The 53106-nt window shown below is 40.8% G+C and overlaps 3 protein-coding genes across 3 annotated transcripts; 2 read left to right on the plus strand and 1 right to left on the minus strand.

The window, feature by feature from the left end:
* Window positions 1-13780: 13780 nt before the first annotated feature.
* On the plus strand, window positions 13781-16714 carry LOC115686277 (uncharacterized). The gene is made up of 6 exons (XM_030611504.2): window positions 13781-13953; window positions 14485-14625; window positions 14720-14884; window positions 15550-15672; window positions 15860-16003; window positions 16162-16714. The coding sequence occupies exons 2-6, from the start codon at window positions 14491-14493 to the stop codon at window positions 16609-16611; spliced, it is 1017 nt and encodes a 338-aa protein (XP_030467364.1). The 5' UTR covers window positions 13781-13953; window positions 14485-14490; the 3' UTR covers window positions 16612-16714.
* A 1550-nt stretch (window positions 16715-18264) lies between these two features.
* Window positions 18265-24009, plus strand: LOC115686274 (type 2 DNA topoisomerase 6 subunit B-like). Its single transcript, XM_056314802.1, has 12 exons — window positions 18265-18380; window positions 18523-18616; window positions 18936-19019; window positions 19205-19231; window positions 19631-19739; window positions 19839-19914; window positions 20435-20455; window positions 20808-21004; window positions 21677-21827; window positions 22570-22770; window positions 22860-22982; window positions 23397-24009. Exons 1-12 carry the CDS (start codon window positions 18342-18344, stop codon window positions 23694-23696), a joined length of 1422 nt encoding a protein of 473 aa, XP_056170777.1. The 5' UTR covers window positions 18265-18341; the 3' UTR covers window positions 23697-24009.
* Window positions 24010-24453: 444 nt separating this feature from the next.
* On the minus strand, window positions 24454-27052 carry LOC115686276 (galactinol synthase 1-like). The gene is made up of 4 exons (XM_030611501.2): window positions 26529-27052; window positions 25419-25739; window positions 25122-25259; window positions 24454-24996 (listed from the first exon to the last, which is right to left on the minus strand). Exons 1-4 carry the CDS (start codon window positions 26862-26864, stop codon window positions 24772-24774), a joined length of 1020 nt encoding a protein of 339 aa, XP_030467361.1. The 5' UTR covers window positions 26865-27052; the 3' UTR covers window positions 24454-24771.
* Window positions 27053-53106: the final 26054 nt, after the last annotated feature.

Below are 53106 nucleotides of genomic sequence, written 5' to 3' on the forward strand. Positions count from 1 at the left end.
ATTTTTGCTCAGAAGTAGTACTGTCTGAAGGGATGTGCCTGCAACGGATGTGATGTGGTGGTTTTGAAAGGACGTGATAGAGAACGTGGGATGGTAACCACCAAAAGCATGAAACACGTTATTGCCCTTACAGAGGTAATAATGTGCACAAAAAATTTCAAATTAATATATTTATAATAAATTTAACCTCAAACTGATACTTCTATAACATTTTAGAACTCTTCATAAACCAAATTCACAGATCAATATGTATGACCTTTCATAATTTTTTCATAAAACGTTTATCAAATCATAGTATAACTCATTCCATAAACCAGTTTGCAAAGCGATACATACATACATACATATATAATATCATTTCACAATACCTTTCGTAAAACATTTCTCTAATTATTCTTAAATATTAGAAGTTAGTAATTGCCCGATCTAGATTTTATGCAATAAACATGCTTTAATAATTCTTATAATACTTAAATTTTTATAATTTTCAAGACATGAGTTTATAAATTCAAAGAAACAATAGCACCACTCACTTGGGAGCACCTAGGATCAAACAAGGTAGCTAAACGCATCGATAATCTCGTAATCCTATCAATTAAACGAGAATCAACGTCAAAACCAAATAAAACACTACTTAAACTAACAACTCCACTAAACTGCGCTATTTCGTAGTCAACACGCTCACTACAGGTCAACAAAAAGTTTCAAGAACGGCTAACCGCGGCAAAAGGCCAATAACGCAAAGACCAACCATTGTGCGACAAATTTCCTTGCGCCATATCTCTCTCTCCACTTAACTCCGTTTCAAGCGAGCTTATAGTAAAAAGAAAGATATTTTGAAGTACTAGAAAATCCATAGTTTGGCCAACCCAAAATCTAGCCGAAAATCGACAGCTCCGAAAGTTACTGTTGCTATAGTTCAGCATGCATAGTCAACTTCAAAAATTCAAAAATTCATTTTTGACAAACCTAAGCTCGAATTGAGTTCCGTAGAATACTACATCTTCAAAACAACCTAAACTATTATTCTCCCATAATTCATTAGCTTAACAACTCATAAATGGACATCGAAACTCAAATTTCTCTTAATTTCGAATTTTAGCTCTAATTCAAAAAATTACTCTGATTAAACGAATAAAAGGCTTAAATCCTTACCGTCGTTGTAATTCGAAGTTGAATTGGCTTGTTGGGGTGTCTGGATTGTGGACGCGGAACCCTCTGTCTTGATCTTCTTCTTTCTCTCTTTTTCTTCTCTTTTTTTTTGTTGCTTTTTGACTTGATCAAAACCCATATTTTACGAATTATGTCTCAATACCAGCACTTTTATTGTGACAATGGCCACCCACGTAGTTGATTGCCATGAGTTTGCAGTGAGATTAAACGATTGGACAATTGAACAACGATCAAATTGGTAACCCAAAATTAGTTGGTCATTTAATAAAAAAAAGTTGATAAGTCACTCAAATAAAGGTTGATTAATTCATATAAGAATTGAAAACCGCAAGTTAATGGTAAGAAAGACAAATAAAAGTTGATAATTGGTAAACTATAAAAAAAATGTTGTTAATTTCATAAAAGTGCCTGTAAATTACCAATAAGTTACTAGAAAATCATATTACTTGTAATTTTTCACTTATGATTTTTTAACACTTAACAACTTTTTCAAAAATTTACCAACATGAAACAAATAAGGTTAATATCACGAAAAACCCCAAATTGGTCACCTATGATAAATTTACCCTAAACTAATTTTTTTGACAACAAAAAATCCCAAACTAGTACACTTGTGACAAATTTACCCCAAACTAATTTTTTGACCATCAAAAACACAAAACTGGTACATTTGTGATAAATTTACCTTCCATTAAATTAAATTGATACCACGAAAAACTATAAATTGGTACACCTATGACAAACGGAGGATAAAAATATCAAACTGGTACACCCATCAACTGTCACATATTATCTAGCTTAGAAATTTAACAGTAAAATTTAACGAAAACTAATGGAGGGAAAAATTGTCACAAGTGTATCAATTTGGAGTTTTTTTTTATCAAAAAATTTAGTTTAGGGTAAATTTATCACATGTATACCAGTTCGGGATTTTTCGTGGTATTAATCCAAAAAAATATTGTTTTGGGAATGGAACGATAATATTGTCCCCTAATTATAGTCAGATCTTATCTTGAGATTTTTGTCATTGTAGAAGGAAAAGAGTTGACTTTAAGAAATGCAATCACACAATTAATGCAAATTATTAAATGATCTTCCTGATACCGTCAAAAGATCTCTAGCCAAGAAAAAAATAGGGACAAGAAATGCTCTCTGGTCCAAAAAAAAAAAAAAGGAAACAAAAGGATCAAAAGATATCTAATTAATGCAACATATCTGCATGAGTGGTTTCATTTTTTTGTTTGTTTTGAAATCACCATTAATTGAGAGCTATAACGGCAAAATCATGGCAGCGCGTAATTTAGTATATAATTCATTCTACGGTAGATGCAATCACGCACATCTAACAAAATAAAAAAGCCAAAGGAAAAAAAATGACTTCATCACTTGTGAGTCTGGTGGTATTCCTAGTCTTTTGCCTTTTCATGGCCATCAACAAGTTCCAAACCTATGGCTTCACCATCAAGTTAATACCAATAGACCAAGTCGATAAATCTTTGTTTCCAGAAAACCTTACTCTCGAAGAAAGATACGAGAAAATCTCCGAGATATCTCGAGTTTGTGTCCGCCAACTTGAATCCACCACTTCCTTGAGTTTGGTGAAGTGAAAGGAGATGACTGAATATGAGCCTTATGCCTTACAACCTGAGATCACTAGTCATCAACTTGGTTACTACATAACATCTATGACCGTTGGCTCACATTCCTATGATCCCTACTTAATTGTGGATACCGGAAGTGCTGACACATGGATGCAATGTGAAGGATGCATCGAATGCTTCGAGATTAGTCAAGGTAACTTCAATTGACATGAATCGCAATTGTACCGACTCTTACCTTGCAATGATAGCTGCAGTTATCCTAAACTTTGTAGAAATGACTATTGCATGTACGAAACAATGTATCTTGGATCTGGATACAATCATTGTTATAGCAAAGGAGTGTTGGGTTGGAAACCTTTACCTTTCAGGACAACAAAAGAGCTATCAAAAGATTCCCAAGCACTGCATTTGGTTGCGGCCTCAAAAACCTCGGCTTTACATGGGGAAAGATTGGGAAAAGTGACGTAAAAGCCGGAATACTAGGTTTAGGCACCGGGCCACGGTCGATCCTTTCACAGTATAGAAATGAGACTAGATTGCATATGTCTTAGTGCCTACCTCCAAGGAATCCAACGACCGGGAAGTACGGTCTCCTACATTTTGGGGACGAAGCTCAAATTAGAGGACAAGTTCAGACGACACATTTGCTTCCTAACGTATCCCCCTGGTATGCAATTAATGTCACAGGCACAAGTGTCGCAGGATCGCGGCTAACAATAGATCCTTCGGTTTTTCGGATGAGACCCAACAACACGGGTGGGTTCGTTCTTGACTCAGGAAGCCCTCAAACCCTTCTCGTTCGAATCGCCAATAATGCTGTCAGATCTGCAATAACTGGATATTTCTCTCGGCTTTATCATTGGCAGCCTAGGCCTTCAACGCGGGAACGTGACTTGTGCTATGACTTGCCTCATGGAAATTTTACCTTACCAAACATGACATACCATTTTGAAGGAGCCGATCTTTTTCTCTTATCAAGGAATATTTTTTCGGCCTTAAATGGAGGTGTTTGCCTTGCAATAATGCCCGCAGAGAATAGCCAAACTAGCTTACTTGGATCATTTCAACAAGCAAATCATCGGTTCTTGTTAGATTTTGAAGCCTTGACGGTTTCCTTTGTCCCAGAAGTGTGTGGTTATGATTAAGAAGTGATTGTTCATAATAATTTCAAATGAAAACTGTTGAAGTTTAGCAGGATCAAACACACAAATAATAACTCAAGGAAATAACGTGGTTCAGCAATATGCCTACATCCACGGACAAAAAACTCCCCCTCTCTTCTTTTTTTCGTAGAGAGTAGGTCTGCCATTATTCATCATATATACAGCATATGGTTGCTTACAACAAGGCAACAGGCAACCATTTTACATAAGGAAGGAAACACCAGAAATAGAAAACAAGAATAATATAATAGCAAAAATATCTCTATTTCAAGAATATGAGACAAAAATCTTGCCAACACTCCCCCTCAAGTTGGAGCGAAGACTTCGTCGAAGGTCAACTTGTCCACCACAGTTTGGAAAACTCCTTTTGATAACGCTTCGGTGAAGACATCTACAAGCTGATCCTCACTACGAATGTACGAAGTCTCAATTGTTTTATCCTGAACCTTCTCTCTCACAAAGTGACAATCCACTTCTATGTGTTTGGTTCTCTCATGAAAGACCGGATTTGAAGCAATGTGAGTTGCAGCTTGATTATCACAAAACAACTTTGTAGGTGTAGCTGTAGGCTTACATCCCAATTCTTGAAGTAAAAAACGCAGCCACACAATTTCACTAGTAGTGGTGGCCATAGCGCGATACTCGGCTTCTGCGCTTGAACGTACAACAACCGTTTGTTTTTTGCTCTTCCAAGTGACAATATTACCACCAACAAACGTACAGAAACCAGTTGTGGATTTTCTATCCACCAGACTTCCAGCCCAATCTGCATCAGTGTAACCCTCTATATCTGTGTGACCATTGTTCTTCATCGAGATTCCCCTTCCTGGTGAAGCTTTCAAATACCGAAGAAGATGATCCACCAATCCCATGTGACCTTCAGTGGGATTATGCATAAATTCACTCACATAACTAACAACATATGCAATATCGGGTCTAGTGATAGTTAAATAAATCAAGCGTCCTACTAAACGTTGAAACTGACCAACATCCTGTAGTGGTACACTGTTAGAAACAACTTTGCTGTTATACACCATAGGGACACTTGCAGGTTTAACTCCCAACTTACCAGTCTCTTTTAATAAATCAAGAACATACTTTCTCTGGGATAAAAACAGTCCTTTGCAAGAATGTGCCAATTCAATGCCAAAAAAATAACGCAAACTACCAAGGTCTTTGATATCAAATTCCTTGCTCAAATGACGCTTGAGTGCTTCAATCCCAAGTTGGTTACTACCTGTAATGACCAAATCATCAACATACACAAGAATAATAACAATACCCTGGTCATTTGACTTAGTGAACATAGAGGAATCAGAAGCACCTCTCTTGAACCCGAATTTGATAAGTGCTGCACTAAGCTTGCCATACCAAGCTCTAGGTGACTGTTTAAGGCCATAGATAGCTTTCTTCAGTTTACAAACAGTTCCATCCTTACCTTGTAATGAATGCCCATGTGGTAAATCCATGTAGACTTCTTCTTCTAAGTCCCCATTTAAAAAGGCATTCTTCACATCCATTTGGAACAAAGGCCACCCATGATTAACTGCTACGGACATAAGTACTCGCACTGTATTCATCTTAACCACCGGAGCAAATGTTTCTTTATAGTCTATGCTGTAGGTTTGGGTGTACCCTTTGGCGACAAGCCTAGCTTTGTACCTCTCAACTGTGCCATCACTATTATATTTGATATTATAAATCCATCTACATCCCACAGTCTTTTTTCCTCTTGGCAGTTGCACCAACTCCCAAGTCTGGTTCCGATTCAATGCCTCAATCTCATCTTTCATTGCTTTAATCCACACGCTTTTCTTATTTGCTTCCTCAAAACTCTTGGGCTCCTGTTGTTCTTCAATGGCAGACAGAAAACTCAAGTAACTGTAAGACACTTTGTCATATCCAACAAAATCCTGAATGGGGTGTTGAATTGTATGAAAGGTAGAAAAATCTCGAAGACGGGTTGAAGGTCTAGGGATACGAGTTGACCTGCGAACAGAAATAGGTCCGTGAACCTTTGCTGTTGAAGTCTCATTTATCAACTCTTCACCTGCAGCTTTAGAATTTTCACCAGGTGCTGACACACTTGATTCTGATGACGAGTGCCTAATACCTCCAGCCTCCTGACTTTCGGTAACAGTCCCATCCCCTTGGTGATTTTCCACAACAGCCCCAGTTTGAACCTCCTGATTTTTGGGTTTATTTTCGGTGTTGCCAACCACTATAGGGATAGGAACGGGCTCAAATTCGGTAGAAAAGTTTTGATAGTTGTCCTCCCCCTGAATTTGAGCCCTGTTGGAAAAAAACATGTGGGCCTCGTCAAAAAACACATCGCGAGAAAAATAAACTCGCTTGGTACTGGGATCATAGCATTTGTAGGCCTTTTTGGTGGAAGAGTAGCCGACAAATACACACTTCCGAGCCTGGGGATCTAGTTTTCCACCATTTTGAGAGTGGACGTAGCAAACGCAGCCAAAGATTCGTAAATGAGAAATATCAAACTTCCGTCCATACAAGATCTCCATAGGGGTCACATAACACAAAACACGGCTAGGCAACCTATTGATCAAATAACAACTAGTTAGAATAGCATCTGCCCAATAGGATTTAGGCATGTTTCCTGAAAATAATAGGGCCCTGGTAACTTCAAGGAGGTCTTGATTTTTCCGTTCTGCTACACCGTTCTGCTGTGGCGTCCCAACACAAGATGTTTGATGAATGATACCCAAACTACTCAAGACCGCTTGAAAACTCTTATTAGTGTATTCGGTACCATTGTCGGTGCGCGTACCTTCACGAGGTATTAAATTGATTTTTCACCATGTTGCAAAATCTTGAAAGACAGTAAGAACTTCAGTCTTGGATTTTAAAAGGCGAATCCACGTAGCACGAGACTTATCATCAATGAATATAATAAAATATCTGAAACCCTCCTTAGAATCAATGGGTGAATTATCCCAAACATCTGAATGAACAATAGAAAACAATTCAATAGATCTACTATTGCTATTTGGAAACGGTAACCTATGCTGTTTGGCAAAGTGACAAGGATCACAACTGCTTGAATCATGACGAAATGACACATCAAGAGCATGTAATACTCTGTCGGATGGATGACCCATACGCCAATGCCACACTCGCGAATTGTCACCTCCTCCTTTTATTGTTGTCAAAGCTGCATTATGAAGCTCCAAGGTGTATAACCCATCTTGCAATCGCCCCTCACCAATCATCTTCCTGGTGGTGCGATCTTGAAAGAGCACCTTTTGAGGGGTAAAAATAACATTGCAATTCCATTGGTTAGTACACTTGCTTACAGACATCAAATTTGATGATAGTTCAGAAACCAACAAAGCTTCCGATTCCTTTGAAAAAAAATTAATTTGTCCCACTCCTCGTGTGGGAACCTGCACCCCGTTAGCAACCGTAATAGGAGGATGCAAAGTGCTATAACCAGTATGAGACAATATATTTGAGGAGCTGCACATGTGATCCGTGGCTCCAGAATCCACAATAAATCGTGTTTTAGAAAAAAACAGAAAGTGCATACTCATTACCAGATGTTGTGGCAAGATTCCCGAACTCCTTGTTGCTTCGTCCCAAGCCCATGCGTTTGAATCAGCTGCTGCACTTGTTCAGTTAAAGAATCAAGCTTTGTCTGAATATCTGCCGAATCTCATTGAATAACCGCATTGGCGTTCGGCCCCTTCTACTTGTTTTGGCGAAGATGAGGGTGAAGAGACCAGCATCTCTCCTTAGAGTGACCATCACGGTCACAATGAAAACGGATGGGTTTCTTGTTTTTGCCTTTGACGAATCGTGTGACCAAATCACCTTGCCTAGGCTTGCTAGCCACGTTGTGGGCTGAATGCTCCACAGGATCCGGTACTGACACACGATGTGATTGCATCACCCTTTGTCTTGTTTCCTCATTCTGAATAATGGAACACACGTCATTGAAGGATGGCATTTGCAGACCGGTCAATATTTGTCTCCTAGTTTCTTCAAACTCAGGCTTGAGGCTAGCCAGAAGCTGAAAAATGCGATCTTGCTCTTCTCGTTTGATGTAGTCGGCAACAATATTAGTAGGGGGCCTATATTGGCGGAGTTCATCCCATTGTCTCTTCAGATTTCCCAGATGCTCAGTAAAGGATTGATTTGAACCTTGCTTGGAGTTAGCAATCCCTTGCTGCAACTCGAAGATCCTAGACGCATTATTTTCTTGTCCATACACTTCACACAACGACTCCCATAAAGTCCGAGCAGAATCCGAATATGCGAATATCTCATAGAAGCGGGTTTCCATGGAGTTAAATATCCATGTCATAACATTGTGGTCATTAGCTTGCCACTCTTCAAATTTTGGGCTACCCGCGGCGGAGCGGGTCCGCCCATTGATATGTCCGAGCCTAGACCTTCCACCAAGGGCAATAGTCACAGCACGAGACCAAGGAAGGAAGTTGTTTCCATTCGGCAACAAGGAAGTGGACGTTGGTGTGTGACTCATGAACAACAGCCTTTAAAGGATCGAGATCCAGAGACTTCATCTTGTTTCGTATCCATGCCTCAGAACAAGCAGCAATGCAGACAAAAAAAAATTGTAATCGATTGGGACAAGGACCCGATTGTTGGAACACAAAGACAGAATCGCAAACGGAATCAAAACACAACCTGCTCTGATACCATGTTGAAGTTTAGCAGGATCAAACACACAAATAATAACTCAAGGAAATAACGTGGTTCAGCAATATGCCTACATCCACGGACAAAAAACTCCCCCTCTCTTCTTTTTTTCGTAGAGAGTAGGTCTGCCATTATTCATCATATATACAGCATACGGTTGCTTACAACAAGGCAACATGCAACCATTTTACATAAGGAAGGAAACACCAGAAATAGGAAACAATAATAATATAATAGCAAAAATATCTCTATTTCAAGAATATGAGACAAAAATCTTGCCAACAAAAACTCAACAAGTTATCGTCTTCTATGTTGCTTTCTTCTTGTTGCTTGGTTTCACAAATGCTGCACTTCAATGGGAGAGACCACTTGAATTTTGAGTAAATTGGAGTAACATCTCCATCGTCTAATAGCTGAACGGAAATGAATATTAGCACATTATCGGGGTGTGTCCTAAAGTTTTGTTAAGGACTGAATAGAAGCTCTTGGTGTAAAAAGATTGGATTCGCAGAGCATGTCCTGGGAATGACTCCATGATGATAAAAATGAGGGATAATGTCACCCGCTGCCCCTTTATTTTTACCAAAATTTCAAAACCATCAGATGTACTTTTTTTGGTCCAAAAATGTGTCTCTATACTTTTTAAAAGTTCACACCTTTGTCCTTCGATGAACCTCCTAATTTTTGTAACAATTGTTACTAACATGGATGAGGGGTGTGCAACAGGAATCACCTGAACCAGGAATCGCTTCAACTGGACTAGATCAATTGGTTCTGAGCATTTTTTAAGAGCACCAATCTGGTTTTCGGTTCCACAAAATTGGAATCAGTGATGGGCAGTCCATTTTTTAATTCTAGGGTGGGAACGGGCCGCCTGGACTGGATTGATCATTTTTTTTTATCTCTTAGAGAGCAGTAGTATGTAAAGTGTAAACCTAATAATAAGCTCTTTCCTATTCACCTCTCAGTGTCTTCCGCTTCCTCTTTCCCTCTCTTTCGCTCTTGGCTCTGCCGCTCCTCACAGTCACCCTCTTTCCCTCTCTTTCCCTTTCGGCTCCTTACACTCGCACTGAAGGAACACATAAACATCTTATCAATGGTTTCTCTTGTTTGCACGTTCCTTTCATCGATTTAAAGCCATTGTAGCCACCAGCTGCCATTCACTAATCCAGAGCTGCCCGAAAACTACTCCGTCCTGCTCTATTTTTTGCTTTAAGTGTATGAAGAGTTCTGCTCCGGCTTGATTCCTTTTTGCCGCTCCGATCCAACTGATTGACACTTCGTGTGTTGTCTCTACTCTTTTACTTTCAAAATGGAGGCCGAGAGCTATGGTGGCGTTTACTTGAAAATTGACTACGTCTAAAGCCTTTTTAATGATCTGAGATTGTAATGCTGCTGGTCGTTATAATATGAAATGTTTGGTTGTTGTACATTGACATCTGAGATCTATGGCCAAGTCGCCCATTACATGTTCGATGATATTCCTGAATGACATTTAAACACACGTCGTTAAAAGAATGGAGTTCAATAATCATTCCTTTTAGTGTTTGATCTTGTATCATTCCGCTCGGGAATCGGACAAGACCGGTTAGTAGTCTAGTTTCGGGACCAACCGGTCCTCCTGATCCGTTTCCCGGTTCTTAAGTGGGACTAGACCGGACCGTGAACCGATCACCCCTGACAAGGATCATCAAAAAGCTAAGTTGGCAACGGAAAAGATAAGTTGGCGACAGAAAAGGCCATGAGGATTAAATGAGTAAAATATTATAAAAAAATCAAATAAAACAATAGGCTAAATAGGAAAATTGAGAACAAATAGAATCTTAGCCCACCAACACCAACGACATCACTCGCCATTGTCTGCGACCAGTCTCGAGCTCGAGCATCCGTGGCCAGGAGCTTGAAACTAAAGCTGCAATGGCTACCGCGAGCTAAAGATATGGTGACCACGGTTACTAGTTTAAACTTGAGCTTTGCATCTCTAAGGGCTGTAAGACTCTAGATCGGGCGTCCACGACCACCAAGACTCTAGATCTAGCAGCCATGGCTGCAAGCTCGAAGCTCCAGCAGCCACGGGTTTCTCAAGCTTGAGCTCAAGTGACGATGACGACAACATATCAAAGCTCGAGTAGCCATGCCTGCGCGCTCGAGATATGGCAACCATGGTCGTGACATGCAATTCACTTAACGACATGCAGTTTGTAATATGAGCATTATATAATTTAGTATGAATTAATCATATAATTGAAAGCAATCTACATAAACATTGATAAAACATTTTTTTTGGATTTTTCCAAAAAATCAATAGGAAATCATTCTAGATTTATATTATGACAAAGATTGACTAACACATAAACATGTACTTAATCCTAATCATGGATGGACTAACATGTATATCCTAAGTTTCTACATGATTTCTAATGTATCAAACATATGGAAACCCCTAAGTTTTTAAAACATGAATAGATGAATGCAATATAAAATGTGCAGCATGCATGAATATTTACTAATAGTGCAAAATCTAACAAAAGCGCAAACTATCTAATGGAATTGCAATATCAGTTGATAACTTCAAGAATTATATATGCAGCAAGACTCATGAAAATAATGCAATATCACTCAACAATCATCAAATTTATTAAAGATACGTGAAGATTACTAAACTTCAACATTGTGATGCAAAGATAATATTCTTGATTAATCCTAGATGTAAATCACCATATTATATCTTAATTGAGGGTTCGACCTTTTGACTCAAAGGTTGAATGCCCCAACTTATGTCATGTTTGTTGCAATGTATATATCAAAGGAAATCAAAATAACCTAAGGTTCAACAACTATAGGTTATGTGACAAATCATAACACAAAATTATATCTAACCCATTATTCATACAATTAGTAATCTTACCTTGATTAGGACTAAGGACAGCAAGGGAGCGTCACGGTGAGGAGGGGTGGTAGCAGCACTGGTGGAATGCTGGTGAGCAAAATGGAGGCAGCAGGGATGGACAAGTTTCACCAATGAAAGACAGTTGCTGGGAAATGGCTGGGGACGAAACTGGGGAATGGTAGGACACGGCAGAGGGCTGATGGTGGGGTCGGAACAACTTGGGTTGCCGGAGTAGCCGCGGAGTGTGATAGGGCACCGAGGGAGGTGCGGCGGCCCCGGAGCTAAGCTGGCGAGTTGCTGGACGTTGGAGGACTCCCTAGGATGCGGCTGAGCTGTTGGAGGAGGGCGGTGGTCGTCGAAGCTGGGAGGATCACCGGGAGGCCGCGGGCACACAAACCAAGAAGAGAGAGAGCTTCACTGCGAAGAAAATTTCAAAGCTTCTTGGAGAGCTCTGAATGAGAATGTTGTCTATTCTGAATGACTGATGGAGGGGCCTATTTATAGCCTCCGAAGGCCGACTCAAACTTGGAACAGAGAATTTGATAAAAAAAAAATGGAGGAAATCTTCCAATTATCTTTAATTCGTGTGATATCGGATGAACGGTTGAGATCAAGATTAGTTTAGGATGAACGGTGGGGATTGGATATGGTGGTCGGCCAAATCAGAGGAATAAGATTGCAATTTGATCCAATGGTGTGTGTGGATCGAGAGAAATTGGCAACAAAAGGCAATGGTGGGACTTGGATGGACATGCGACGGTCGGCGATAACTTCTGCAAAAAGGCAATGTGATTTGTATGTGAGGGCAACATGTGCGCGTCACATGACTTGAGGCATGTGTTCGTGGCACATGACCTCTCTTGCTATGTGCATCATTGAGCGTGCGAGGGTCCATGGAGATGGTCGAATGGCCATGTGGACTGCATGTGGTCTTGGCTTGTACAAAGCATGTGAGTATGGGTCATGTGAGATGCACATTTGGTCGTGACCCTAGAGGATGTGGCCGTGATTTTAGGGTATCCATCTTAGAATCACCACTTGGGTTAACTTTTGGGACCGTAGGATTCCCACATTATTGGAAAGCAAGTTCCTGAGCTCAACGAGCTAGTTTCGAGCTCCCATAATGTTGGAAATTTGATTTAGCTCGCCTTACTTTTCAGGTCAAATCCTGACTTTCTCTCCTTTTTTTATCATGATTTTCGGCTTTGAGCTCCAAAAATGTTGGAATGTCAAATTCCAACCTTTTTATCCACTTAAATCGTGAATTTTTCTCCAGGCTACTCACCGAGTTCACCTTTGGCTCCCCGTAACAAAAGTTAGCATTAAAATGCAACCTAGAATCTAGATGCTATGCAAATTTAAATGATAATTTTGTTTAGGGTCAAGATTGATCCTTAATTTTCTGATGCCGTTGATGATGAGATAGGTTAGTCAAAATTTAGGTATCAAAACCCATTGTCAATATTCAGTCAATTCTCTTAACCGTTGGAAAAGACAAATGAGTGCCCATAAATGGAATGGAGATTTGATAGCATGTTGACATGAATATTTTTTGCCAGTTAGTGGAGCCGATAACTTAGGGATGTGTAATTGCTTATTAGATAAGTGTTGCTGGATAATTGGGTGTGCGTAAATCCTTAGTAGCTATTTGTAAATAACTGTCGATCGTGGACTATATATAAATTCACATTGTACTCATTTTGAAGATTTGCTCAATTAACCACACAACGCTTCTTGTTCTTTACATTCTAAAAATCCTTTATTTCCAATATTATTTACATTGCTGGTAACAATGTTGCGGGAAAATCATTAAAACAGTCACAAACCTATTGCAATTGTATTAAATCAGTTTTAAACTTTTTTTTGGCCAATTGAGTCTTAAATCTTTTGCTTTTGTGCCGATTTAATCATTCTGGCCAATTTTGGCCGGTCGGCGCTGACATGGATGCCGGCTGTTCCACGTGGTGCGGCTGGCGCTGACGTAGATAATTTTTAATAATGTTTTAATATTTTTATGAATTTCTTTTTATTTCTTTCTTTCCCTTTCTTTTTTTTTTTCCTCTCTTCGTCTTCAACCTCTAGCTAGTCGCCGGAACTGGGACATCGAGCTAAGAAACGAAACAACAAAATAGAAAACGAAAAGAAAAACGAGAACGAATGTTGATTTTTCACCCGTGATGGGCCGGAAAAAAAAGGAAAAAGCCCAGTGTCCAGAGCTTCCGACCAGGGCTCGTGGACTTCTCAAAGAACAGTGCTTCCGACCGAATCACGTGCGGTTCGCCCATCCAGACCAGACCAGACCCCTTTGCAAGGAAAGGAGAGAAAGATGACTGCTTCAAACTCTCTCCTGCGCTTTGGGATGGCTTGTCGACTGAGATCTGCCTTCTGGAAGATGAACCCGTCCGCTCGCGAGTGAAGATACTCCGTAGAAATTCGCTCTCAGGTGCCGTAGATCTCTCTTTCTCTGTCTCTTTCTCTTGCATTCCTTGCTTATTTCTGCATCTTGAATTCTGCCCATTTGAGAGGAACAAATTGCTCACACGGCATCGCACCCAGTTGTGGGTTTTGTTTGGATTTCGGTTGCTCGCCCTTGACTTTACGAACTGGGCTAAATCACTATGCAAAATCTCGTGATGTTCTTGGCATGCCACTGTCCATTGTGGTCCTGTTGGTTGCTTCATTTTTATCGTGTTCTGCGGTCAGCTCATCGTTATCTGATGAGGGCAGTTGATGGGTCATCGACGAATCCACCGTATTTAGCTGTGCGAAATCAGTGGAACGTTGCTGCGGGAAGTGACTGGTTACTGTTAGGATCTTTTTAGGAAGGTTTGATTGATTCGTACTTACAAAAGAAAGGGTGGTTGGATCATATAGTATGTAGTAGAGGAAAATTCTATGGGTGCGTATCATGTTTATCTGTGCAAGCAATGGGCATTTGTTTAGAATAATGAAATTCGGCGTGTGAATTGTCCAGGTTCTAATGGGCGAGACAGATAAAGAGACGAGTAACACGGCTTCCCCTGACAGCGGAAGACGTAGCGGGCTAAAGGTTCTTGATCCTGCGATTTCTAGATTCTTCGGGCAGCTTCCTCAGAAGCTTGGGAATGGCTTCAAGGTAATTCAATTTATCTTGATGAGTCATGACACTTACGGAGTTATCAATGTCAATGCAAAATTCATGTAACTTTATCTTTCTTTTCCTGCAATAGTCACCACTTAAAATGTTTAGAAGGGAAATTGAAAGACCGAAATCCGGAAGCTCTTCTTTGAGGAACTCGAGAGAATCCTTGACTGATTTTGAGGTCAATCTGGAGAAGCAACTGCAAGCATGGAATGAAAATCCCGTATGGGTGGATCAAGCTCCAGAAATAAAGGTGAGGGACTTGTCGAGAAATATGATCGATGGATGTGTTTAGTCACAAGCAAACACTTGGATTGTTTCGCTCGAGCATGCCAAAGATCTCTACAATATAACAGAATGAACCGGCCTGAATTAGAACTTTGATATAAGTCCTGTTTCTGTATGTGACTTAGTAAATAAAATTTGAGAAAACAAATAAGTTTGTCGCTGTTATCTTTTGACATAATTCGAGCTTTTTGTCGTGTGTTTCTCTTACTTTGTATGGCTTCAATAGAATGCCACTGTTTATGCCTCTTTCCTTGTTACTTGGAGCTCGCCTAACTGATTCTCGTTGACATCAGGGGAGTGTATATAAAGGTGAATACATGACATGTGAAATAATCTTAATTACTTAAAATAAAGATAAGTCCCGACTGTTTATGCTAGTCCATGTAAATTTCCAGTTGGGGCTTGTAAAATTAGAACAACGACATGTAGTATGACATGCATAGATTGTAATTGGCATTCTCGGCTTGCTGTCCTGGTGCTCTAGTGGAACCAAAACCTAGAAAAGCGGCAATCTGGTAACTTGGTTTTATTACATAGAAGTTAGATGCTTTTGTTGGTGACTTGTTACTTTTTAAGGGCCTTGCTCATCATATGACTTGAAGATTTGGAGTCTAATGTTAGTCTTGGCAGGTGAGCGTGCCAAAAGGATCTCTTTGCAACCTCAACGTAAAAGTCCATGTGGGGTTGCCTCCAGATGCTGTGTATAACATTGTGATTGATCCTGATAATAAGAGGGTTTTCAAGAATATTAAGGTATCTTCCTTTTCCACCATTTCTTCTATACTTCAGCTAGTAATTCATAAAGCATCAAATAATTGTTTTCTGATTAATCCACTGCAATTTCTTTTCCCCCTCGCAACTCATTCTTGTTCATTTTGGCAATCTTGTATTTAAAGAGGAGAACTTGTTAGGAGAATTTTGAAATTTGATTTTCTCTTAGGAAGTCATATCCAGAACGGTTTTGGTCAATGAAGGTTTAAGACAAGTTGTTGAATTGGAGCAAGCGGCCCTGTGGAAGTTCCTTTGGTGGTCAGGGACCATTTCAGTACATGTTTTGGTGGATCAAAATAGAGCAGATCACTCGGTAAGACGTTGCTCTTGTTGCAGATTATACGTACCTTTTCTTTATCCGGATTGCCATTAGCAGAATTCCCGGGCCTCTCCATTCCCTCTAACTAGGAGAAATATGGTATTTGTGTTAATCCTACGATAATCTTGGGTAAACTATGCAACTCTTTTCAGATGAAGTTCAAGCAAGTAAAAACAGGGTTCATGAAAAGATTTGAAGGATGCTGGAGAGTAGAACCTTATTTTGTCGACGAGAAAATCTGCTACCCCTTCAAGCCTAAGACATGGGAAGACTATCAATCATGTACTGGAGGAAAAGGAAGGATCGGATCAAGAGTGAGCTTGGACCAGCTGATCCAACCATCTCTAGTCCCTCCTCCGCCCATATCTTGGTATCTGAGGGGAATCACTGCCAGGACCACTGAGATGCTGATAACTGATTTGCTTGCTGAAACCGCAAGAATCAGAGATGGCCTTAATCCCGCGAAATCGGGTAATGACCATGAGTCGTCTGACAAAATGCACGATAAGCAACTCGAGGAAACGGGTGATATCAAAGAGCGATGGGCCTTGCGGAGGAGATTGATGAAGCGAAGAGATAGAAGGGTGCTATCTGGGCAATGATGCTGAGGAGATTAGTTTTGTATCTGTCGACAAGAATCGATTCTCTGTATTAAATGCTGTCTTTGCTCAGACTACATCATCTCTACTTAAATCTTTCCGACAACGCTGTTTCTCCACGGCGCTCTGGCCATCGACACCGCTGAAACTATTCGAAGAAAATATATCATGTATGCAGTTGGTTAGCATGAATCTTGTTGAGTAGACAACTTCCTCTGAAAATGCTTCTATGATTGGAAGGCATGTTCGAAACCCCACCAAACGCAGACTATTGTCGGATTGCAGGAATCGAAAGCTCGGCACTCCATTTTAACTAAGGTTATAAAACCCACAATCCCCCCCATAACATGTCGTTGCTCCACAGACACATCTTCATTTTGGGTGAAATTTTACCCTGATCCGGTCACACGATCGGATTTATCTTAGACGTTGATCATATAGTGTCACATGGAGTTCACATGACCGACCACTGAAATAGACCCGACTAAGTGGATTTGGGTCTAGGTAATTTTTCTTTTCCTACTTCTTTTAGTACTCGTTCTTTGTCGAGTGATACCAAAATAAATGAGACATTATCATTTTTATCGATGGTGTTCCAAATGATACACAAGCAAAATCTTATCTATGGCGGCATGTGTCAATCTGCTAAACCATATTTGAATGAATCATCTTATAGTTTAGGAAGCATACTACTTCAAGAAAATTTCCTAAAACAATTTAGGGATAAGTGTACTAGAAATTCTAAAACTTATCACGAAAGTGCAATTAAGTCCTACAATTTTTAAAAAGTACAATCAAGTCTTAAAACTTATCAAATTGATTCAATCAAATCTTTTCGTTAACTCTCACTAACTAGGCTAATGGAAACTGCCGACGTGTCTTATTTTATTACTTTTTTAAGACGCGTGGTGACGATGTAATGCTCACCAAGCGCCTCGTCGAAAAAATATTCAAAAGATAAAAAAAATAAAAACTAAATAAGATTAAAAAAATAAAAAAAGCTAAAAGTTAAAAAAATACAAACTGCAAACGAAAAAACACATTAACTCATGTCATAGGCCCTTGCCAATGGCTGCCACCGCCGGGAAGAGCTGACAAAAGTCACCAGAGCCTGGCCAATGGCCAGCTACCCTCGGCAGCCCTCGATGCTGAAGCAAGGGTCTTGCCCTCCCCTAGATTCAGGCGAGCAGGCTTTCGTCGAGCTTTGGCAAGGCCTAGGTGACCTCCGCTGGCTCTTCCTAATAGCAGAGATGACAGCCATTGACGAGGGCTTGTTCCTTTTTTTTTTATATTATTTTTACTTGGTTTTTAGGAAAAAAAATTTCATCTAGATCCTAATATGTCACACAATTGAAACCCCATTGAATTAGGTCATTACTTTTATTACTGGCAATTAAGTGAAGATAATAACATATCAAGAATGTTAATAGTTTACGAGCGAAGATTATCATGGAGCAATAAAATAAGGAAGAGCATTACTAATAGCTAGACATGATACACGTTGTTTAAATGTAAACGGTGATGAATAAATATTTATAATTAAACGTCACCAAATATTGCGTCTAATTAGAAACCTTCCAAGTAAATTAAAAAAAAAACAAGCTAAATGATTTTATTTTTTATTTAAATGAAGAATAATAATAATAAACGCAAAAATTAGCACGTTCCGTTGTTTAGGCGCTCTTTTCTCCTCTCCGCGCGTAGGAGGAGCTGCAGTCTCTCCGGCTCCGGCGATGGGCTCCGTCCGTACGATTCCCGACCTCTGCCGCCGGGTTAGTTCCCTCCCGCCGGTTCTCTCCGGCGGTCGCCGGCGAAGGACCTGCCATTCCTCTCCTCCGGCCTTCGCCTTTTGGTCCCTCCGCGTTCGCCTCCTCTGACTCGCGTTTCCTCTCCTCCTTTTTCCCTCCGCCGCAGCTGATTTCGTTCGCTTTCCGGAGGTGCCGCGCCTCCGATGACCTGTGCCGCGTCTCCGTCGCTCTCGCCGGCTCTCCCGTCGTCCGAATCTCCGGTACGTCGCTGCCTCCTTTTGTTCCCGCGCTTCGCCGTTTCGGTTTTTTTTTTTTTCCGGGGGTCTGTTTTTCCCCGGAATTCGATCGGCGGCGTGCTCGAAAGCTCACCGGGCGGTGAGATGTTTCTGGCCCTAGGATGTGACTGGAATGAGACCCTGGATACATACGCAGTGTTGTGGCGCGTTGTTTGAGCCTGGATGTAGCTGTGCAATGTGTGAAAATGGAAGTGTCATTTTCGACAGTTTCGAGTAGATAAAATGGTTTAATGATTGCGAAGAGACGTGACGCGATTCTCTGTTTGGCCTTATTTGGAATCAGTTTCGGACACGGGCGCTGCTAGCTGCTTGGAAGAGTTTCAGGACTTGAGAGTCACAGATGAAGTGATTTTCGCCGAAAAGTGGGGTAAGGAGTGTGGCGATGTTTCGGGTTTATGTGCCAGATTGGAAGAAATGACACCATCCGGCTTGCTCTGCTCTCTACTGAAGATATGAGCAAGCCCCCTCTCTTCCTTAAATGAATGCTGTTTGAATTCGAGGATTTTAACAATGTGCACTATGTTAGTTACGAGCCGTCTTTGAACAATGCAGATGGAACGCTTTCTGTGCGAACCACTGGTAATTTCCTGTCTCGATGGAACTCTCGAAAATTGTGCTTTCCCCTGTATGAGAAGTATGGATTTGCAGAAGTTATGTACACTCAAATGAGGTTGACTTAAATAATACTGCACATGAAATTTATGAAAAGAAGACCTAGATGTCATTTTATGTATTGGTTTCAGTTCTTTTCATTCTTTTACAATGGTTTGTAGTTGAGGATGCATTGCCTGGTCAACTTTTTATACGTTAACAATTGAAATCCCTCTCATCAAAAAAAAAAAAAAGACCTAGAAGATGATGTGCCATTCTTCCATTGAAATGTCATTCCTTTTCTATGTTATTTACTTAACCATTGTAAAATGGAAGGCCATCACTATGAAGTATCGGTGTTTTTACTTATGGTTGAGTATGCTGCAGGTGCTTCTGATGAGGAGGTAAATTATTATAACTTGAATCTAAAAGAAGGTAGCTCGAATGGTTGGCTAACTCGGCTCCATTCAATCGCTAAAAATGGCATGAGATTCAGGCATGCAATAGTATACGCACTTGTAGTATTATACTACATCTAGCGTTCTTACCCATTAAAGTTATAATGCTGAGACTTTTTTTGGTATTTCTTTCTCAGTGGGACTGAAGTGTGTCTATCTGTCTCTGAGAAATTTGAAGTTCTTCCGGGTGAGATCAAGCAATTCGTCGAGAAGGTGTATTGTGCTCCATAGAAGTTCTAGTTCTTTTACTTGTGGATCATCCAATTTGTCTATAAAAAAATATTACGTGTCTTGAAGGTATAGTAGGATTCAGTCATCTTGTGAAATAAAGATTTGCATATTATTCAGATTCTTTGAAACCTAAGGCTAAATAACTAGAGATGCTGTTATAGGAAAGTATCATATAACCACAAATACATGTGTTAAAAACACAAGAGGATCAGAGTTCACCTTATCGGATCTATATATCAATGGATCTTATTGATCCACTCATGCTTTTGTGATGTCTGAACAACAAAGTTACTCACCAGCTTCTTGGCACTACTCTTGCCAAGTCTTTTGTCATTAGCTATCCTGTAATGAAAAGATATTACTAAGAATATTTGTATCTTTGTGCAAGGTAAGCTACTGTTACTTCATTCTGTCACATACATTCCTTCTGCGCCTCTTCCTTTCAAAGTTGGTTAATTAAATATCCTCTCTGTCTAATCATTTTTATCTTGGTTTTTTGCAGATGCTGATTTTGAACATCCCAGTTAGTCCAAATACTCTATTTCTTAAGTATCTAGTTCTTTAATTTTTCCGTAAATATTGTTTTTGCTTCTCTTTTTAATTTGCAAAACTGATCAAAAGAAGTTTGATCAATTCTTCTTTAGTTATTTGTGATAATTTCAGGGTTTGAAAGCAGAGTAGCTTGCACACCTTATTTCATACAACTTATTTCATACAGGCAGTGACCACTCTAAAGAAATAATAAGTCCTAGGAGAAGTATCATCTTATGTTTCTAATGATAATTTGTACATTCCTCACTTTGTGATGGCATATCTATACTGGGTTGTTTACAATATTTAGCATTAGGTCTTACGGTCCTGGTATCCTTATGCAGAATATTGCGTTTGAACTGGTGGTCCAACATGAGAATGTTTATAAATCATGCTATGGAGATGCTTTCCTGCCAAGTAAAAGCATGCCTTCACCCTTTTCAGCTTCAAATGTAGAACGTTTGAAGTATGGCTTTGAGGATTATATTTTAAAGCGCTGCAACAATCTTAGTAACGACCTTGGTTTATCATTGAATGCCATGTAAGTTACATGCAAAGATGATGCAGATTCCTGTTGTTTCCAGTAGCTAGCTTTGATGGCTTGGCTGGCTAGGGAAAAATAGCTACTTTACCTATCGAAGTTTTCCAGCTATAAAAATTGATGTTAATGCTGAATTGCAAATAATAGTGGAAATCATCTGCTGTCATGTCTTGCATGTTCTCTTATGCAAGGTAGCACTGGATTTGGGTCTGTAGTGCATTGCTGTATTACAGGCCTGTGATAAGACATCTATGAGTGGCATAACTTTGCGCTATCATGTGGTCATTTGACCAATATATTTGGAGGAAATAAATTATTAGTTCATTCAACGTGTTTCTCTAGACTGCTGTGTCAATGAATGCCACTGTTAATGAAATTTTCACTTGACAGCTCACTTAAAAGCATTTTGCTTGGTGCTCTTTCCACATGAATTTGAAAGGTTATATGCTGCCCTTCTATTGCATCCAGTGGAGTAGTAGATGGAACTAAGTAGAGGATGCATGTTCTTTTTATCAATGGCATTTACTGTTTTTGAAGAATCTCGACAGCTTATTCCACTGCCTGAGTAACAATAGTTGAATCCAGTTAGCAGCCGTATCCAACTGTTTAAGTCATAAACAAGAGGTTTCAGCATCTTTTGAAATTTTTTCAATGTTTGTCTACATCTTCAAGGGAGCATTTGAGGACTGGAATGGGAACTATATGCAGCTCAAAATTTTCTGGAAGACAAAATCTGGGATTAACGGTAGATGCAGTAATCATCATAAGCGAGTTTTCTGATGAAACAAGTCCTTGTTCGAGGGAATGTGGTCGCCAGACAGAGGTTTTTCTAGAAGCATTTTCTTCTAATGTATTAATCATCAATCCAACAGTTTTTGGCAGAAGACCATTTTGCTATTCTTCTTTCATGCACATTCTCAGAGAAGGCTATGATTTAATTCAGGATTCTTGTGCAGAAACATTTCATTGTGATATTCCCTGCTACTTTTGTCATTCCTCGGGCTTGCACACTAAATAATCAAACTGGCTTCCTTAAATTCCCTAATCTAAGCTAGAATTAGTGTGCAACTTTAGAGTGATGCATGGAAATGGTACCGGCACCGCATCTTTAGTTTAGTATGCCATATGACAAATTTTCTGTTCTTTGCATGTGACTGTGGTCAAGAATGTATTAACTGATTCTAAGCTAATACCTAGAACTATTAGTTGCACATTGTTGATGTTGACATTATCAGCTGAGATTTTCTGATGGCTTAGTGAGAGAAATCAATTGATTGTTGTCATTGTCCACACACTTTAAGTATAGAACCTCTGTATATTTTTCCGTAGTTATGTTCTGAACCAGAAATATTAATGCATGGCTGTGTAAGCTCGACACTAAGGGATGCTTGCTTTCCTAATAAACTACATTTGGATTGTTACTAGACAAGAGCATTAGTCATGGTTTATTTATTCACAATGAACCATCACAGAGCGACTGTGGTTAAAAACGTCTGTCATGCTTCATTTTTGTCTCACTATTGTCGAACCTGATTTCCAGTATAAAGTGTGCCTTTTTCTTCCAGGTTTTGTATTTCAAGGATTTCTCACCTTCCCCGATTTCCAAGTCATCTCTTAATGCATTGAAGAGCATTGATTGGAAAAGTTATGGTTTGACACTCGGCAACATCATGGATCAAGGAGGTGGTGCCTCTCTAGAATGGGAAAACCTGCCACCACATGCTCATGTTGATGTTATCTTCCATTGCTATCAAGCAGAATATCCGATTCTATTAAGTAATTTATTTCTATAGTAAACCATAAGTTGCTACATCATATACTTTGTCACAGTCCTTGACTTATTGGTAAGGTTGACTTCCCTCCTTCGAAGCAAAAGGTCTTGTCTGAAAGATCTCTTTTGAAGAAAGCAGCTAAACTAGCATTGGATGACATGAAGGAGAAACATTCGGGAATTCTTCTAAGTGATCGAGCCCTGAAGGTAAATCTCTCTCTCTCTCTCTCTCTCTCTCTCTCTCTCTCTCTCTCTCTCTCTATGTGGCGAATGCACGTGCCCACTCTAGATGCATGAGATGGTTGAATTCGTTGAAGCATCATGGTTTCGAAAGAAAATATTCTTCCTAGGTCCAACAACTAATGCTCATATAGTCAGCTAATGGACAGATGCAAGATTCAGTACATTCACAAGTTTAGTTTCATATATTTTAGAAATATTCAAAAGTTGAATACTTTCAATATAATTCACCACTTGGCCAATCTAATCAATATTATTCATCACATGGCCAATTTAAAAATTCCATCTGCCTATGTATGTATTCGTGATGAACAATTAAGCATTGTCACAAGGAAGACTGAAGTCGTGCTGAGCACCATTTTTTTGGTGTTGTATCTGCAGATACAAAGTCATGCCCCTGATCTTGCAAGAACACTTGCTGGTCTTATTTTGTCCTCCAATGACATGGAATTCCAAGGAGAATGTCTCTCTCTTCTTGGTTTGCAGACCGGAGTTGGAGCGGAGGTAGTTGAAGAATGTGTCATGGACAAGATTAATGCAGTTATAGAGCTGAATGACAGGAAACCTGAGAGATGCAAAGAGGCTGTTCCTTTTCTTTTCGAAGATGATATTCTTCAGGGAATGGACTTCGAAGATGAATGTGAAGAAGGTGAGGACTCCTATGACTCTTTAGATATGTAATAATACCAAGTATATCACACTCCATAGAATGTGGCCCAGATCGGTAGACTCCTAGCTGGGTTTTACCTCTTGATGATGACCACAGGGGCTATGATGCATATGTGCCAATCCATTTAGAGGCAAACACTTGCTCATTAGTTAAATATGACCTTGTGTCAGCTGAAGCAGCTGGACAACGAAAGTTGTTATGCTTTTGAAATTTTATAGAGCTTCCTATATAGTCTGAAATTTTAGGTAGACTATTGAAGGAGAAGATTTGCTTTTTCCCACTGTAATAACCGGTAACAAACTGCCATACCGGTTCACCCCAAAACAGAGGCTGGAAGTAGAGAAGATATGAGCCTATAAATTCTAATCATAGAGGGACCATTCAAATATTCTCTCCAGGTGCTACAGTCTAAAACAGGTCCTGTCTACACTAGATAATCACATGATGGTGCAGGTTCTACCACAGCTTGCAGTGTCTTGAGCTCCTCCTTCCACGTGATTATAGCAAACTACAAACCAAAGCAATGAAGGTGAAATACTTGTCCAGACTTAGTCGATGTCGATAGATACTTTTTCAGTGTTAGGTTATCGCTGAAAAGGATGCATAAATAGGCAGTTGGTTGTGAATTTGCCACGTAATACTGATAATTTGTGGTTAGTCGATTCACGCCGGGAAGGTTATCTTTGCTTGATTCTCACGGTAGCAAGTTGAGAAATTTTCGGAAACGCAAATGTATGTTAGGATCAATCCTTCTGCAACAGAGTCCCATATATAAACTAGACCATGTCTATATAAGCACTACGTATTCATCATAACTTTTTAGATAACAAGGAAAGGCCAAGATGCCATAGAAAACTAGTTACGGGGTCAAAGCTGGAAGAGGGGGGAAAGGATTGAATACCAACTAATTTAAACACTCTTCAAAAGACTTCTCTTAGCTTCAACCGGCAGAGGCTGCAGGAACATAAAGGAAATAGCGGGGTCAGGCATAGAAGCCATGATAGATGCCCTCGTTACTGTCTGATCTTCGGCTTGGACGATTGAATACTAACTAATTTAAACACTCTTCAAAGGACCTCTCTAGCTTCACGCGGCAGTGGGTGCGGGAACATAGGAGATAGCGGGGTCGGGCATAGAAGCCATGATGGATGACCTCGATACCGTCTGATCTTCGGCTTGAACGACGGTTTCTCCTGCCCTCAAGTCCAACGATGCGTCGTTGTAGATATCCCACCATTTGGACACCAGCATCTTGATGTCCTTTCTGTCCATGTTAGTTTCCTTGCCCGTGTACCTCCACGGCTTTGAGCCCTGTTGTCATTGAAAAAAGAAAAGAAAAAGAATTATCACTCGGATGCTATTGTACAATCAAAATCTGAAATTTCCGAAGATCGTCGAGGAGTTGAAAGATGAAACCAATTGGAAGAATCACTTACGGCGGCACAGTAGTGAACCACCTTGACCTTTTCGAGCTCGCCCACATTCTCCGGGTGGCGCCATAACATGGCCAGAACCAAGTTGTACGCCATAGGGATGGGCTTGTAAGTTTTCTGGAAGTACATGTTCAAGAAGTCCTGCCATGTACATGAAGAATTGTGGAAAAAGAAAGTGAGGAAAGAGAGAGTATTCGTTGCCAAATTGAAGGGTGACAAACATTCAAAGTAAGCTTATCTCTAGTTCTTTCAGTGCCCTCAAGTCATATGCTGATCAAATTATCGATTCGAGTTAATCACCTGCTCAGCAAAGGGCGTGGGAGGGGTGATCCTGAGAGTGTGGAGAAGGCTCTCGTAGGTTGAGCGGCTCGGCTCAAACACGAACATGCCGGCGTTGAAGTACAAGGCGGGCAGCGAGCCCATCTCAGCGGGCCACCCGACCTTCTCGGGGCACTGCTGGCAGTACCCGACTGAGTACTGTGGAGAGTGGCTCCACGTCTTCTCGCAGAAGCAGTCCATGACGGCGTAGAAGTAGCCGTCTTCCGTGTCGAGCAGATGGTCGATGTTTTCGTACACTTGAATGTCTGCGTCCAGGTACACCATCTTGCTGTAGTCTAAGAACTGCAGTATGCGGATGATTCGAATCAAAATCACTGAATTCGATCGCACAGTGCGTCAACGTTTCGTGGGATGTAAGGTTTTGACCGCAAGGTCGTCCTGCATGCGTGAAAGGTTGCATGCACGTCCGCCATACATGCAGTGAGACAACCTTGGACAATAGATATGATTCCGATCCTATCCTATTTCAGGCCAACCCCTCGCTCCTATAGCCTAAGGGAGGGGATTTTCGACGAGAAAAACGATTTATTTTCCATGATCCAACCACCTCAGTCAAGAAAATTAAATGAAAAGTGCTAGATATACTAACATAGATTTACGACCGTAATTAGGTATTGAGTACGAACTACTTGTCTAGATACTTGCTTCCAATCAGTCGCATCACTTAATTTATAGAACTTACCCTTCGCTACTCATATGGAACTTATCTAAAGGATTCTTACAAAAGGGTCAAATTCCACCTTGATTACATCTTGCATCCTCAAATTTGCAAAGCTATACTTGATAACCATATATAAGAGTTTTATCTTAATATGATCGTTCTATTTAGATCATCTACTCATTTGTGAATAGAAGCTGCCTAATTCAAAACTGTAAAAATCAAATCACATGAAACTCATGAATTGACTCCGAAATTCAGTTTTTGGTTTAGCATGTTAAAGACGGCAAAGTGAGCAATTCTAGTCACTAGGCAAAGTCCAAGTTGAGAATGCTTTTATTTGACTTTATTTTTTCCCTATGTGAGATCATTTCACTACTACAATTATAACTTGTGAGTTTCGTTGTACTCACATTCCATATACGAAGCTTGGAGTAGTTGATCACATAGTAAGCCATGGCAAACTGGACATGGTTCTCGGGAGGGTAGATCGGCTCTATCTCGTGGATGATACACCCTTGAGACCTCAATATATCACGGTGCTCCTCCGGCACATCTGGCAGCACCGCCACCACTAGCGGATATGCGCTCTTCACCTTGCGCAACCCTTTCGCCAATCCCACCACCCCTTTCACATAATCGCCGCTCCCTGCCAAAAAAGTCACGTACCCCCTTCTCGAATACCCTCCATCAACCAAACATGCCTTCCCGGCACCGGTGAACACATCGACGGGCACTTCCGGGGCCATTAAGGTGGTTGTTAAGCAGGGTTTTTGGCTTTTTTTGTATTCTTTCCTTCTCTCTTTTTTGGGCTGATGGGAGGCTAAAGCGAGATTGGTGTTTTAGGTGAGGAGTGTGGGGAAAGTAAAACTAGCAAACTTAACGATTGCCACCCTACTAACCTTCGTTCCTGAGTGTGAGGAGCAAACCCTGGACTCCTTAAAAAGACCTGAAATGAGACGTAAATGCATGTGAGATTGAGGCTCAAATGAAAATCAAATTGAGCAAACAAAGCAGTGTCTTTTTCAGTATATGAAAATAATCACTTTTTTTTTGCTGTTCCGAAGTCTCCTCTGCCTTGGGGTCGGATTCTTTTAATAGATAGAAACCGTGGAAAATCAAACAAGGAGAGAAAAACGAATGAACATAGTTCATTCTTCTTTCTCACCGTCCATCTAGGCCTTATCACCAGAATAAAGGGATAAGATTAAAGGGTGTTAAGGTCACCATCTGTCCGAAATTGATGTGGAAACTAATTCCCATCTGTCATTTTTTTTATGAGGGCAAGAATATAGATAGAGTAAATATGAAGAAATCGATTTTTATTTGCTTTCTTTTCTGCTTGTTCTTCCTCAGAAAGCCATGCTGTGCTTCGGTATTGAGCAGAATATAGCTTGGATTTCATTGGATATTGCAGGAAATCACGGGGTTCTGACAAAGTAGAATCCGTCTAGCAAACCAAAAATCGGAGAAAACCCTAATGAACCAATCAACATTTGGATCGTACGTAATGTAAGGGTCCATTGGAGAAGTTTCAAAAGTTCTTGGTCAAACGTATGACGATGGAAGTGAGTATTCTCGTGACAGAGGTGGTAACGGACCGGCATCGTCGTAGACTCTCTAGTTACTTTCTTTTACGGTACTTTTCTAAGGTAGGGTTGATGGAGACACACACCCCGTAATTTGAACTGACTCGATCGCCCTTGATTTAGCTATTCAAACCAGTGGATCCACGTGAATAACTTTCCTTAGTTGTATACTTAAATTTACTTTTAAGTGAGAGATAATTTCTGTCCAAAAATGTTTATATCGAGATGGGTTTCTTTCAAGATGTTCAAAACAAGATTTGGATATGTTCCCTTCTTATTTCAAGAGGCGTCATTAGGATATGGATCTCCACTGGATATGACATGTTCTCAACATGTTTTTAGCTCAACTCGCGTCCAAAGAAAGACATCTCAAATTCACTATTATTATCCTTCATTGCATCGGTTCCACCATGCCACTTGACGATTGATTTTTTTGGAGGAATTGATTGATTGGAAGGATTACAATGATTGCGTAAGTCTTGACTTTTGTGGCATGGTTTGTCATGAAGAGGTTAATAATACCATAGTTGATGGGAAGGAGAAGAGGGTTCGGGTGAAAATATTATGCGTTTTTTTAATTGTAAATGTAATAAAAGAATGAGAATTGAAGGGGGATACGACATTATTTTATTTTCACCTATTACATAATGGAGATATGAATTTTCGCCTCTAAAGTTGACGGTAATTGAATCCGTTCAAATGTGAAGGCATGTCTATAGTCATTTAAGATGTGAAAATAGGGCCATTTCATTTTCCTTGACGATAATTTCGTAATATGATATATTATATTTTTATTTCTTGTTTACATGCATGCAGCAAGGACCATCTGAATAACCTAAACAAGTGGCTGCCAAAATCTAAGAATCAAAATTTAATCAAGGCGAAATTCAACATCATAAGTTAGAGGCTTTGCATCATTATAGGACCTTGTGACTAAGAAACGGTATAACATACATGATGACTAACATATTTGGATCGACGAGGAGAATTTCTGCATGACGTGATTGACACCGACGAACACGATATTTGGTGAACAACGAAATCTAAGCAAATTTTTTAGGAACTATAGTCATTTCAAATAAGAAACTTTGATGTGATTTGCAACATCTTGCGGGAGAGAAATCAACCGGCCAATCTGTTGGGTGAATTGGCCAACCGTAAATCGTGAATGTAGTGTTCAACTTTAAGATGACACATTTTTGAATGTCATAAGTAGTTGCTTTTTTAATGTTGTCATTTAACTTTAACTTTGTTCCATCTAATTGCGGGAGTTCGGGCAAGACTTTACATTGGGACTTGTGGGCTCTACACCACCCATGAACAGCAGAAATGAGATCTCCATCTGAAAAGCTTGTCCTCTTGTCGAATTGAATGAGTACCTCTCTCTTGTTACCGTTTCGCGATCGCTTGCCCGACCAGTAAAGAATCACAGACAAAACATCGCTTTAAAGAGCACAAGTTGCCTTTTCCAGTCTTCTAATAGAAGTCAATCATGCCTCACATCGAAATCACTGACTAAAGGCCGGTGGTTAGTACCTCAGTTAGAGAAGTTACTGCGCTTGTGTAAAAGTTGTGAACAATGGTTATAGTGGTTGTTACTTCGTGAGTCATGACATGGAAAAATTACTAATTGGGGTAAGAATGATAAATATGTTAAGGACAACAAAAATTAATGCCAAGGACTATTAGTTCGGCCTTTCCACTCGGGTTGGACTGCGCTAGTGCAATCCTTGTAACCTTACAACGTTTGCAGATGAATTTGTCGGGAAAAGTGCCAAACAAGTCTTAAACCTTTTGCATTAGTGCAAATTTAGTCCTAAACCTTTTTTTGGTGCCAATTCAGTCCTAAACCTTTTGCATTGGTGCCAATTTAGTCCTAAACCTTTTTTTAGTGCCAATTAAGTCTTAAACCTTTTAAATTGGTGCTAATTTAGTCCTAAACCTTTTATTTTTGTGCCAATTTAGTCATTCCGATCAATTTTGACAGGAATTTGCCGACGTGGACGCCTGCCGGCCGGCGGCCGGTCACCGGCGCCGATGTGGACAACTTTAATAATATTTTAATATTTTTTGAATTTTTATTTTTTTTTCCTTTTTTTCTTTTTTTTTTCCACTTTTTGTTTTGGGTCCCCCCTCCTTCCTCTGGCCGGCGAGCTCGACCTCGCCGGTCTGGCGAGGGCTAGCCTCGCCTTGGTCGGGCGAGGCTCGACCTCGCCCGACCATGGCGAGGCCCGGCAACCTCGGCCGGATCTGGCGAGGTCGAGCCTCGCCCAGCGACCTCGCCAGATCCGGTGAGGTCGGGCCTCGCCCGACCATGGCGAGGCTCGAGCCCTCGCCGGAGGCCGCGGCGAGGCCCGACCTCGCCGGATCTGGCGAGGTCGAGCCTCACCCGACCAAAGCGAGGCTCGCCCTCGCCGGGCGAGGCCGCCGCCCTCGCCAGTGGCCGGCGAGGTCGAGCTCGCCGGCCAGGGAGGAGGGGCTGAAAAAAGTGGGAAAAAAAAAGTGGAAAAAAATAAAAATTCAAAAAATATTAAAATATTATTAAAGTTGTCCACGTCGGCGTCACGTCGACGCCGGTGACCGGCAGGCGTCCACGTTGGCAAATTCCGGTCAAAATTGACCGGAAAGACTAAATTGGCAAAAAAACAAAAGGTTTAGGACTGAATTAGCATCAATTTAAAAGGTTTAGGGCTTAATTGGCACCAAAAAAAGGTTTAGGACTAAATTGGCACCAATGCAAAAAGGTTTAGGACTGAATTGGCACCAAAAAAAGATTTAGGACTAAATTGGCACTAATGCAAAAGGTTTAGGACTTTTTTGGCACTTTTCCCTGAATTTGTCTCTCTACGAGAGATAATTTTCCTTTCATAGTTACTTTGTTTGTTTTGACAGAGAATACCAAGATGTGTTCGTACCCGATTCGACATTAATTTATACTAAGTATATTTCTATTGTATGGATCAATGTAGGGTTGCAAGAGTGGATCCCCTATTGATTGCTGCTTGGTATTTCAACATCGAATGGGAGTTGATTGAACCCCGTAGGGGCTTCAATGGCCCCTGGTTTAGATGACGATGATGGCATGTCGATATGCGAGGTTGTCAATCCGTAGTTTAGTAACTTGACTTTATATAAGCAAGTTTTTCATGCCATAGTTTTTGGTGGAGTATCAACAAGACCCAATCTTCTTCCCAGAGTCAATGCATTGTTCTTTTGGTACATGTATTAATACTTGGAAGAGGGAAGATAAAGCAAGAATGCATATGTAAATTATTCAAACTTGTCAAACTAATGTTTCTCATGCGATGTGTTTATTGTGCTTCCGCATACTTAATAATAATAATAATAATAATATTAGTTTTGAAAAAAAAAGATCTCGTGCCGTGCGTGATGCCTTGGGGCATTACATGGGTCCTTCCAAGCATCTGGATGGACTTATGTTATCCAAGTTGTTCTCCTTCTCTTTGGTCTCTCCAAGCACCTTGTCAATCCAACATCCCTCGTTTGTTTACCAAAATCCAAAGATCCTTCCAACTCTAAGACTTTCCACTTAGCATCTTGTTCTCCATTTGCAGACTCAGGAAACACTCTACTAGCATAGACGTTATGTCAATCATATGCATATGAACTTGTGTATATGGAGCATAATTTGTGTACATACTCAAATACACATATTAGTTCGTATAGAATGTTTTGTCATCTTCAAAATGCATAGGGAGTTTTCACAGCAATACACCGCCTATGTAACCAATTTGTTGCGGATCTCACCTTCATCACCATTGATATGGGTGGTTGTGGTTTGAAAGTTTGACCAATAATCCAAGTCAATGATGGTGAATGTAGATTTTGTGAAAAAAGAAAAAGAAACTCTACACTTTGTGTGTCTAAGATCAATCCGTCTTAATAATAAATTTTCATACAGAAAACTTACTAGTCACGTGAATAAGTAATTAACCACGTACAACTCTTACTTTTCTATAATAGAACTTACTAACTCTATGGAGAAATTGCTGGCTACTAATATACGAGACGATGTAAGTGGATTTAAAGTCTTAAAACTTGCAATAAAAATGCAATCAAGTCCTAAAATTTTTATTTTATGCAATCAAGTCCAAAATCTTGACTAAAAAGTGCAATCAAGTACCTTTGTTATTTGAGTGATGAAAACTATTGACATGGCTTTTTAAAATGGTTTTTAAGGCCTTATGGCATTGATTTGGCACCAAGTGGTTGCCACGTCAACAAAAATCCCAAAGGAATAGAAAACATGAAAGAAAAGAAAAGAAAAGAAAAGAAAAAGTACTAGACCTAGAACAGTGGCCCTCACCAAATTAATTGAACGAGGCATTGTTGCCGCCTCACCTTTGTTGACAAGGGTCACCAACTCTCGCTTGGGGATCGACAAGGGCCAGCGACCCTTGTCGGCGACAAATGAGGTCCAACCGCTCTCGTGGTGGTCAGGCAATTGACAAGGACTTGCATGCCCTTGCTCGGTGTCAGACAAGGAAGCGTATATTTTCTTGTTGAAAAAGGATAAAAAATACACATTTCTTTTTGTAATTAGTAATCTCTTCAAGTGATTAGCGAGATTTCAAAATAAAGAAACTAGTAACTTCTCCACACATTACAAGTAGCCTTCTATATGAGAGTGAGTTTCCACATATTAGAGATTACGATCAAATTTTTTCACTCTCATAATCTTCCAAACAAAAATGCAAGCATTTGTCATCAATAAATTGTGCTTTTCTAGAGGTATTTAGTAACTTCCCTATTGAAAAGTTTAATTGTCAAAGCTCAATTGCTTGTTTGCCCAAACAGACAAACCAAAAAAAGAAGTATTCAATAGCTTGGTAAATTGTCCATGAAAATGACTACCCACCAAATCGACAAACCAAATTGTCTATTTCTCTTGTTTGACTTAATCCAACGGTATACGTTGTTCCATAAGTCTATGGATTCGCCCATGTCATGATCGTGAATTTAGGGAGAACAACTTGCTTACGTCCAATGTAATCTATATTAGATATCGAATTTCATTTATTTATGAGTTCTTGAACGTCACCTTCTTCTTTTCTTAAGTTTTGGACCAATATACACACCGTCTAAATTTGACAGTCAATTATCCCAATGTATTTATTTTTCTCGAATGATGTCATCGGATATGGTTGTTTAGTGACATGATGCATGCAAAACCGATGGTCTTCCATCGAATATTAGTGGTCTAGCTACCCATCATACACAAAATTAAATGGATGATCCAAAGTAAAGTATCGATGCACTTATGCTAGCACGGTCCAATAATAAATCGAGGCTAATTGACTATACATATCCATTTACTTATTCTTTCTTCTTTCTCAGTATGTAGACTTTAGAGAAGGCAAATGCTGATTTCGAATAATGACGTCCGGACGAGCCTCAAGAATTAATTTACTCATTAAGAGATATCTCAAACCTTGGTAGAGGAATTTTGAAATATACTTAAGGTCCGGCAAGAATTTGAATGGAGTCACAATCAAATGCTCATTGCCATATAGTTCCGATATGTATATTTTTGATCAGTCCCTTAATTTTTTCTCATTTATGTAGACGATCCATGACAAAATTTACCTTCCATAACTAGTGACGTGCAATCACCCGATCATATTTGTGATAAAAAAAAAGGATAAGTACATTGAAAGTCCTAAAACTTATCATCAAAGTGCAATTAAGTCCTAAAACTTGTCACAAAGTGCAATTGAGTCCTAAAACTTTCAAAAAGTGCAATCAAGTCCTAAAACTTGTCAAGTTAGTCCAATTAAGTTTTTCTTTTGATTGCATTTTTAAAAAGTTTTAGGACTCAATTGCACTTTCGTAACAAGTTTTAGGACTCGATTGCACTTTTTGAAAGTTTTAGGACTTGATTGCACTTTTATGATAAGTTTTAGGACTTGATTGCACTTTTTGAAAGTTTTAGGACTCAATTGCACTTTCGTGACAAGTTTTAGGACTTCTAATGCGCATATCCCTAAAAAAAATATTTGGTTGGAGTCAACGCTAGGGTTACATTGCCACCGATTTCAAAAGGTTAGTGGGCAGATTGCAAAAATTGAAATGTCAAGGGGCAACTTACCACAATCCCAAAAATTTGGGAGGAAAAATGTAATTCTCCCTTTATAATGATCCTTTCCCGTAAAAAATTGTTAAAAGGAGTACTCATGATTGTGTGAGGGTAAATTATTACTTAATTGTGTATCGCTCAATCATCTTCCTCCCACTTTGTGTGAGAGGTTGGGTGTTAAATGTGTGTTCCATATAACTATTGAAAAATAAGATGTAAACTCAAATATCTAATAACAAAGTTGATATATGGCATCATAAAATAATCCGCCACACAAAATAAGGCTAAATTTCATCTCCTCGGCCTTTCCAAGTGTGATTTCTATGGTATATTTGATCGCGCCTAAGGGCATATCGATTAGGACAATCCGAATAAATGGAAGATCTTAGCATAAATAGCTGAAGATATGAAAAATTAGCTGTTGCTACATACTTAATTTGATTGAGCCTTGATATGGAATCGACCAAGTGACGACTTTCAGATTCCAAGAAACCCTAGAACTAAAGATGCGCAATGGCTTAACTGCATCCATCATTGCATTTCCACTTGACACCTACTGATCGGCCTGTTTGGCCGTCCAAACGGGGTTATAAATCCTCAGTTCCAGCAAAATTGACTTCACATTTAACATGTGGGCTACGCAAGTTACGTGAAATAGTGGACAAGGCTTTCGTGCACGTTGGTTTTCCTATGGCTCGATGTCGATATGGAAACTGACCCATGAGTTCTTTCGGTTTTTTTTCGGCAAAAGGACACTACAAGTGCCATAAGTTGTGTACGGAGGACACTTTGGTGCCATAACTTTTTTTCGGAACACTTTGGTGCCAAGTCGGAGGAAAAGAGATCAATTAAGTGCCAATTTGGCCGGAAATCCGACGTGGCATTTTTTATTAATTTTTGACGCCGACGTGGCTCGCCGGAGGATGAGTCAGCGTGTACAGTCAGCATTTTTTATTTTAAATAATTTTTTTCCAGCGTGTACAGTCAGCATTTTTTATTTTAAATATTTTTTTTCTTTTTTTTTTTCCTCTTCTTTCCTTTTTCCTTTCTTTTCTTTTTTTTCTTTTCTCCCCTCGCCGGCCGGTTGCCGGCCTGGCCACCGGCGAAGCCCGGGAATGGCTGGGCGAGGGCGGCCTTGCCTATGGCCGGCTAGGGGCGGCCTTGCCAGGTTGGGGGCCGTAATACTCGGTGAAAATTTTTTGGGGAGCACTATTTATACTGCGGCTAGGGTTTTTCATTGGTGTGAGAGAATCTTGTTTTCGGAGAGTTTTGTGAGCCGTGAGCTTTTTTCGTTGTTTGGACTTCTGAAAACTGTACTCTCTTTGATTATAGTGGAATCTTGTCTTGCCTCGCCCGTGGACGTAGATCACCTTGTGATCGAACCACGTAAATCCCTGTGTTCTGTATTTTTTTTCCGCGTCTGTTTCCAACAACTGGTATCAGAGCAGCGTTCGATTCTAGGGTTCTTTGAGATGGCATCTTTGAAGTTTCAGATTTCATCTTTTGACGGACAGAACAACTTCGGATTATGGAGAATAAAGATGAAGGCTTTATTGAGGCGAGAGTGTACGGTTAGGGCGATATGACCTCGGCTGAGATTGAAGAGATGGACGAGAAGGCGCATAGCGCCATCCAGTTGTCTCTAGATTACAAGGTTTTGCGAGAAGTCGCAAATGAGGAAACAGCGGCCAGTCTCTGGAAGAAACTGGAAAGTCTCTACATGAAGAAATCTCTAACATCGAGACTTTATTTGAAGCAGCGTCTTTATACCCTAAAGATGCGTGAAGGTACATCTGTTCAGGAACACTTGGATGAGTTTAATAAAATTGTTTTGGATATGAAAAATCTAGATATTAAACTCGAGGATGAAGATCAAGCTGTGATCGTGTTATGTTCATTGCTTGCCTCATACGAGAATTTTGTGAACTTGATGCTTTATGGATGTGAATCCATAACTTTGGAGGATGTTAAAGCATCTTTGAATTCTGCAGAACTAAGAACAAAATTGAATGGGAATACCAGTGAAAACAAAGCAGATGGTTTGTTTGTGAGAGGCAAGACCAAGAGCAGGGATAAAGCTTTCCGAGGGAAATCTGTTGGTCGTTTAAAATCTAAGCCACCTAGAGATAAGATGAACGTTGAGTGCTACTATTGTCATAAAAAGGGACATTACAAGTCAGATTGTCCTTCGCTCAAGAAAAAGGATAAGCAGCATAGTAAAAAACAAGATTCCGCGAATGTTGCAAACGAAAATGAGGCTAATGCGTCAGATGGTGTTCTTACGGCATGCTCTGCTGTTAATTTGTCCAATGATGTTTGGATAATGGATTCGGGAGCATCATATCACATGTGCCCAAACAGGGAATGGTTCACCACATACGAGCCATTGAATGGTGGATCAATCTTGATGGGGAATGATGCTGTATGCAAAGTCGTGGGTATTGGTACTGTTCGGATTAAGTGCCACGACAAAGCAGTAAGAACCTTGACTGAAGTAAGACATATACCAGACTTAAAGAGAAACCTTATCTCGTTGAGCAGTTTGGATTCCATTGAGTGTGTGTACTCAGGTGGAGGTGGAGATCTCAAAGTTACAAAAGGCAATCTGGTTGTGATGAAAGGAAGCAAGGTGAATCACTTGTATCATTTGCAGGGTAGCACAGTTATGGGTCCTTCAATTGGCACAAGCAATTCCGTTTCTGATAATGATAGAACGAAATTGTGGCACATGCGTTTGGGCCTCATGAGTGAGCGTGGCATGTCAGTTTTGAGTAAACGTGGCTTACTTTGTGGGGAGCAGACGACCTCGCTAGATTTCTGTGAGCATTGTGTTCTTGGCAAGCAATGCAGAGTCAGATTCAGTACAGGGACGCATTCGACAAAGAGCACACTCGACTATATCCATTCCGATTTATGGGGACCAGCACAGGTTCCATCAAAGCGTGGTGCTCTTTACTTTGTGATGTTTGTCGCGACCTAAAAAAATTTCTCATTTTTCGGGCTAATGGATTATTAAGACTAATCTTAACTCGGGCCCTCCCAAGCCCTACCAATTCGCAACTTAGAGTTTAAGTTTTTAACATGCAAAAGTTTTTATGCTCGGAGTCGCCACTAATCAATTTATGGTAGGTTGATTAGAAACCTAAATAAAACATAGGGAGATATGTTTTATTCCTACGAACCAGAGATTCTAAGCCCGGGGACTTGATTACGCTAGATCTGGTCTAACGCCCTTTCGGTACCTTTTCTTTTCAAAAATGTTTTGGCAAGCAGTTTGGATCCATTTCAACTTAGTTACTAACATGTGAGGTGTTCATGCGAGTGCGCAAACCACCAATTTAACACCCAGAAAGCATTAAATAAATTGCAAGTTTGGAAGAATTACTTACCTGGAAGCAACGTAAGCATCTGCATTGTTAGCTAGAAAATCACATTGACACCCTAATATGATTTCTAATTAACAAGCAATTCACTCAATTTCTTTTTTTTGGATTTTCACTTATTTAAATGAAATCTAGCCTATATGCAATGACATGCGAAAATGACATGCGATTAATGCAACCTAGCATGCAAACTATATGTCGTGCGACGACGTGACCTATTTCTAATGACAAGACGAATGATTATTTTTGGTATTTTCTCAATTTAAATTCGGAATAATAAAAATGCCTAAATTAACATGCAAACTATGAGGACTTAATCTACCCTAGCATGATTTCTTTTTAGGATTTTTGTTAAAATTCGAAATAATAAAATAACCTGAATAATCTATTAAGATTAGAATATTACTTAATTTAAACTAGGAAATAGATCATCTCAAGTCCTAATTTAAATTAAATGACTACTCTATCTTCTAGATACATTTAGGATTCCTAGACATGCAAAAACTCTAATTCAAATCTAATTAATATTTTTTGAATTTTCTGTTTATTTGAAAAAGGAAAGCAATTAAATAAACAAGGATGGCAACCACATTCAAAACGTCCACGCGATCCGCCATATTTGTTTCAAACTCGGATTAGGTATAAAAATCAAACTATCGGTCATATCTATAGGGTTATAGATATCGACGGAAAGCCGATTATTCAAATTTGGAAAGCGGATAAAAATCATTATCGTACCCAAGTGGTTATGGATAGGATAATAATTTTCCGTATCGCCGCGTATCGAACCTTAGGGATAAGGTCGGATAGTCGTCCAGATACGTTGCTAAATTAGGAAGTTTTCCTAATTTTGAATATTTAAAAATATTGCGGATATATCGAACATTATCCTAAGATATCTAAATATCCACATGATATTCACGAAATATTCAAACACCCATATTAGGAAATTAAATATTCTGAAAATATCGGATAATGTTGAATTACCTAATTTGCAGATAATTCCCAAATTCAAATCGACTCGGGATCGAGTTTGCGGATCGGGATCGGACTCGGACGACGGGCGACGCGGCGTCGGCGCGGCGATGCAGCGACGACGCGGCGGAGACAGCGGTGGTGGTGCAGGGGACCAACGGCGGGTTGCTGCTGGTGCTTGGCTCGATTCGATGGCCTGGCTCGTAGAGACTCGCAAACGGCGGCGGTTGTGGGACTTGCGGCTACTAGCGGTGGAGGTGCTCGTCAGGGGCTGGTTAACCCGCGGGGATGAGTTTCAAGCAATCTGCAAAGGGAATAGATAAAACAGCAAAAAGCTCCGTTGATGTTGAGTGTTGCTTCACTGCAGCTACAGCGGCAAAGCTGTGATTTGGCGTGGTGGGATGATGATGTCAGATGTGCCGTCCAGAGAGCACAATTATGCATGAGATGACTTCGTGCATGAATCCTGGGAAAGTAAGAAAATATTAGTGGGGGGTGAAGATGAGATTTTTATGAAGAATTGTCCTCCTCCCTTTTTGGACGTGCCCTCCTTTGTCTTGTAGCTGTGAAGGACTCTTCCTCTGTCAAACTGCACTCATGAACGTCACTGTTGGATCACCATCTTCAATCTTCGAGGGCACTGCGATATGTCTTCTTCGGCTGGGAACTTCTCGGCACTCACCTGGACTCACCCGGAAATTTGCCGGAATTCACTTCGAGATGCTTGTTGGCTATTGAGAACTCTCTAAGAACCACCAGGAGATCAGAATCGTGGTGATGCAAAAGGCGTGGAGTTCGATCAGAGAGACAGGGCAGAGACCCGAATCGTTCGAAGGGAAAGAACGACTTTCTTTCTTTTTTCTCTCTTACTCTTGCTCTCGCTCACATGTGTCTCTTGTGCTCTCAAGAATTGTGTTCTGGAAATTTATCCGAGTCCCCCTGATTATGACGCATAATGACATATTTATATCGCAACCCTAGGTCAATTAATCGGGCTTCCTAGTCCTAATGGGCTTAGACTTAGGTTTATCATTTAATTTTATTTTAATTCCAAATGGGCTAAATTAATTCGGGCTGATTTAAGCTCAAATTAAAACAACCAAAGCCTTTTAGACTTGTGAATTTTGGCCCCCAATCCCTTGAGTGAACCGAGTGCTCGAGCTCGATTTACGCGATGAATTTTCAGCTTTCTCTCCACCGCCGGTCCGATGCGGAATGCAACTAACCTATATGAACTTAAACTATATGCTATGCAATTTTAATATTTTTTGTTTAGGGGTTAAAAAATTAATCCCTAATTTTCTATACAAATTACGACTAAATGATACGCCAAAATTTAGGTGTCAACAGCTGCCCCTCTTTGAAGGTGAGCTCGTAGAGGTTGCATTCAAAGACTAAATGTTACCTAAATTTCAACCATGCAAATGCAATGAATGTTGTTTTTGTCGGGATTATGAGTCCCATTTTAAAATGCATCAAGAAATGATGCATGCTAACATGAGTGGAAAACATACCTGGAATTACTTACCTGACAGGAGTGAGATAGCACAATTCGAGGCACGACTCGGACTTTGTATGTTGTTTGGCAAATGTCTGGGCTCATTTCCATAGGTATTGCCTGATATACGTTGATGAACTTCGGTGATCTGCAGTTAAGTCAAAACACACGAAGAAAGCTCGACGTATCCAATCATCATCTGGATTCGTGAGAACAGTTCCGATCTTTACCAACTACCTATACATCTCCATAGGTGTTTGCAAAGATTTGGCCGCTTCACTTATACCTGCTCATAAGTGAATTGCAGGGAGAACTTTTGAAGTCAAGAGGATATTCCGACCTTTACATATACCTACTCATATGCAAAGATTTGGCCGCCTCACTTATACCTGCTCATAAGCGAGTAGCGGGGGAACACCTGGGGTTGAAAGAATATTCGGACCTTTACATATACCTGCTCATATGCAAGGATTTGGCCACTTCACCTATACCTGCTCATAGGCGAGTAGCAGGGGAATACCTGAGATTTGGGGAGAATTCCGACCTTTACATATACCTGCTCATATGTAAAGATTTGGCCGCCTCACCTATACCTGCTCATAGGTGAGTAACGGGGGAATCTTCTCGAGATTGTATAAAAATCTGTGATTTGGTGAACAAAGGGGCTAGCCCAAGTGTTCAAGGGTTCCTTGACAAAGTACCTGGATATCATCAGAGGTACCTGAAAAAGCTTGATCAATAGACACCTAAACATCATCAAAGGCATCTAGAGATCGCAAAAATGATCAAATGTGGGTCCTGACGATTGCTCGAACAGGTTAGGGACACCTAGATAGTCATAGACATCCTAGGGATAGAGATATACGTACCTGGCGATATCTCCAACTCTGAAGGTGTGTCTCCTGTTAGACACGGATTTAAGTAACATGTAATATGCATTCGCACACTGTCAAGAACACATATACACATGCACTATGATTTTCAACTGATTTTCATGCACGATGGTTTTGTCAAATCGGTATTACAAACTCCGTTGGGGAACAATCATGACAAGACAATCCGAACTTACAAGTGGGTGTCTTGAAAATGCCGAATGAGGGACTTCCGATCTAAAAGGGCTTTCTCTCATTCTCATTGAAAAAGGCTGATTTATGAGAATCACTCCATCTCACCTTCATCATGTGGACAAGGGTCCGAGTATTCTTGCAAGCGGTACGACCTTACCAATCTGAGAGGTCTTTGTCAGGACCGTAACATGGGCTTGGTCAATGGCTTAGCAAAAGGGGACTCTTTGAGTCAAGGCTATTGAAAGAACAATACTCCGCAATCGTTTCCGGGTTTACAAGTCAAGAACCCTGCAAAACGAGATAGAAATGGACTTGCTTGCACTTCTCCGAGCTAAGCTTATAAACATCTGAATCCTTCGTTAGTTCAAGTGCCCTAATCTGAAGAGACTTTACAAGGGACGTAATGTAGGCTAGCTCATGGGTTGAGAAATGAATAGATCATTAGGCTCAAAATGTGTATAATTGGGGTGAATAAGTTGGTGATCATCTTGGCATTGTCACCGGTCTTCTTGTTCATTCTTGGGAGTTGTCTTTTCAACGAATGCTTTATTGGGCTTGAATTCACCACTTTTTTAAATTTGTAAGACTATGACTATCCCACTGGGGATGATTTTGATACACTTATCTTTCATCCTTGGGCATTGGCCTTGCTTTTACCAGCCACACTGCTCTTTCTTGCCCACTGAACTCTTCTTTTTTTTTTTTACACTTGACATACGCTGTTTATAATGCATATGTTGGCCAACTATACTCTGACTGAATGATTCAACATTAGACTTCCAGGGGTAATTGCCTTCGATTGACATTCTGAATATGCTGCTCGGCGGTGACAACTTTTACCTTGCCCCAATGTGGGGGATGATCACCAACTGGTTTTAAGAAACGAATTTGCAGGCTCAATTGGGCTTAGCAAAGGATAAAGTGTGTATAGGATAGAGAAAGAAATGCTCTTCGTCATCCTAAGGCACTTGAATTTCGTGTGAATTCATCTGAAAAAAGCAACACTCGAAGATTGATGCAAGTGAGAGCAAGAAAATTTCTACTCATTTTTCACCTTATAATGCTGACTTACCTCCAGTTTGCCCCGATGTGGGGTGGTTCTTGACAGGGGTAATTTGAAAGAATTTCTCCAAGTGTTTAGGCTCAAAGTGGCAAAACAATGGATAACCTATAGTGTTTGGGATAGAGAAATGAACCGCCTCTCGTCATTTCGGTTGCCGTACCTTTTGCGAGATAACCCTTTACCTTACAGACATGAAATTTTTCCGCTCAACTCACTGGGGATTAGTGCATGGGACTATGTATAGGATAGGGCTTGCCTTCCATCATCCCGATGTACCTCATTCGACACATTCAAGTCATTCCACATGAGTTATCAGATTGTCTAAATAGACTTCTCCTTTGAAGTCAATGATACTGATCGACAAAATAACCATGTAGAAATTAAAGCCAATGCAAACATCTTAACTTGAAATTGGTTGAAACCATTTATTCATCAGTGAAATGTTTGCAATTCAAAGGTATAAAGCCAAACACTGGAAACTTTTGCTGCAGAATGTCAGGTTTTATCAAGGATAATACATCTTTACAGTATCAGAATTAACAGGATTGGAGAACTCACGACCATCCATTTCTGCGAGAATCAGGGCACCTCTGGAAAGCACCTTTTTAACCACATATGGACCAATGTAGTTTGGGACAAATTTACCTCCAGGAACAGGAAAGACTGGCAGTACCTTCCTTAGGACTAGATCATTTACCTCGAAGTGTCTTTGACGCACTTTTTGGTTGAAAGACTTACCTACTCATGCGGCAACTGGATCGGGCGTTTCGTCTCACTCTCAGGGGGATTTGCCCCTCTCTTCACTTCTTTGGTTTCCTCCGCATCACCCAAGTTAATAATGACAGTTTGGTCTGGCGTGAGAACTTTGGACCTTTCATGTCGTTCTAGGCCATACAGCATTTCCGAGGAATCTTCGAGTTCGTCGGTGTCATCGAGATCAAGCTCGGCTGCACATAATTCATCAGATTGGACCGTTTCCATACCCTTACGTGTCACAAGATTGCCCCTGAAACATAAAGTAGGGGGTTCAAAAGGACAAACAGAGTTAAACAGTGTATTTTTTTTTCGATTTTTTTTTTGTGACTTTTTTTTTTTCGAAATTCTTTTCAAAAAAGCTTTAACACGAGGAAGCATGAAGAAGCCCAGGCCTCAGAATTGTCCTTGGATTGTATTTTTCTTTTATTGGTTGGATATCATCACCGGGCAGGTTTGATGTACCTCAACATGTCCTCAAAACGAAAATAACTTGTAATTTCATTGATTATTTCAAAATGAATTACATTTATTGAATGGAAATTGCAACAATCAAGTTCTAGAAATGAAAAATCCTAAAAAGCAGCTCTCGAGCAGTGATTCCATCCATTGCATCATCAGAATCTTCTGTCATTAGAGGTGTTGGATCATCCATACCTCCCCATCCATCCGGGACAATGTCACAGGGGTTAACATAGAAGCTCGGGGGCGCCGAGTATTTCACATAAAAATCGAACTTGCCACTCGGTTGCCCCAAAGTGTCGATCACCTCTTTCTCTTCATGCATCATTCTTGCAGGGCCCGAAAATGTGGTGCGGATATGTGGAAGCAACCTACCATGCCCAAGCTCTCCATTGTTGTGGGTAATTCCATTCGGCTCTTCTTCGGATCGCTGTCTATTATATCCATCTCCTCGACCTCGACCTCGGCCGCGTCCACGTTCATGTCCACGTCCCCTATTATTTGGCCCGCTTGACCCCTGGTATCCCAACCCAGTAGTGTGGGGCCTTCGAGAGACTTCCACCGGTTGGCGGATACCTTGAACATTCTTACCAAGACCTTCACCCGTAATAAAGCCATGGGACACCATTACTCTTCCAATCATGACTGCAGCATTTGACACCTCAGGAATGGGCGGTGATGATCTTCTCGATGCATGTATGGTTGATACGAGCTCGAGCGACTGATAGCTTGATTCTATTTTGCAATCCGGCTCAACATAGGGGATAGCCGTTGCGTGGTAGATTGGGTGCTCCTCTTCACCGTGGACTGTGACTAATTTTCTCTCCACAACGAACTTCACCCTCTGATGTAGACTGGATGGCACAGCTCCCGCAGTATGAATCCATGGACGACCCAACAGAAAATTAAATGCAGTGGGAATGTCCATAACTTGAAATAGGATGTTGAACATTGTTGGTCCTATCTGTATGTCAAGGTAGATTTCTCCCATTACTTCTTTCTTCGTTCCATCAAAGGCTCGCACAGAGGTCTTTGCAGAATTTATCCTAGAAGGGTCTATCTTGAGGCGGTGTAAAGTCGCCAAAGGACAGATATTCAAGGCTGATCCGTTATCAATGAGTACCCGGGCTACATGCGAGGCCTTATATTTGACAGAAATGTAAAGTGCCTTGGTATGCCCCCTCCCTTCCAGAGGAAACTCTTCATCTGAAAAGGCTATGAGGTCCTTGAGGAGTATAGAACCGACAAATTCCTTCAATTTATCATGATCGATCATTTCTGGCACGTGGACTTCACTTAACACCTTCATTAGGGCCTTCTGATGCTTGACAGATGTCTGGAGTAGCTCAAGGAGAGAGATTTGCGCGGGCATCTTGCGCAATTGTTCAACTATGTTGTATTTGCTAGCCTTAATCACAGCTAGAAACTCTTTGGCTTCTTCATCAGTAACAGGTTTTGCAGGTTGGGCATTAGCTTGGCTATAGGTACGCCCAGATCTGGTAACCAAGTCAACATCGAGACTGTAAGACCAAGGGACCGCCTTATTATCACTGTACTCATGTGGTTGAGGTATTTCGATCACTATCCCTTCATTAGATGTAGGCGTGCTTACTACGATCTCTTCATCATCGGACGCGTCTTCGAGCGGAGGCATGTCTTCAAGCAAAGGGTCGAACTTGTCCTTCCTGGTGTTCAATGTAGCAAACTCTTCTTCCCGATTAATAACCACTTCAGAAATAGTGGAAACAATGCCAGTGTGGTCAGCATAAACAATCTTCCCAGCTTTTACCATCCTTGAGATTTTTTCTCTCATGACAGCCAGGGGAAGGGTCTCGTTACTCGGGTAATAACCGGCTTTCACCAACTCGCCATAGACGTCCGTAGTATACACCTTGACGTTCTTAATTCGACCAGCATCGAAGCTAAAAATGGCATTCACATTGCCCGCGTGATCGGGGAGTGGGTTATTCTGAACATTCGGCTTAGCGGGTTGGAATGAGAAAGCCCTCATGTCCAGGAGGTTCTGGATTCGGTGCTTGAGGACATAGCAATCATCGGTTGAGTGTCCCAGCTCACCCATGTGATAATCACATTTCTTTGATGGGTCGAAGTTATAGAACCGCTCAGGATTGGGCCGCTTTGGCTCAGTAGTAAGCAAGCCTTTCTTCAGAATGCGCCAATACTTGAGACAACGATCCGGGAGGAGGTGAATTGCCTCTTGTTGTTCCTCCTTTGAAAAGGTTGACGACCCGAGTTTTGTTCTTTGAGCTTCCGCTACTTGGATTCTTTGGGGCGGAGTTAGTATTCCGCCGGCTCGGTTGGTTATAAGCCACATTCACTTCAGCAGTGCTAGGTTCTTTCTCTTTTCTCGCACCAAATCTTACGGTCGAGGAGGACGGCTCGACAAACCATCCATCTTTCAGCCCTATCTCAATACGTTCGCCTATGGGGATGAGTTGGTTGAAGTTGTCGACGAATGGCAACCATCCGATTACGGTATTCGAACGGGAGAGTTTTTACGAATATCCTCTTCAACTCACTGTCTATGGGTTCTGGGACAACCTGAGCAGCTAAATTCCTCCATCGATAGCATAGTCTTTGAAGGACTCGGTCTTTTCATCGAGCACGTTCGAGATCATCACGGGTAGGAATGATGTCCGTTATGAATATGTACTGCTTTAAGAATGCTTCACTGGCTTCTTTCCAAGTTTTGAGGCCATTTATCTTCTTCATGAGATACCAGTTCAAAGCAGGACCCGTCAAACTTGCTTGAAAGGCATGGATCATCAGGAGTTCGTTGTCAACATACAAAGTCATCTGTACGTGATAGAGCTGCAGGTGGGCTTTTGGACATGTGGTGCCATTGTACTTGTCAAAATCTGGCATTTTGAACTTCTTTGGGATTTTGATCTGTGAGTACAGGGACAGATCGATCGAAGGTGAATCCTGCGAACCTTCCAGCTGCTTCACTCTTTCTTCAAGCTTGTTGACTCGTTGGTCAGGTTTGTCTTTGTTGTCGATAATCTGGACGGGGTCATCTTCTAAATCAGGAATATCGTCATCTCCGTCAACATCGACACTTTTTCTAACTTTCTGCTTTGGGACTGATGTTTCGAGGGATGCCGGAACAGGGATCGACCGAAGAACTTTGATCTCAGCGGACATTTGTTGCATCGCGATGACAAGTTGCTTCATCTGGTCTTCCATACCAACAACACGCTCTTGCAAGTCGGTTTGATCGGCCATTCTGGCTCTTGACCGTGTACGAATGGGCGATCGTGATCGGTCCGTAGTTACCTAATTTCGGAACGAAACAGGCATACATAAGTGCCAAGCAAAATCATACGCCGATCCATGACATTGGTCTAAATGCTTTGAATTGAAAAGACCCCTTTATTGAAATGGTGAAAATTTTTACACCAATTAATGACTTGAAATTGAACTGAATATAAAGACAAATGACTCAATTCCTAAACAAATTTAAAAAATGAAACTGAAATGAGAAAAGAACTTCGAGCTTATTATTTAGCTTGATCTATAGACATATGGGAGGCGACTTCCTTCTTCAATTGCTCATAAGCTCGAGCTATCTTGGCTGCCTTTTCTTCAGCTTCTTCGGCCTTCCTTTTGAGGCGATTGTTCTCTGAGCGATTGGCGGACTTGAGAGGCACCTTGGGTATCTTCGGGAGCAAATCCTGCGGGATTCTGTGCCGTCGAATGTACTGGGTCGTCGCAAAATAGGACTTCTGCTCTCCCTTTAGTTCTCCTTCGGGCCGAGCTATCTTTAACACACGGCACTTCTTCCACATCTTATTGAGCTGAGCTACGGTCCCTTCGTGGTCTTTATCATCATCGGCGAAGTCGACCCGGAGGAGTTCCGGTTGTAACGCCGGAGGGAGTCCCTGGAGAATTTGGTACTGTCGGGACACTCTGGCAGGGTAGTACTCGATTGCGCCAGTGAAGCCCCAAAGTGGCACCGGTCCAACACCATTACACGTAAGCCGAGCTTCCTCGACCTTGAACCAATTAGCATGCTAATGGAAACCTTGGGGTCTAGCGTTTTTCATGAAAATGATCCATTCGGAATAATGATAATCAGGTGCATTTCCTTGTTTTTCTTTATAGCTTAAAATGGGATGGCTAGAATCACTAAGCTCGGATATTGTGAGTAAATCGCCACACCCTTTTATGTGAGACAAAAACCAAATTTGCAAAAGTTCGAGGGGGGCATGAAACGTTTTGTCAACATGTTGCTTAAATTTAGTGAGTGAAATGAAAGTCTCGGCTAAAATGGTGTTGCCAAAATTCTTTTCAAGACAGACTTGTTGGACCAACCATGCGATTGACGGACTACATGCATTCTTACAGTGAGGAAAAATCACGAACCCGAAAAATGCTAACAAAAAGATTTTGCCCTTTTGAAAAGATGTGGCTTTTTCAAAACACTGACTCAGGAATGAAAAAGGACATGTGCCGCGATTTGCTTTTAAAACTTTTCCCAATTCATCTTTTCCAATATTCAAAAATTCAGCCAACATTAAAGTAGAATCAATTCCCAAAGGTGGTGTGACTAACTCCGACTCCAATGGTTTTCCAATGAGCACGCTATATTCTTCCAATGTCGGGGTGAGCTCGTGCTTACCGAATATAAAGGTAGAGGTCTCGGGACACCAGAAGTGCGCTAATGCTCGAACGAGGCCGGTACGAACTTTGACCTCCAGTAGGGGGAGCAGCCTCCCGATGTGGCCCTCAACTAGCTTGCGGTTGGTCGGACTGAGTAGATTCCACCAGGTACGGAGCTCGTCCTTAGGAGCATCAAGAATCCGGATGTCTGCCCCTCCCATAGTGTATAGACCAAGACTCACGACCGACCTAATGTCATGGACCGACCAAAGAAAATACGGAACATAAATAAATTGCGAAATAAAAGTTCAGAAAACTTACTTTACCCAATAGGACCATGGCAATCACATAGACATGCGCATGAAATGTGAGGTTCGATTTCTATCTAGACTCTGGCTTGCAAAATGGAGACGCGAGGATTACCGGGCTAAACCAGTCATGGTTGTGGTTAGGCCGGGGTTCCCCTTACTCCGGCTTAGTCAAGGAGTCGACCCGGGTTGCAAAGGGTGCAACCGTGGTGGGAACTCAATGACACCGTGAAAGAACTTTCGGGACCAAGGAGGGCGACCCGTACCACGCGGGTGTGGTCGGGGTGTCCATTGTCTCAGTACCATCCTAAACCTGTGCCGCCCAGGTCCGGCAGCGGGTAGTGTGTGCGGTGTAGTGTAAATGCAAGGCATGCACAACATGTTATATCAAACAGCGCTTCGTGCATAAAATAAACCATACATCCAAACACCTCCTTGCAAAACAAGGGTTAACAATCACGCCTCCCCTTATACCTCCCATTCTGCAAAAACATTTAACATCTAAAATGTTAGGGACGTACCTGGGATCCTCGCTGCCAAATAAAAATATTTTTTTGAAAAGAAAAATTGGCCTAAGTCCACTAAAAGTTTTAACTCATCAGTCCCCAGCGGAGTCGCCAAGCTGTCGCGACCTAAAAAAATTTCTCATTTTTCGGGCTAATGGATTATTAAGACTAATCTTAACTCGGGCCCTCCCAAGCCTTACCAATTCGCAACTTAGAGTTTAAGTTTTTAACATGCAAAAGTTTTTATGCTCGGAGTCGCCACTAATCAATTTATGGTAGGTTGATTAGAAACCTAAATAAAACATAGGGAGATATGTTTTATTCCTACGAACTAGAGATTCTAAGCCCGGGGACTTGATTACGCTAGATCTGGTCTAACGCCCTTTCGGTACCTTTTCTTTTCAAAAATGTTTTGGCAAGCAGTTTGGATCCATTTCAACTTAGTTACTAACATGTGAGGTGTTCATGCGAGTGCGCAAACCACCAATTTAACACCCAGAAAGCATTAAATAAATTGCAAGTTTGGAAGAATTACTTACCTGGAAGCAACGTAAGCATCTGCATTGTTAGCTAGAAAATCACATTGACACCCTAATATGATTTCTAATTAACAAGCAATTCACTCAATTTCTTTTTTTGGATTTTCACTTATTTAAATGAAATCTAGCCTATATGCAATGACATGCGAAAATGACATGCGATTAATGCAACCTAGCATGCAAACTATATGTCGTGCGACGACGTGACCTATTTCTAATGACAAGACGAATGATTATTTTGGTATTTTCTCAATTTAAATTCGGAATAATAAAAATGCCTAAATTAACATGCAAACTATGAGGACTTAATCTACCCTAGCATGATTTCTTTTTAGGATTTTTGTTAAAATTCGAAATAATAAAATAACCTGAATAATCTATTAAGATTAGAATATTACTTAATTTAAACTAGGAAATAGATCATCTCAAGTCCTAATTTAAATTAAATGACTACTCTATCTTCTAGATACATTTAGGATTCCTAGACATGCAAAAACTCTAATTCAAATCTAATTAATATTTTTTGAATTTTCTGTTTATTTGAAAAAGGAAAGCAATTAAATAAACAAGGATGGCAACCACATTCAAAACGTCCACGCGATCCGCCATATTTGTTTCAAACTCGGATTAGGTATAAAAATCAAACTATCGGTCATATCTATAGGGTTATAGATATCGACGGAAAGCCGATTATTCAAATTTGGAAAGCGGATAAAAATCATTATCGTACCCAAGTGGTTATGGATAGGATAATAATTTTCCGTATCGCCGCGTATCGAACCTTAGGGATAAGGTCGGATAGTCGTCCAGGATACGTTGCTAAATTAGGAAGTTTTCCTAATTTTGAATATTTAAAAATATTGCGGATATATCGAACATTATCCTAAGATATCTAAATATCCACATGATATTCACGAAATATTCAAACACCCATATTAGGAAATTAAATATTCTGAAAATATCGGATAATGTTGAATTACCTAATTTGCAGATAATTCCCAAATTCAAATCGACTCGGGATCGAGTTTGCGGATCGGGATCGGACTCGGACGACGGGCGACGCGGCGTCGGCGCGGCGATGCAGCGGCGACAGCGGCGGAGACAGCGGTGGTGGTGCAGGGGACCAACGGCGGGTTGCTGCTGGTGCTTGGCTCGATTCGATGGCCTAGCTCGTAGAGACTCGCAAACGGCGGCGGTTGTGGGACTTGCGGCTACTAGCGGTGGAGGTGCTCGTCAGGGGCTGGTTAACCCGCGGGGATGAGTTTCAAGCAATCTGCAAAGGGAATAGATAAAACAGCAAAAAGCTCCGTTGATGTTGAGTGTTGCTTCACTGCAGCTACAGCGGCAAAGCTGTGATTTGGCGTGGTGGGATGATGATGTCAGATGTGCCGTCCAGAGAGCACAATTATGCATGAGATGACTTCGTGCATGAATCCTGGGAAAGTAAGAAAATATTAGTGGGGGGTGAAGATGAGATTTTTATGAAGAATTGTCCTCCTCCCTTTTTGGACGTGCCCTCCTTTGTCTTGTAGCTGTGAAGGACTCTTCCTCTGTCAAACTGCACTCATGAACGTCACTGTTGGATCACCATCTTCAATCTTCGAGGGCACTGCGATATGTCTTCTTCGGCTGGGAACTTCTCGGCACTCACCTGGACTCACCCGGAAATTTGCCGGAATTCACTTCGAGATGCTTGTTGGCTATTGAGAACCCTCTAAGAACCACCAGGAGATCAGAATCGTGGTGATGCAAAAGGCGTGGAGTTCGATCAGAGAGACAGGGCAGAGACCCGAATCGTTCGAAGGGAAAGAACGACTTTTTTTCTTTTTTCTCTCTTACTCTTGCTCTCGCTCACATGTGTCTCTTGTGCTCTCAAAAATTGTGTTCTGGAAATTTATCCGAGTCCCCCTGATTATGACGCATAATGACATATTTATATCGCAACCCTAGGTCAATTAAGCGGGCTTCCTAGTCCTAATGGGCTTAGACTTAGGCTTTATCATTTAATTTTAGTTTAATTCCAAATGGGCTAAATTAATTCGGGCTGATTTAAGCTCAAATTAAAACAACCAAAGCCTTTTAGACTTGTGAATTTTGGCCCCCAATCCCTTGAGTGAACCGAGTGCTCGAGCTCGATTTGCGCGATGAATTTTCAGCTTTCTCGCCACCGCCGGTTCGATGCGGAATGCAACTAACCTATATGAACTTAAACTATATGCTATGCAATTTTAATATTTTTTGTTTAGGGGTTAAAAAATTAATCCCTGATTTTCTATACAAATTACGACTAAATGATACGCCAAAATTTAGGTGTCAACAATGTTCATTGACGATTATTCCAGGAAGGTTTGGGTTTACTTTCTGAAAAGAAAAAGTGATGTGTTTGAAACCTTCAAGAAGTGGAAAGCTCTTGTTGAGAATCAGACAGGGAAGAAGATCAAACGTCTTAGGACCGATAATGGTCTTGAGTTCTGTGGTGGCGATTTTAATGAATTCTGTGCAGATGCAGGTATTGTTCGACACCGTACAGTTAGGCACACTCCACAGCAGAATGGAGTGGCAGAACGTATGAACAGAACTCTATTGGAGAGAGCAAGATGCATGCTCTCTAATGCTGGCATGGAAAAGGATTTTTGGGCTGAAGCTGTTAACACGGCTTGTTATCTGGTTAATCGCTCTCCTTCAACAGCAATAGAATGCAAGACTCCTTTTGAGATGTGGTCAGGTAAGCCTTGTGATTATTCTAATCTAAAGGTTTTTGGATGCCCTGCTTATTATCATGTTAAGGATGGTAAGTTAGAACCTAGAGCAAAGAAATGTATTTTTGTTGGGTATGCTGATGGGGTGAAAGGTTATCGTTTATGGTGCCAGGAACCTAACTCACCTAAGTTCATTATTAGTAGGGATGTTACATTGAATGAAATGCATATGCTTTGTGACATTCCGAAATTCCACAAATTGGAATTTATTGAATAACTGAGTTTTATGAAATGTGCTCGCAGTAAGTTCTCGCTCGGAACTGATCATTCCTGGGAATGCTAACCATTAGGGAAAGGCTAATAGGGGAATTAAATTCGCACGACTAAAGAAAATTCGATCGTGAATGGATTTTGACCATTAAATTGTGGAAGTGATATTTTGAGCCACTGTTGGCCGATCCAAGGATAGTTAGGGGTCAGTTCGCCACTGTCCTAGTAGTGGATCGCGGGTGATTCCGTTGGATCACGAAATGACTTGACGAATGATTTTGAAATTATACCGAAAGATCGTACCCCTCGGATCAAGTGATTGATCTTCGCGATTTTAATGACAACCGAGGTCGTCATGCACCGAACAGACTTGCACGTGACTCGATTTAGTATCAGTCATAAGTCGATTTCGCGAATTTCCCCAGCAAGTCGCCCGTTAGCTCGAGAAACGCTCGAGATGCGTTTAATAGAATTTAATTATTGAATTTTTGCCCAAATTGGACACCGGAAAATTAGGAAGTCACGCCGGAACATTAGGACGACGTTGCACGTGACACGTGCGAATTTTTGGTGCTCTCAAATCCTTCGGAAAAATTCGATTTGGACAAGAAACGGAGAAAGTGACCAAAATACCCCTAGGATTTATTAAAGGGTATGTTTTAAGGGTAAAGGGCATTTTGGTAATTTTGCCCTAAATTTTTTATTGGACAATTTTACCCTTGGATATTTTGGAAATTACAAGTATACCCTTGGATATTTTTGTGCAAGAATCGATCTCGGCCGTCGGATCAAGATAAGATCGAATCGGGACCGTCGGATTAAAAATAAGAGACAAGGGTAATATGGTCATTTTACACTTGGGTCTTTGCACTATTTAAGTCAAATTTTGGTCTTCCTTCCCCCATTCTTCTCCTCCCTTCTTGCCGTGATCAGCCCTTCCCCTTTTATTTTTCTTTTTTTTTTCTTCTTGGCCGTGAGTTGCTCGCCTTCGCCGTAGAGCGCCGCCGCTTTCCGTTCTAGCCGTTTTAGCCTAGAACGCGGTAAGTCATACTCTAATCCCGATTTAGGATTTTGGGTATCGCCGAATAATTTGATTTTGGGTGAAATTGGACTTGTGCGGGTGCGAAATGTTGGGGCTTTAGACCGGGAATGTATGGCG

The sequence above is a fragment of the Syzygium oleosum genome, unplaced genomic scaffold (genome assembly GCF_021117445.2).
Source record: "Syzygium oleosum isolate NSW1041296 unplaced genomic scaffold, Sole_v2.1 Sole_v2.01, whole genome shotgun sequence".
Taxonomy (NCBI): domain Eukaryota; kingdom Viridiplantae; phylum Streptophyta; class Magnoliopsida; order Myrtales; family Myrtaceae; genus Syzygium; species Syzygium oleosum.

Excerpts from the sequence above, each read along its gene's own strand:
- LOC115686274 (XM_056314802.1), top strand. The coding sequence starts at position 18,342 with ATGGGCTCCGTCCGTACGATTCCCGACCTCTGCCGCCGG. Across the intron at positions 21,005-21,676 it reads GGTTTATCATTGAATGCCAT|GGAGCATTTGAGGACTGGAA; the intron begins GTAAGTTACATG and ends TACATCTTCAAG. Across the intron at positions 22,771-22,859 it reads GCTATCAAGCAGAATATCCG|TTCCCTCCTTCGAAGCAAAA; the intron begins ATTCTATTAAGT and ends GGTAAGGTTGAC.
- LOC115686277 (XM_030611504.2), top strand. The coding sequence starts at position 14,491 with ATGGGCGAGACAGATAAAGAGACGAGTAACACGGCTTCCCCTGACAGC. Across the intron at positions 14,626-14,719 it reads AGCTTGGGAATGGCTTCAAG|TCACCACTTAAAATGTTTAG; the intron begins GTAATTCAATTT and ends TTCCTGCAATAG. Across the intron at positions 14,885-15,549 it reads ATCAAGCTCCAGAAATAAAG|GTGAGCGTGCCAAAAGGATC; the intron begins GTGAGGGACTTG and ends TAGTCTTGGCAG.
- LOC115686276 (XM_030611501.2), bottom strand. The coding sequence starts at position 26,864 with ATGGCCCCGGAAGTGCCCGTCGATGTGTTCACCGGTGCCGGGAAGGCA. Across the intron at positions 25,740-26,528 it reads CCAAGCTTCGTATATGGAAT|TTCTTAGACTACAGCAAGAT; the intron begins GTGAGTACAACG and ends CGCATACTGCAG. Across the intron at positions 24,997-25,121 it reads TGGTTCACTACTGTGCCGCC|GGCTCAAAGCCGTGGAGGTA; the intron begins GTAAGTGATTCT and ends CAATGACAACAG.